Source organism: Rosa chinensis, chromosome 7 (assembly GCF_002994745.2).
Source record: "Rosa chinensis cultivar Old Blush chromosome 7, RchiOBHm-V2, whole genome shotgun sequence".
NCBI lineage: Eukaryota > Viridiplantae > Streptophyta > Magnoliopsida > Rosales > Rosaceae > Rosa > Rosa chinensis.
In genome coordinates this window covers 13,578,668-13,650,756 of record NC_037094.1, presented here as the reverse complement: position 1 = coordinate 13,650,756, position 72,089 = coordinate 13,578,668, and the positions used below count along the sequence as shown (strand labels likewise).

The window sequence follows — 72,089 nt, the reverse complement described above, 5'->3', positions numbered from 1 at the left end:
GGATTAATCTAGGTGCTTTCGCTTAGGTTAATTAGCATTGAAAAGTAAAATATGGGAAATCATTTGCTTTCGAATGTTTCACATGATCAACTCCTCTCTCATGACTTAGATGAACAATATTAGGGTTTGAATCAATTTTAATCATATGTTTCGGTTTTTGATCTTTGTTCTCTCACTCTATTTTATTTTTATGTTTTTGCATTTTAATTATTTTGTTAACTTAGTTTTATTTTCGAAAATCCAAAAACAAAATCCCCCCTTATTTTTGTTCACTTGTATATATTTATTCTTTATTTTATTTTTGTAAATAATACTTTATTATTTTAATTCTTTATTTGTTTATACAATTGTATATATTTATATTCTTTATTTTATTTCTATAAATAATACTTTTCTTTATTTGTTTCACAATTACAAGTGTACCCTCAATCCCCGGAATAGAACGATCCCTATTTGCTTATACTACTAACGATATTTTCAGGGTTAAATTGCGCGCTTCCCAAAAGCGCGTCAATTTTTGGCGCCGTTGCCGGGGATTGAAAAATCACTTGCTAAATTGTGTCATTTATTGTATATATTTGTTGTTTAAAAATTGTTTAAAACTTAGTTTAAATATTATTTATATTATTGAACACGAATTTTAATTGTAGGTTATAAATTGAGAGGAATAGGTGATGTCTCTTTTGTTAATATTGGCCTAAACCCCTTATTGGTACCTAGCTCAGGTCCCTTAAGGTTGAGGGCGGCCTTTATTAACACTTGTTGAACTGTCTTCACACTTATGAACTTTTTCATCTTAGTAAGTATAGCCTATGTGGAATGGTGTCTAGGAAGGGGACAACGTTCATGACGGGTTTTTGAATCCAGAAGTGCTTGCAAATGGGCCTAAACCACTATGTGGGAGTAGCTCATGCCAAAATGGATTTTTCCTCTCGTGTTCGTCCTCCCCCACCTGGCCATTTCACTAAGGTTGCCCAAACGATTTGAAAGGGAGTTTGTGTCTAGGCGACTATACTTGGGCCGCACGTCCACTTGATTTACCGCTTGGAATTTGATTCGATATCAATAATGTTTATAATAAAAGAAATACTTGTGAATACTCTATACATGTAAATTATTTTGTTGTTTCACACTTTAAACTTGTAAAAATACTTTTCACGTTTTATACTCACTTGAGTACTTAACTTGTGTCTTATGTACAATATACTTGTTAATACTTGTATTTTGTAATTAATAGTTATACTTGTTTTTATTTTGTATTTCTTTGTTAATTATAGTTACTAACTTTATTTAATGTAGGTACCGTCTGGCTGCAAGACGTAAAATACAAGCGCTACTTGGGAGGCAACCCATACAAATCAGATTTGCTTTCTTTATCCTTATCTTTTATTTTTCGTTTTTGCTTATTTGTTTTAGTAGTTATTTTTGTAAATTTCATCCCTATATGCTTAAGTGTTTCATTGCATTCTTATTTTTGATTACATTGAGGACAATGCAATATTTAAGTGTGGGGAAGGGATTTACACTTTTATCTTGAGTCATATATATTGAAAAATACAAAAAAAATCGAAAAATGTCAAAAATTTTAAAAAAAAAATTTGGTTACTTTTGTTTTTCTTTTTGAGTCTTAGAATGCCCTTTCAACTGTCTAGGATGATTCTATATCTCTGAAATCATGATTAAAAGAGGATCACAAAATTGAGATGATTTTTAAAATGGTATTCTTTGGTTAATTGAGATATATGAAAAATGCATGCATGTGTAGTGGATATGGATTTCGTAACCTTGGTACAGAATATGAGCATGTTAGGATGAGTTTTGATTCATAAAAGCCCATGTGAGATATTTGAGCCATGTCCCTTTTTCTTGGAGTGATAAATGAAAAACATATTCTTAATTTCTTGGCGATGTTTTGATGATCTCATTACTCTTTCATTTGATTGATTGCTTGCCATAGATTAAGTTTGATGGACTAGAGAATGCTAGAATTCGCTCTTGTGCTTGTTGAGACGTTTGTCAATACATGGCCCTGATTCTGGAAGGGATAGAGGCAACCTAGGAATTATCACCATTGCCAAATAAGCATGTGTCCCTATTTGTGCCCGTCATGGGACTCCCTTAGATAAACCCCTTTGAGCTTACATTAAACCTTTTCTTTCATCACCCTTAAATCCTTAACCCTGAACCTTAGTATAGCTACACTCCTACCCTTTGTTCTAAAAACTTAGTGGAGCTATATTTTGGAACTTTACTTGAGGATTTGGCATTGAGAAAGAAGATTGAGAAGAGGTGAAAGTTCAAGTGTGGGGGTAGACTTGTCCATGAAAAAAAAATTATGTGAAAGCCGTGAAAAAAAAATGAAAAAAAAAAAAAAAAAAATTGTGTACGGCTAGAAAAGAAAAGAAAGAAAAATGTTTATGGATTTTAGTTCCCCATACTTAGTGATTTTGGAGTTTACTTTGAACTGAAGGCCCACTACAGAAAAATTTGGCCTTTGTCCATTCCACTATAGTTCTAGGGAAGTTTACAATGAAGATTTGGCCCAACATGAAGACATTAGGCCCTCTTATGTTACCTCTAGGGAAAGTGACGTTTTTACAATGCCTTGGTGGATTTCTTGAGGTCACTACATCTACATGTGCTCTGCTAGGTTTTTAGGACACTTTGTGAAATTCCTTACCTTTCGTTTCTTAAAACCTTGAGCCTTGGCCCCATTACAACCCTAAATAAGACCTTCTTGATCCTTAAGATGGGACAGCCTTTGATTTGTGGAGATGAGTTACAAGAGTTGAACCTATGGCTTGGGTCCATCCGTGCAAGTAGTTGATATCGTTCATGAGATCTTTTCAAAAAAATTATATTCACAAAGTGCTTTTCATTTCTTATATATGTGAGCTATTTGATTGCCTCAAAATATTTTCTCTCACATATAATTGAGTGATTATAAGCTTTTAAGCATTGTCTTGAATTCTGAGAGAAGAAAGAGTGGATATACCTTGTGAGGATATGAATCATACTTGTTCGAAGCATGCTTAACAGAAACCATCACCATTGTCACAACCAAGTCCTACTTGTGTATGTGTGGATTATATGTTTTAATTAACTCTTGAATATCTACATATTGATTCTTGGTTGAGTGCTAATCTTGATGTTGTGAAAGTAGGAGATTTCTGAGACAAAAAGTTGAAGGGCAATAGAGTCATTGTTTTTGTAGAGTCTTTAATTTTCGTTGAGTGTTAGTGTGTGTCTTAGTGTGATTTTGCTAAGGGACTAGCAAAAGCTAAGTGTGGGGGAATTTGATAGGAGCATTTTAATGCGACGTTTTAACTGCATTTCCCTACATTTCTTACGTTATTTCCTTATTAAAATCCTGTTTAGGAAAGTTTCCATTCTTTGATTGGGAAAGTTCCTATTTGTAGAAAGTTTATATTTTTGTAGTTTCTATTTATCATTTTTAGTAAGTTGCCATTTTTCATTTTAGGAAAGTTTCTATTTTTCTTATTAGTTTCTATTTTTAGGACCTCCAAGCAAGTGGAAAATCTTGAGGAGGAAAATCAAAGTTGCAACCAAGTGGAAAATCTTGAGGAGGAAAATCAAAGTTGCAACCAAGTGGAAAATCTTGAGGAGGAAAATCAAAGTTGCAACTAAGTGGAAAATCTTGAGGAGGAAAATCAAAGTTGCAACCAAGTGGAAAATCTTGAGGAGGAAAATCAAAGTTGCAAGCAAGTGGAAAATCTTGAGGAGGAAAATCAAAGTTGCAACCAAGTGGAAAATCTTGAGGAGGAAAATCAATTCAAGTTGAACAAGTGATAAACAAGTGGGAAGATATTTTTTACAAATTTGTCTAACATATCTAGCCCTTCATTTATGTTCATCTCCACCCTCCATTCATCATTTTTTGGGCTATAAATACACTTCTCCTCTCACTCTCAAAATACCACATTCCTTCATCCATCTCATCTCCTTGTCTCACCATTTCCTCTCCATTTTCCTTAGTCACCATTTCCCACACATTCCTTCATCCATTTCATCTTCTTGTCTCACCATTTCCTCTCCATTTTCCTTAGTCACCAATTCCTTCATCCATTCCATCTCCTTGTCTCTCCATTTCATCTCCATATTTCTTTTCCATTCTCTAGTTTTCTTGTTCTTCATTTTCAAGCCAAGAGAAAGAGAAGCCATGCAATACATCAATTTCCTAACCGCCATCCACCCTTGTGTCGTCCCTAGAAGATTGCTTGCTTTCAAGGATCTTCAAGTTCTTCGTCTCAAGGCTTTATCATTCATCTTTCAAGGTGTATTATATCCTTTCTCTTGTTTTCTTTGTTTGATTTTGTAAAACTATGAATTCTAGTTAACAATAATGTTTAGGGCAAAGTTTAAGCTCAATTTCTATGTTTAAATAAAGTTTTCGAATTCTATAATTGTGATTCTAAGTTGCTTATGTGAGTTTGTTCGATTAAATTTGCTTTACAGAAAACTTTTATATGTTTATCTTATTTGGGTCGACACTTATAGGATTTGCATGTAATTGGTGCTAGGTTTAAGAACATGAAATCGACTTTTCGTTTTGTGTAACTTGAATCAAAAGTAGTAAAGGTTCTGGACAAGAATCGAATTTAATTGAAGAGGATTGCAATTAGGTGGACTTTTCCATAACTAAGTTGTACACTTGAGTTGATAGCCTTTCTCTATGTCTAATGCGTTGAACATGTCATGATTGACTAGCTTTCTAGGGCTTGATTGCATGTTTGATAGGATTAATCTAGGTGCTTTCGCTTAGGTTAATTAGCATTGAAAAGTAAAATATGGGAAATCATTTGCTTTCGAATGTTTCACATGATCAACTCCTCTCTCATGACTTAGATGAACAATATTAGGGTTTGAATCAATTTTAATCATATGTTTCGGTTTTTGATCTTTGTTCTCTCACTCTATTTTATTTTTATGTTTTTGCATTTTAATTATTTTGTTAACTTAGTTTTATTTTCGAAAATCCAAAAACAAAATCCCCCTTATTTTTGTTCACTTGTATATATTTATTCTTTATTTTATTTTTGTAAATAATACTTTATTATTTTAATTCTTTATTTGTTTATACAATTGTATATATTTATATTCTTTATTTTATTTCTATAAATAATACTTTTCTTTATTTGTTTCACAATTACAAGTGTACCCTCAATCCCCGGAATAGAACGATCCCTATTTGCTTATACTACTAACGATATTTTCAGGGTTAAATTGCGCGCTTCCCAAAAGCGCGTCAATTTTTGGCGCCGTTGCCGGGGATTGAAAAATCACTTGCTAAATTGTGTCATTTATTGTATATATTTGTTGTTTAAAAATTGTTTAAAACTTAGTTTAAATATTATTTATATTATTGAACACGAATTTTAATTGTAGGTTATAAATTGAGAGGAATAGGTGATGTCTCTTTTGTTAATATTGGCCTAAACCCCTTATTGGTACCTAGCTCAGGTCCCTTAAGGTTGAGGGCGGCCTTTATTAACACTTGTTGAACTGTCTTCACACTTATGAACTTTTTCATCTTAGTAAGTATAGCCTATGTGGAATGGTGTCTAGGAAGGGGACAACGTTCATGACGGGTTTTTGAATCCAGAAGTGCTTGCAAATGGGCCTAAACCACTATGTGGGAGTAGCTCATGCCAAAATGGATTTTTCCTCTCGTGTTCGTCCTCCCCCACCTGGCCATTTCACTAAGGTTGCCCAAACGATTTGAAAGGGAGTTTGTGTCTAGGCGACTATACTTGGGCCGCACGTCCACTTGATTTACCGCTTGGAATTTGATTCGATATCAATAATGTTTATAATAAAAGAAATACTTGTGAATACTCTATACATGTAAATTATTTTGTTGTTTCACACTTTAAACTTGTAAAAATACTTTTCACGTTTTATACTCACTTGAGTACTTAACTTGTGTCTTATGTACAATATACTTGTTAATACTTGTATTTTGTAATTAATAGTTATACTTGTTTTTATTTTGTATTTCTTTGTTAATTATAGTTACTAACTTTATTTAATGTAGGTACCGTCTGGCTGCAAGACGTAAAATACAAGCGCTACTTGGGAGGCAACCCATACAAATCAGATTTGCTTTCTTTATCCTTATCTTTTATTTTTCGTTTTTGCTTATTTGTTTTAGTAGTTATTTTTGTAAATTTCATCCCTATATGCTTAAGTGTTTCATTGCATTCTTATTTTTGATTACATTGAGGACAATGCAATATTTAAGTGTGGGGGAAGGGATTTACACTTTTATCTTGAGTCATATATATTGAAAAATACAAAAAAAATCGAAAAATGTCAAAAATTTTAAAAAAAAAATTTGGTTACTTTTGTTTTTCTTTTTGAGTCTTAGAATGCCCTTTCAACTGTCTAGGATGATTCTATATCTCTGAAATCATGATTAAAAGAGGATCACAAAATTGAGATGATTTTTAAAATGGTATTCTTTGGTTAATTGAGATATATGAAAAATGCATGCATGTGTAGTGGATATGGATTTCGTAACCTTGGTACAGAATATGAGCATGTTAGGATGAGTTTTGATTCATAAAAGCCCATGTGAGATATTTGAGCCATGTCCCTTTTTCTTGGAGTGATAAATGAAAAACATATTCTTAATTTCTTGGCGATGTTTTGATGATCTCATTACTCTTTCATTTGATTGATTGCTTGCCATAGATTAAGTTTGATGGACTAGAGAATGCTAGAATTCGCTCTTGTGCTTGTTGAGACGTTTGTCAATACATGGCCCTGATTCTGGAAGGGATAGAGGCAACCTAGGAATTATCACCATTGCCAAATAAGCATGTGTCCCTATTTGTGCCCGTCATGGGACTCCCTTAGATAAACCCCTTTGAGCTTACATTAAACCTTTTCTTTCATCACCCTTAAATCCTTAACCCTGAACCTTAGTATAGCTACACTCCTACCCTTTGTTCTAAAAACTTAGTGGAGCTATATTTTGGAACTTTACTTGAGGATTTGGCATTGAGAAAGAAGATTGAGAAGAGGTGAAAGTTCAAGTGTGGGGGTAGACTTGTCCATGAAAAAAAAAATTATGTGAAAGCCGTGAAAAAAAAAATGAAAAAAAAAAAAAAAAAATTGTGTACGGCTAGAAAAGAAAAGAAAGAAAAATGTTTATGGATTTTAGTTCCCCATACTTAGTGATTTTGGAGTTTACTTTGAACTGAAGGCCCACTACAGAAAAATTTGGCCTTTGTCCATTCCACTATAGTTCTAGGGAAGTTTACAATGAAGATTTGGCCCAACATGAAGACATTAGGCCCTCTTATGTTACCTCTAGGGAAAGTGACGTTTTTACAATGCCTTGGTGGATTTCTTGAGGTCACTACATCTACATGTGCTCTGCTAGGTTTTTAGGACACTTTGTGAAATTCCTTACCTTTCGTTTCTTAAAACCTTGAGCCTTGGCCCCATTACAACCCTAAATAAGACCTTCTTGATCCTTAAGATGGGACAGCCTTTGATTTGTGGAGATGAGTTACAAGAGTTGAACCTATGGCTTGGGTCCATCCGTGCAAGTAGTTGATATCGTTCATGAGATCTTTTCAAAAAATTATATTCACAAAGTGCTTTTCATTTCTTATATATGTGAGCTATTTGATTGCCTCAAAATATTTTCTCTCACATATAATTGAGTGATTATAAGCTTTTAAGCATTGTCTTGAATTCTGAGAGAAGAAAGAGTGGATATACCTTGTGAGGATATGAATCATACTTGTTCGAAGCATGCTTAACAGAAACCATCACCATTGTCACAACCAAGTCCTACTTGTGTATGTGTGGATTATATGTTTTAATTAACTCTTGAATATCTACATATTGATTCTTGGTTGAGTGCTAATCTTGATGTTGTGAAAGTAGGAGATTTCTGAGACAAAAAGTTGAAGGGCAATAGAGTCATTGTTTTTGTAGAGTCTTTAATTTTCGTTGAGTGTTAGTGTGTGTCTTAGTGTGATTTTGCTAAGGGACTAGCAAAAGCTAAGTGTGGGGGAATTTGATAGGAGCATTTTAATGCGACGTTTTAACTGCATTTCCCTACATTTCTTACGTTATTTCCTTATTAAAATCCTGTTTAGGAAAGTTTCCATTCTTTGATTGGGAAAGTTCCTATTTGTAGAAAGTTTATATTTTTGTAGTTTCTATTTATCATTTTTAGTAAGTTGCCATTTTTCATTTTAGGAAAGTTTCTATTTTTCTTATTAGTTTCTATTTTTAGGACCTCCAAGCAAGTGGAAAATCTTGAGGAGGAAAATCAAAGTTGCAACCAAGTGGAAAATCTTGAGGAGGAAAATCAAAGTTGCAACCAAGTGGAAAATCTTGAGGAGGAAAATCAAAGTTGCAACTAAGTGGAAAATCTTGAGGAGGAAAATCAAAGTTGCAACCAAGTGGAAAATCTTGAGGAGGAAAATCAAAGTTGCAAGCAAGTGGAAAATCTTGAGGAGGAAAATCAAAGTTGCAACCAAGTGGAAAATCTTGAGGAGGAAAATCAATTCAAGTTGAACAAGTGATAAACAAGTGGGAAGATATTTTTTACAAATTTGTCTAACATATCTAGCCCTTCATTTATGTTCATCTCCACCCTCCATTCATCATTTTTTGGGCTATAAATACACTTCTCCTCTCACTCTCAAAATACCACATTCCTTCATCCATCTCATCTCCTTGTCTCACCATTTCCTCTCCATTTTCCTTAGTCACCATTTCCCACACATTCCTTCATCCATTTCATCTTCTTGTCTCACCATTTCCTCTCCATTTTCCTTAGTCACCAATTCCTTCATCCATTCCATCTCCTTGTCTCTCCATTTCATCTCCATATTTCTTTTCCATTCTCTAGTTTTCTTGTTCTTCATTTTCAAGCCAAGAGAAAGAGAAGCCATGCAATACATCAATTTCCTAACCGCCATCCACCCTTGTGTCGTCCCTAGAAGATTGCTTGCTTTCAAGGATCTTCAAGTTCTTCGTCTCAAGGCTTTATCATTCATCTTTCAAGGTGTATTATATCCTTTCTCTTGTTTTCTTTGTTTGATTTTGTAAAACTATGAATTCTAGTTAACAATAATGTTTAGGGCAAAGTTTAAGCTCAATTTCTATGTTTAAATAAAGTTTTCGAATTCTATAATTGTGATTCTAAGTTGCTTATGTGAGTTTGTTCGATTAAATTTGCTTTACAGAAAACTTTTATATGTTTATCTTATTTGGGTCGACACTTATAGGATTTGCATGTAATTGGTGCTAGGTTTAAGAACATGAAATCGACTTTTCGTTTTGTGTAACTTGAATCAAAAGTAGTAAAGGTTCTGGACAAGAATCGAATTTAATTGAAGAGGATTGCAATTAGGTGGACTTTTCCATAACTAAGTTGTACACTTGAGTTGATAGCCTTTCTCTATGTCTAATGCGTTGAACATGTCATGATTGACTAGCTTTCTAGGGCTTGATTGCATGTTTGATAGGATTAATCTAGGTGCTTTCGCTTAGGTTAATTAGCATTGAAAAGTAAAATATGGGAAATCATTTGCTTTCGAATGTTTCACATGATCAACTCCTCTCTCATGACTTAGATGAACAATATTAGGGTTTGAATCAATTTTAATCATATGTTTCGGTTTTTGATCTTTGTTCTCTCACTCTATTTTATTTTTATGTTTTTGCATTTTAATTATTTTGTTAACTTAGTTTTATTTTCGAAAATCCAAAAACAAAATCCCCCCTTATTTTTGTTCACTTGTATATATTTATTCTTTATTTTATTTTTGTAAATAATACTTTATTATTTTAATTCTTTATTTGTTTATACAATTGTATATATTTATATTCTTTATTTTATTTCTATAAATAATACTTTTCTTTATTTGTTTCACAATTACAAGTGTACCCTCAATCCCCGGAATAGAACGATCCCTATTTGCTTATACTACTAACGATATTTTCAGGGTTAAATTATGCGCTTGCTTTTAGGTGCATCAGGGGGCAATAGACGTTTTGAATTAATGTAATCTCCTTATTTTTTTTCCTGTAATCAAAGTTTTATTTGTCTAAATTTATGGAGATTAGCTTCCATTCTAGCGATTGAAAGTTCTATTGGGGGGCAATAGGCATCTATTGGGGGGCAATACAAGGCTGATAGTCGTCTATTGGGGGGCAATACATGACTGATAATTGTCTATTGGGGAGCAATAGACTTCTATTAGGGGGCAATAGACTATCGGGGCAATAGACGTCTATTGGGGGCCAAAAAAACATTTCCGGTGGGTGGTAGCCGGTGATCGGAATCCGGAGGCCGATGACCGGATTCCGGCGAAAATTGGCCGGATTCCGGCGGGGTTGGCAGGAATCCGGCGGCCGGCGACCGGACTCCGGCGAAGTCCCCTATGGTTTCTATCTCTTCCATTCTCTCTCTCTCTCTCTCTCTCTCTCTAAGTAACAAAGGTGAGGGTAAAATAGTATTAAAAAATAATAAGAACAAAAAAAAAAATCTTAATTGGGTATTACGGAAGACCTCCTTAGAGTGTTTTGAGTAAGAGGGAATTAAAAAAACTTAGTGGGGTAAGTGGGAAAAAAATCTCTAAAAATGGTGTAAATGGACAAAAACCCTATATTATATGCCTGCAATTGGAAAAGTGTACAAATCTCCCAGAGAAGATTCAAGATGCCATATATGGATTGCTTTTTTCTAAAAAGTGCATGGACCACATGCAATTTAAAACTTTGGTGGCACTTAATAATTTCTAGAAACCGGAAACAAATCGAAGTGAGCTCAATATGGCAGAAAACATAAACATGTATTTTATGGCTTTTGAAAAAAAAAACTACCATTCAGTAGCTAGCTAATGCAGCAGACTACAGATGGACCAAATCTCCGATCGACGGGACAATAAATAGAATTGATAACTTTAATGTTGTAGCTACCACGATGCAAATGTGCTCTAGAGCTGTAACTATCATTGAACGTGAAGGCATCAATAGATGGAGGTATCTATGAGGCCAGTTGTGTGGTTCAGAACATAAAACTGTTCACTCCCGAAAGCCAGTATCTTCTCTACCCACCAACAAAAAGTCATATGGTACTATTGAACATACCAAACCTTCATATAGGGTAACATTACGTTTGATATAACTACATGTAAAGCATGATAAAATGCTTACCATATCTAATAACAAACAGTCCATCACTGTCGGTATCTTACTGTTATTACACTGCAGTCTGTAAATCCTCTTCTGGAGAATAGTCGGTATTTACTTACCATTGTCTGTTGATGCAGTGCCAATATTGGAAACTTGTCGGTATTTACTGGACTACTGTTAATTGATATAACAAAACGAATTAAGAAATGAGCTAAATGAGATGGAGCAATAGTTAAGAAAGTAGTTAAACTAGATGGACTGCATTAATATAAAGCGAATTCGACTAGTGCAATTTGGTTTTTCTACATGAAGGCATCATACAATTATCCAATTATTTACAACACGTTATCAACACGATACTCTAACTCAAGCCCTAGTCAGAAAAAAAAAACCCTAACACCCGAAATTTCTTTCACAAAAAAATGCCGCAAGCTCCTAGCCCTTGCTAGCCATACCGTGCGTTGCTCCTGCAGCCCTTGAGCACCCGTGTGCCTCCTACTGCCCCTGCAGCATCGTCGCACGCCTGCTGCCCCTGCGACACAACAACACACTAGTTCCTGTGCAGATCAGCCTGTTTGCACGCCCAGAAAAGTCTTGATCGAGACCTTAGATCAAAATCCTTCATTCATCAAAGTTGTTCATCTCTGCCTTTTCTATCTGATCTCCAAATGTCAGCCCTATTGGAGTCGTTTTGAGATATGTACACCATTCAAAGTGAGAGCTGTTCATAAGCGAATCTGCTCCGAATTTCAACAAGTAAGTTTTAAAGATTAAAGTTCCTGCTTTATTGTCTTTTAAATTCCTTTATTTTCTACAGGATTTTCAATATACGAACATGAGTTCGATTACTTAATAAAGCGAAATTATAGGGATTCACGCTTAACGAACTAAGAGTGTTCATAATGCTCGGAATAAGAGCGTCCGTAAGCATCAAATTGTAACCATATTAAAACATTATTGTTTGGTCTAATCCAAAAGAGATTCTTGGAAATTGTTTTCTTGGTAGCATAGCTCGGAAATCTTATTATTTTAGTTTTCGTGGAAGTTTAGCTCCTAAACTAATATATCTTCTCTTCTTATTTTTAAGATGTCGAATGAACCTAGACTCGACTTTCCCATGCTTGACTCAACAGGTTCGGATTACCACAGTTGGGTAACCGATGTTGAGAACTACCTCACTTCAAAGGGAATATTACCCATAATCCAGGCACCTAACCCGGATCATGTGTTCGTGCGAACACCTACAAAGCATGCTCAAGCAGTTATCTTGATGTGACGCCATATAGACAAGGCACTCAGATTAGAGTATATGTCGATCAAGGATGCAAGAGAGCTATTTGGCAATGTCCAAGATTCCCTCCTCCCTGACTTGAAGGTTCAATGGAACAATCTGCGCTTTACTGATTTCAAGTCTGTTGCTGAATATAATTCAGAAGCTCTTTGCCTACAGTCCATGTTGAGGTTTTGTGGACAACCTGTCACAACGCAAGAGATAATTGAGAAAAATCTCTCCACATTCCCCGTTTCAGCCATTGTGGTATCAAAGCAATACCACACTAAAGTCAATGCTGGACGGATCACGAGGTTTCATCAGCTTATCAATCTCATATCTGCAGCTGAGAAACATGATAACATACTTTTGAGGAATTATAATTCAAGACCCATTGGAACTAAAAGTCTTCATGAGGCGAATTATAATGCACCCAAAAGAGGACGCAAGGAGTGGAACCTTAAGAATAAAGGATATAAGGGACGTATGAGTCCATATAACCGCCCCAACAAGGAAGGAAATGACAGGTTTGGTGCAGATACACATGGTGGCAATGCTACACGTAGGAGAGGTGGTCGTGGTGGTGGCACCATAACTCGTGGTGGAGGCGCCATAGCTTATGGTGGTGGCACCAACCCTCCCAGGGAAAGCCCACAACGTGCACCTCAGTTAAAGAGAGCAACCACAATGACATGTGTCATCGATGTAGATCAAGTGAGCATTGGTTCAAGCAATACAAGGCAAGCGAGCAACTAGCTTCAAGATACAGGATATACAGGGACCTGAGGGAGCAAGAAGTGTACCTTGCAGAAGAAGAAGAAAATGGTGGAGACATCCATGTCACCATAGAGGACTTCAAAGCTGACGATGAAGTGCACAAGGATGCCGTAGACTTTGGTTAGATTAGTCCTTTTATTTTCCAAGAATTTTTGTAATGGCAACATGTCTCAGTCAATAAATGACAATTGTATTAAACTCTTTCTTATGTGGTGCACCCAATGAAATATGATGTCTAGGAAAGTTATTGAGATTAATGGTACTTAAGACAGCCTCGCTCCACCAACATCTCTCTCTACTTTCCTGGTCATATTTGATTGGAGTTACCAAACAGATAGAGTGACTACAATGTGTCTTAGTTTGATTTTACTTTGGATTAGACTTTTTGGGACCTTTGATGTAATCATTGGCTATCTTTATTAATAAAGTATCATATTATTATTAAATGTCATGGACATGTTTTAATTCCAAATTTTATTATTTTTCAGTATGTACCTTGGAGAGTTGGAATGCCTTGTTGATAGTGGCACCACACATACTATATTGCAACATAGGCAACTATTTCTATGGATGACGCCTAGTCGATCTTCTGTGACTATGATGGCTGGACCATCACAATTGATTCATGGCCGAGGACCAGCTCAATTTATGTTGCCAAATGACACAAGTATTAATGTCATCGAAGCTCTATATGCTCCTAGGGCTGAAAGGACCCTATTGGGTTTTAAAGATATAAGAGCTAATGGTTTTCATGTGGAAACACATTGTGAGAATGGATAAGAGTTCATTTGCATCACCTCTAATGACTACGGACATAAACGAGTATTAGAGAAACTTATGTGTCGATCTAGTGGGTTGTATGCAACCACTATTCGAATTATTAAATCCAACCAGGTCATGAGAGATGACTTATGGGATTCTGACATATATAGATAGGCCTTGACATGACCGTTTGGGACACCCAGGTCGTGATATGATGATCTGTATATTAAAGACTTCACACAGACATCCATTTTTCAAAACGAAAAGAAGTCATAACCAAAATTCAATCCAAGGTAGGGCTGGCGCCGCCTACCCCCTGCGGCCCAAAAGTGGTATTGACACCACCAATACCTCCTTGGTTCCTTTTTCTACTTCTAAAGTCAATTGTGATTTCGTGGCTCAACCATATACTTCCCTGGTTGCTTCTAAAGCCCATCTTTCATTTTACAAAGCCTGCTCTTTAGCAAAATTAGGATCGAGACGATCCTATGCAAAGACTAAAGAAAATGTCACGCCCTGAATTTAGAATAAAGAAATTCAAATCCGAAACACGAGAACAAACACAACAAAACACACATATAAATTTTTTCATTTAAATTAAGCAATAAAACAAACTGAGCTCACAATGTCAATACCGACTCATTCTTTAAAGTCACATATTACATTACAGATAGTTTACAAATCAAACTGAATGACAATTCAATAAGTAAACACATCCACCACAACTCACTACACAGCGGAAGACTTAAAACTAAGAGCACCCTTCCACGTCCACGCCATCGAACGTACACCTCAGCTTTGATAACGATCACTCAATATTCTAACCTGCACAATGACCCTACACCATAGAAATAGTGGACCTGGATTGCAAACTACATACCCGGTAAGCTTTCAAGCCCGTATGAGTAAACTCAATTAAAGTGACTCACGTCACACATGCTTATAATTCCTCAATTCGGGAGACAATTAAAGCATTAACATTTAATTCCACAACGACATGCTTTCACTAATTCAGTCTAAGAAAATCAATATGCAATTATCACAACAAAAACGTCGAGTTCATACAAATCAATATCAAGCTCAATAATTTCAAACCAACTAAAACCCACATGCTCTGTCTCTCAAATTCATTTTATCTCTTTTCCCATAAACTCCAATTACACAATTAACTCCAAATATGTTAAACACTTTACGTCCCCACAATCTATCAGATCACCAATCATTTGCCTCAACAGAACAACCATGAAATCACACTCACTCCACTCAACATAAAGCGTTTGCCAAAATCATGACATCTCCACTCATTTCACGATCGCTACGGATCATAACCCACAACCGTACACATAATAAGAATTAAACAAAATCAGTAATCCCTGAATAGAACTTAGTTCAGGAGATCACATTCAAACAATCAATAAAAATCATAGTAATCCCTGCATAGAAACTTAGTTCAGGAGATCACATTAAACTTAAACAAATGAAATGAAAAAGAAAGTAGATAAAGAAATCACACGATAGAAATGAAAAAGAAAATATATATATAAATAAATCAACCAAAGAAAAGAAAATGAAAAATAAATAAATAAGTCAAACACTCACGCTAAAACCAAGAATTCACCCTTCGATTCTGAATACACAATCCCACAAAATAACTCATTTCACTCGTAGCCCGTCACCGCCTAGGGTTATGGCATCCAATACTCTCCTTAATCGTAGCCCGTCACCCGCCTAGGGTTATGGCGTCGGACTTACTTACTCAATTGTAGCCCGTCACCGCCTAGGGTTATGGCATCCAATACTCTCCTCCATCGTAGCCCGTCACCCGCCTAGGGTTAGGCATCCAATACTCTTCTCAATCGTAGCCCGTCACCCGCCTAGGGTTATGGCGTCCGACTTACTTACTCAATTGTAGCCCGTCACCGCGTAGGTTATGGCATCCAATACTCTCCTCAATCGTAGCCCGTCACCCGCCTAGGGTTAGGCGTTCAATACTCTTCTCAATCGTAGCCCGTCACCCACCTAGGGTTATGGCGTCCGACTTACTTACTCAATTGTAGCCCATCACCGCGTAGGGTTACGGCATCAAATACTCTCCTCAATCGTAGCCTGTCACCCGCCTAGGGTTATGGCGTCCGACTTACTTACTCAATTGTAGCCCGTCACTACTTAGGGTTATGGCATCCAATACTCTCCTCAATCGTAGCCTGTCACCCGCCTAGGGTTATGGCGTCTGACTTACTTACTCAATTGTAGCCTGTCACCGCGTAGGGTTATGGCATCCAATACTCTCCTCAATCGTAACCCGTTACCCGCCTAGGGTTATGGCGTCCGACTTACTTACTCAATCGTAGCCCATCATCCACCCAGGATTATGGCGTCCAATCACATACCCTCACACTAGTCACCACACAGGCATTCACACATGTACTCACACAGATCGTCACATAATATTGTTTCCTCATCTCCCACAACCTCAACAAATAGAAAAACCAATTCCAAATAATATGTTCTCGTCTCCTTCCGTTCATCGAAATCGAATCCCACATGCTTAATAAATTCCCCAAATCATGAATCAATCAAGTCATACAAATCGACACCACAATCAATAATGATTCAAGTCTCTCATGGACAATAAATGAAAGGATCACACTTTACTCAATTACTCTTTATTAACATCAACTCAACAATAGATGATCATTTATATCTTCAAGAGAAATGCTCGGAATGATAAATCAATCAATCAAATCAATACTTCACCCAATGCCATATCAACCAATATATATATTCCACGTAAATATAAATATCTATATATATATATATATATATATATATATATACGCAGTCACCCACACAGGAATGACTACTAATATCAACTATAGTTCACACGTAGTAAAAACCGAGAAATTCATTTTTATATACTTAAAAACTCATTTTCTTAAAATCATTTTTCAAACATAACAATTAAATGTAATTAATGAAATTCCGTTCCTAAATGAACCATGTGAGATTTACTCACCTCAAATCCTGCTGCGTCTTCTTAACAGCTCAAAATATGATTCACAATCGTTCGCCAACTCAAACCGTCAATCACCTAACCAAATACGATAATTAACTTAGCGCACAACTCATAAAACACACTTATACGACGATCCAACGGTCGGATCTTCACCCGTGACCACAAAAAGTCATTGGGATAGTCCTACGATCAATATATCAAAACTACAAGTCTATCGGACAATCCAATCTTCACATATCACAAATCGAACCATCGAAATCGTAAAATTCAAAACTTAATCATACGATCTCCAAAATTTAGATGCTATATATCGATATGGTCTTATCGACATGTAGAACATAAAAATTGGCAGAAACAGCCCTTGGGACCCCCGGAAGTGGCTGGAAATGTCCGCAGAGCAGCCGCCGACCACCGCCAACGACGTCGGGGTCAGGCTACTCCTCTTCGTTTCATCATTTTGAGAAACTTTCATAACTAGCACGAAGTCAGAAAATAAGTGGAAGTGATCGAAAATTACCAATACGTTCAGGTTTGGCTGGAAAATCTGTAGAAAACGGCAAGGCCTCCGATGAGCATGAAATCGATCACTTCAGGTGCTTTCCTTCTTGGTTATTGATCAGGGGGTTGAGGTGAGTTCAACAAGCTAAGAACCTCAAGTTTTGGTGGCCTAGAACTCGAGATATTCACTTCGCACTCAAAATGGCCGGAAATGGAAACAAGCTTCCCGCCGCCTCTACAAGCCGTTCCACGGCCCAAGGCTGCCACAGGCAGCTGAACAAGGTCGAGTTGAAGGCGTGGGAAGAAGTTTTGTGAGGATTGGTGGCGGGAGGAGTGAGAATGACGCTAGAGAAGAAAAGCTCTGTTTTCTGCTCGGGGAGAGGAGAGAGACAGATTAGGGCCAACTGCCAAAAATGGAAACTGACACTTTTGGAAAATTTTGAAAAATAGTTAGGTATTTATACCCGAAATGGAAACTTTTCCAAAGGCGATAACTTCTTCATACGAACTCCGATTCTTGCGTTCCGCATATGCACGAACTCGTATCAACGGACTCTACGACTTTCATGAAGGGAGTTTTCCCAAATTCCGTACGTATAAAAAGTCGACTTCGTAAACCCCCCCTAAAATGTGCATTTCGAATAATTGTTCGCCCGAAAATAATTTCACTCCACCCTCGAATCATGAAATCGTACTAACGAACACTTAATTGATTCAAGGAAATTCCAAGACATAAATAACAAATTTCCGGGGTCTTATAGAAAATATTCCATTCTTACAAAGAATCCAATGTGATATTTGTGGACCTATTCAACCAACTTGCGAACCATTTAGATATTTTATGGTGTTGGTTGATGCATCGACACGATGGTCACATGTCATGCTATTGCCCACAAGAAATGCTACATTTGCTAAACTCCTAGCACAAATCATTAAATTAAGGGCTCACCACCCTGATCATCCCATTAAGTCAATTCGTATTGACAATGCTGGAGAGTTTATATCAAAAACATTTGATGACTATTGAATGTCCATTAGGTTTGAGGTTGAACACCCTGTTCCTCATGTTCACACCCAAAATGGTCTCGCAGAAGCTGCCATTAAAAGACTTCAAATGGTCGCTAGAGCATTGGTTATGCGCACCAATCTCCCTGTTTCTGCTTGGGGCTATGCAATATTGCATGCAGATGTGCTCATTCGTCTGAGGCCTACTGCCACTCAACCCTTTTCTGCATCCCAGATGGTTACTAGATATGAGCCTGATGTCTCACACTTACGCATATTTGGGTGTACAGTTTATGTGCCAATTGCGCCGCCACAGCGCACCAAAATGGGTCCTCAAAGACGATTAGGCATTTATGTTGGATATGACTCTCTAACCATTATCCGCTATTTAGAACCGTTGACAGACGATCTATTTACCACTAGATTTGCGAATGGTCACTTTGATGAGATAGTCTTCCCGTCGTTAAAGGGAGATAGGAACGATAGGAATTGTCGTGGTCTGTCCCCACTTTGTCTCATCTTGATCCCCGAACCGCACAGTTCTAAATTGAAGTGCATAGAATTCTCGATCTTCAGAACATAGCAGACTCTATGCCTGATGCGTTTTCTAATATCTCTAAAGTGACAAGATCACATATACCTGCTGCAAACGTGCCTGCAAGGATTGATGTCCCTAAAAATCATGGACATGGCGCCACCCCTAGGGGTATTGGGCATGGGGCCTCCACCACTAATAGTGACGGCAATGTGGCTCAGGCCGGGCTCCCACCAAGGAAACTTGAGAGGCCCAAAGGTTCGATGGATTCTCCCCCGAGAAAGAAAGCGAGTTAGGCATAGAAAGATCCATTAATCATCGACATAAATAACCCGTTTCATGAAGATATTCCGGATTATGGTTATGTGCAAGAGACATCATTGGGGGACGCTCCAATGTTAGAACCAATTCCAGGGAATAGGGAGATCTCCATGAATTACACTAGCGTACATGAGACGTTGAATCGAGATTCTACTATCCTTGATGATGTGTTTGCATATTCTATTGCTCAAGGAATTATAGAATGCGATGATATCGAACCTTGCTCCGTTGAGGAATGTCAACGAAGAGCAAACTGGCCTAAATGGAAAGATGCGATCCAGGTTGAATTAGATTCACTAACAAAGAGACAGGTATTTGTGCCTATAACACTGACACCCCCAAGTATAAAGCCTGTTGGCCATAAATAGGTCTTTGTTAGAAAGCGTAATGAGAAAAATGAGGTTGTTAGATACAAAGCCCGCCTTGTGGCGCAAGGTTTCTCACAACGCCCTGGAATCGACTACTAGGAGACATATTCTCCCATAATGGACGTTATAACGTTCCGCTACCTTGTCAGTTTGGTAGTTTCCGAAAAACTTGACATGCAGGTTATGGATGTGGTTACAGTATATCTCTATGAGGATCTAGATTCAGATATATATATATATATATATATATATATATATAAATAGATGAAGGTTCCATATGGACTTCAATTACCCAAGTCAAGTGACTCTAAACCACGGAGAGCGTTTTCAATAAGATTGAGACGCTCACTATATGGATTGAAACAATCTGGACGGATGTGGTATAACCGTCTAAGTGACTACTTGATTGGGAAGGGATATGTCAACAATGAAATATGCCCATGCGTGTTTATAAAGATGACAAGTTCCGGATTTGCAATTGTAGCAGTTTCTGTCGATGACATGAACATAATTGGAACTCTAGATGAGTTATAGGAAACTGCTAAGTACTTGAAATCCGAATTTGAGATGAAAGATCTTGGGAAAACACGGTTTTGCCTTGAACTAGAACTCGAGCACCGTAGTGATAGGATTTTGATCCATCAGTCAGCATATACTAAAAATTATTAAGGTGTTTTAATGAAGATAAAGCAAAGCCTGTGAGTACTACCATGATCGGTCGTAGTCTTGAGCCTGAAAAAGATCCGTTTCGTCCAATGGATGAGGACGAAGAATTATTAGAGGCTGAAGTGCCCTATCTAAGTGCAATAGGCACATTATTGTACTTAGCTCAATGCACAAGACCGGACATCTCATTCGCAGTGAACTTGTTAGCTCGACATAGTTATGCGCCAACACGCCGCCATTGGATTGGCATAAAGACAATCCTTCTATACTTGAGAGGTACGATTGATATGGGCTTGTTCTATCCCTACAGAGAGAAAAGAAATAACGGAAGTGTGGGATCAGACTCCACAAGGAAAAATGCCACCTTCCGTGCTCCTCCTCCCTTCCATCAATATGATATTATGGATGTTAAACAATCACAAAACTTTAACTTATTGTCGGAGAATGAGAATAACAGTACTGTGTATATATCAAATTTTTTTTTTGGGCTCAAAAAGAGGGATCAGAGAGGCAAAGAAACCTTCTTATCACCCCATGTTAATAAAGAAAAAAAAGGTACAAAAAGAGGGGGACGAAGCCAAGACCTCCATAGTAGAACACACCAAACATTAAAGAACAACTAGCTAACGAAAACGAAATTGTGGAAGACCTAAACAATCACTGTTGCAAGTCGAAACAATGAATGGAGGAGTCACGTCCCACCAAACTAAGCTTGTTAAAGTAGTACCATGATTTGCTAAGATGTCAGCACCTTTGTTACCTTCACGAAAGATATGTGAGGTCCGGAAATGCATCTGAGAAATGTGTATGTATCAATTGATAATTCGATACATAATAGAAAATTAGGAAATATCTTACAATGCAGAAAGAATTCTATGCCGGCCTCGACTTCTAGGGTTCAAAAAACTAAACTACTTGGGCAGATCGATGTGCATTCATAAGGGCCTCCATGGCTTCAGCGTTTAGGGAAGAATTTTATTTAGCTAGCTATATATCCAATCGGCTTCTCGGGTATATGTATTGATTTTGGGGGTTGTCTAAAGTACCTGGATGTTTATCATACACTCATTTACATCTAATTGAACTAAAATTACAATTTAGTTGAACCAAATTTACAACATTGACAACAAAGTTATCACATTTGTTTTACACATTTACATATAATTGAACCAAGTTACCACATCGACAACAATTTGTTTATAAACTTGTAAAAATATCATAGGTTGAGTAATTACCTCTGATAGAACTAAAATTACCCAAAAAAATAACTCTATTTACCACAATGATAACAAAAATATCGTCAAATATGTAAATGAGTGTACCATATACATGCAAGTACTGTAGAATTTCCCTTGATTTTGTTAGATGGAACTGTTTGTTTCTGCATGCAACAAGCAAGTAATCTACCATCAGTTATATTTCTCAGCCCAAACCATGAGGCCAGCTTCTCTTATACTTTCGCCTTCTTTCTGCTTACCTGATAGGAGCATTTTAATGCGACGTTTTAACTGCATTTCCCTACATTTCTTACGTTATTTCCTTATTAAAACCCTGTTTAGGAAAGTTTCCATTCTTTGATTGGGAAAGTTCCTATTTGTAGAAAATTTATATTTTTGTAGTTTCTATTTATCATTTTTAGTAAGTTTCCATTTTCAGTTTAGGAAAGTTGCCATTTTTCATTTTAGGAAAGTTTCTATTTTTCTTATTAGTTTCTATTTTTAGGACCTCCAAGCAAGTGGAAAATCTTGAGGAGGAAAATCAAAGTTGCAAGCAAGTGGAAAATCTTGAGGAGGAAAATCAAAGTTGCAAGCAAGTGGAAAATCTTGAGGAGGAAAATCAATTCAAGTTGAACAAGTGATAAACAAGTGGGAAGATATTTTTTACAAATTTGTCTAACATATCTAGCCTTTCATTTATGTTCATCTCCACCCTCCATTCATCATTTTTTGGGCTATAAATACACTTCTCCTCTCACTCTCAAAATAAAATTCCTTCATCCATTTCATCTTCTTGTCTCACCATTTCCTCTCCATTTTCCTTAGTCACCAATTCCTTCATCCATCTCATCTTCTTTGTCTCTCCATTTCCTTTCCATTTTTCTCTCCATTCTCTAGTTTTAAGTTTCTGCATTTTTAAGCAAAGAGAAGAAGAGAAGAAGAAGTCATGAAGCCTCCTAGCCGTCATCATCCACCTTGTGCCGTGATAGTGAAGTCTTGCTTTAAAGATTCAAGATCAACGTCTCAAGCTCTCATCATCCACTCCCTTCATGGTGTAATTCTATCTTTTTCCTTGTAATTTCTTTTGGTTTTCTTTGTTTAGATTTGTAGAACTATGAATTCTAGTTAACAAATAATGTTAAGGGCAAAGTTTAAAGCCCGTTTATATGTTTTGAGATAAAGTTGTGATTTCTATATGTTGATTTTATGTTGCTTATGTAGGTTTGTTTAATTAAATTTGCATGATAGAAAACTTTTGTATTTTAATCTTATGTGGTTGCAAACACTTAGGGTTTTGATATAATTGGTGCTAGGTTTAAGAACATGAAATCGACTTTTCGTTTTGTGTAAACTTGAATCAAAGTAGTAAAGGTTTTGTGCAAAGACCGAATTTAATTAAAGAGGATTGCAATTAGGTGGACTTTTCCATACTAAGTTGTACACTTGAGTTGATAGCCTTTCTCTATGTCTAATGCGTTGAACATGTCATGATTGACTAGCTTTCTAGGGCTTGATTGCATGTTTGATAGGATTAATCTAGGTGCTTTCGCTTAGGTTAATTAGCATTGAAAAGTAAAATATGGGAAATCATTTGCTTTCGAATGTTTCACATGATCAACTCCTCTCTCATGACATTTAAAATCAACTATAGGAATTGTAATTGGATTTCTTGCATATGGATGTGGTTTTGATCTTTGTTCCTTGCGATCCACCCTTATATATATGTTTTTACATTTTCTTTATTTTATTTATCTTAATTTTCAATTCTATAATTAAACCCCCCTCCCTTTTTATTTTGTTACTTGTATATATTTCTATTCTTTATTTTATTTTTGTAAATAATACTTTATTATTTTAATTCTTTATTTGTTTATACAATTGTATATATTTATATTCTTTATTTTATTTTTGTAAATAATACTTTTCTTTATTTGTTTCACAATGACAGGTGTACCCTCAATCCCCGGAATAGAACGATCCCTACTTACTTATACTACTAACGATATTTCAGGGTTAAATTATGCGCTTCCCAAAAGCGCATCATTACCCTAGGAGAATCTAATTCCATTAGTGACTTAAACAACCACGAGATTACTTTCTCAAAAAAAAAAAAAAAAAACACGAGAATATGCATCCTGCCGTACTTGGACCGGAAAGTGTTGTCGTATTATTCAAGTGGCTTGGAAATTAGTTGAAGTGGTTTGGGACAAAAATATTAATATATTATGCAATGGCTCGACAACAAAGCCAACGAACAATATGTGGGAGGCCAATTAGTCTCAAGTTTTATCCCAAAACTAGACGATTACTTTGGTGGTGGGCTAGCCCAACAGACTGCCACTTCCGCCGGGAGCCCCTTTGCGCTTTGTAAATTGTAAATGCCTTGGAGATTAGTCCCCTCACAGGCACTATGTATTTCACAGACAGTAGCACGGTTAACCAAGAAGGCAATGGGAATAGTCAGTCAACTTTGCAAACCAAACTGGAAGAACTGGGAGGCTAATGCGCTATGACCCACGTACAAATAATGTGATTGTGTTGCCCCATGGCTTGTCCTTTGCAAACGAGGTGGTTCTAAGCAAATTTGGTTAATTTATGCTAGTAACCCAAACAACCAAAAAGAATGTTCTAACACGGTGGCTTTAAGGGGGCAGAGCCGGAGATGTAGTGGTTTTTGCACCACTGCAAAGCGCCCCCGACAAAATCAAAAGAAACAAAAAGAGACTTATTGTTGAAAATAATGCTGGTAAAGGCATAGTAGCTAGTCAAGTTTAACTACCGTAGAAGGTTTATAGAGATGGTACATGGGCTCCTATCTGTCAGTCATGTTGAAGAACACAGCGGAAACCTTTGGAGTGGGTCTGTGCTCAATAATTTTGTGGGTGTAGCTATCAATCATTTCTGAATCGGCAATGCAAATTTCTTAGACACAATAGTCTCACATGTACACTTGTGAATCATATGTAATACAATTTAGTAGTCAATACATTTTTCTTTCAACAAAAATATTGCATACAGAGATCTAAACTGAAGAACTTTGCTAATAAATATTAGTCATAGATTATCTATCCGAAACTGGTAGTCCTTTTAAATTTTAATACAACAATTGAGATGTAAAGGAGGAACCATGTTAAGATATTGCTAAACGATAACCTTGTATAAATGAATCAAGTGCAGGGTATGACCAAACTGATCAACATCTAGGCAAATTTCAACATCCGGCAAATACGTTCTTGAAAACTCACATAATGTACTTGATTTATTACAATGCTAATGGTGTTGAAGGAAAATCAAGTTTAGTGTGCCTTATCAAACTAGGAGTAGGAATAGGAGAGAAGGTTCTAGATTTCCCAATCCTATACGGATTGGTATTCCTTGTAACATTAGAACTAGTACTTTGTATTCCCTATATATAAGGCTCCTATTCTCAATAATATGACACACAATTCTCTCTACAATTTCTCTCGAATCTCTTTTTCCTTAAACACGTTATCAGCACGACTCTAACCACAAAACAGAAAACCAAAACTCATTCACAAAGCAGCCCCTAGCCCGAGCTAGCCGAGCCTTCGCTGCAGCCCGCGCGCCCGTGCGTTTGCAACTTGCATAGCAGCCCCTGCTGCCCCCTCCCTGCAGCCCTGCGTTCCAGCCTGCTGCCACAGAAGCATCCCTGCTGCGCAAACAAGCCAACACACACCCACTGCATCTTTTTCCCGTTCCTGTGCACATCTGTCTTCTTGTAAGCCTCGAAACGTCTAGTTTGGAAGCTCACATCGAAAAACTTTATTCATCAAAGTTGTTCGTCTCTGTCTCTTTCATCTAACCTCCGAATTTCAGCCTTATTGGAGTTATATTGAGATATGTACACCAATCGAAGTGCAAGCTTCTCAGAAGAGAATCTGTTCCGAATTTCAACAAGTAAGTATTCAAAAGAGTAAGTTTTGAAGTTCCTATATTTCGAAATTAATATTACTTCTTTTTCTTCAGGGACTTGCAACCTCTCTTCTTCTACATCCCACCTTTCTTATAACGTGGGTTCGATTCTTGAAAAGCGGAATCGTGGGGATTCACGCAATTAACGAACTAAGAGCGTTCGTAAGACTTCGGACTAAGAGCGTCCGTAAGCATCGATTTAACGAACTAAGAGCATTCGTAAGCTACAGACTAAGAGCGTTCGTGAGCATCTATTTTGACCATTCAAACATCATTGTTTCGGTCTAATCCAAATTTCTTGGAAATCGATTTCTTGGTAGCATTACTGCTCAGAAATCTCATATTAGTTTTCGTGGAAGCATTGACTCCGAAACTAATACGTTCTTGCTTTCCTTTTTAGGATGTAAGACTTGAACGAGCTCGATTTTACTCTATTGGATTCTACGGGCACGGAATTTTCATGTGGACTCAAAATGTTGAGCTCCACCTAATTGCCCTTGATTTATTGCCTACAATCCAGGAGTCTTGTTCTAAAAGAACCACTCAAGGTGCTCAATCTGAGATAGATAATTCCAGGGCATTTACCCTGATGAAGCGCCACATGAAGATGACCCTCCAGTTTGAGTACATGAATGAGGATAACACTAACAACCTTTGGGTTGCGCCTCGTGAACGTTTTAGTAACATTCACAATTTTCCGGACTTAGAAGCATAATGGAATAATATCCGCTTCTCTAAACTTTGAAAGAGTTATGAAATATTGTTCGGAGGCTCTCTACATCATATTATTGATGCATGATTGTGAAAAACACAAACGAACAAATTGATTGAGAAGACCCTAACATGACCATAGGAGTCATGATGTTGAGGGTATAGGGTTGGACACCATGGCGCCACTTTTGGCCATGGTTGCACTATTCCAACGCCATTGGTCCTAGGGACCATATGTATTGTGTCAATACATCTCAATCAAGAGAGCATCATCTTCATGGTATTTTATGGAGTACCTGATAAATGGTAATCAAGATATCGAGCTATAAAAGACTTTAAATATGGCGATGAAAATAGAATGCCGCAGATTTTCATTTAGAATAGTCTTTTAATTTCCAAGAATTATGTAATGGCAATTATGCCTTAATCCATAAAATGACTTATTGGATTATCTCTTTTCCTCTAGGCGTACTCAATTAAGTATGATGTCTAGGAAAGTAATTGAGATTAGTGGTATTTAAGAGAGCTTCGCTCCACCGACATCTCTCTCTACTTCCCTGGTCATATTTAATTGGAATTACCGAACGAATTGAGTGACTACAATTTGTCTAATGTTTGATTTTACTTTGGATTAGATTATGGTCACGAAACTTTGATGTAATCATTGGCTATTATTAATAAAGTATCGATTACTTAAAAGATATAAGAGCCAATGGTTTTCATGTGGAAACGCATTGTGATAATGGACATGAGTTCCTTTGCATCACCTCTAATGACTACGGAAATAAAAGAGTCTTAGAGAAACTTATGTGTCGATCTAGTGGGTTGTATGCAACCACTATTCGAATAATTGAATCCAATCATGTTATGAGAGAGGATTTATGGGATTCTGACACATATAGGCTTTGGCACGACCGTTTGGGACATCCAGGTCGTGATATGATGATCCGTATATTAAAGACTTCACACGGACATCCATTTTTCAGAACGAAATGAAGTAAAAGTCTGTTTTTGGACACCGAAGGAGTCCCTGCGCCTCACGGCGCCGTTCACCCCCATATCTGGCCACCCTTGGCTGGCGCCGCCATCCCCCTGGGGCATCAGGGTGGCATTGACGCCACCAAGGCTCCTTCATCTCCAAATTTTACTTCTAAAGTCAATTGTGACTTCGTGGCTCAACCAAAATCCTCATTGGTTGTTTCTAAAGCCCATCATTCATTCTGCAAAGCCTGCTCTTTAGCAAAATTAGGATTGAGACCATCCTATGCAAAGGACACTAAAGAAAATATACCATTCTTGCAAAGAATCCAATGTGATATTTGTGGACCTATTCAACCACCATGCGGACCATTTCGATATTTTATGGTGTTGGTTGATGCATCGACACGCTGGTCACATGTCATGCTATTGTCCACTAGGAACGCTGCATTTGCTAAACTCCTAGCACAGATTATTAAGTTGAGGGCTCACCACCCTGATCATCCTATTAAGTCTATAAGATTAGACAATGCTGGGGAGTTTACATCAAAGACTTTTGATGATTATTGCATGTCCATTGGGATAGAAGTTGAACATCCAATTCCTCATGTTCACACCCAAAATGGTCTCGCAGAAGCCGCCATTAAACGACTACAAATGGTCGCTAGGGCATTGGTAATGCGCACCAATCTCCCTATTTCTGCTTGGGGCTATGCAATATTGCATGCAGCTGTGCTTATTCGTCTGGGGCCCACTGCCACTCAACCCTTTTCTGCGTCACAGATGGTGACTGGGTATAAGCCTGATGTCTCACACTTACGCATATTTGGGTGTGCAGTTTATGTGCCAATTGCGCCGCCACAGCGCACCAAAATGGGTCCTCAACGACGATTAGGCATTTATGTTGGATATGATTCTCCAATGATTATCCGCTACATAGAACCCTTGACAGGAGATCTCTTTACCACTAGATTTGCGGATTGTCACTTCGATGAGACAGTCTTCTAGTTGTTAGGGAGAGATAAGAACATCAATGTTCAACAGGAACGACAGGAATTGTCGTGGTCTGTCCCCACTCTGTCTAATCTTGATCCCTGAACCGCACAGTCCGAAATTGAAGTGCGGAGAATTCTTGATCTTCATAACATAGCAGAATCGATGCCTGATGCATTTTCTGATATCGCTAAAGTGACGAGATCACACATACCTGCTGCAAATGTGCCTGCAAGGATTGATGTCCCTAAAATTAGAGGACATGACGCCACCTCAAGGGCACTTGAGCATGGCGCCAACGTCCACAGTGGTAGTGACGTTGTGGCTAGGCCCATGGCTCCTGCCAGGAAGCGCGGGAGGCCAATAGGTTCGATGGATTCTCGCCCAAGAAAGAAAGCGAGTTTGGCACAAAATAATCCATTAATCATCGATGTAAATAATCCATCTCATGAGAATATTCCGGATTATGGTTATGTCCAAGAGAATTCATTGGGGGACGCTCCAATGTCAGAACCAACTCCAGAGAATAGAGAGATCTCCATGAATTACACTAGTGTACATGAGATGATGGATAGAAATTCTATGGCAATTGATGATGCATTTGCATATCATGTTGCAAAAGGAATCATAGAATATGATGATATCGAATCTCGCTCTGTCGAAGAATGTCAACGAAGAGCGGATTGGCCTAAATGGAAAGATGCGATCCAGGCTGAATTGGACTCACTAGCAAAGAGACAGGTATTTGGGCCTATAACGCAGACACCACCAGATGTAAAACCTGTTGGCCATAAATGAGTCTTTGTTAGAAAGCGTAATGAGAAAAATGAGGTGGTTAGATATAAAGCCCGCCTCGTGGCGCAAGGTTTCTCACAACGCCCTGGAATCGACTACGAGGAGACATATTCTCCCGTAATGGACGTTATAACGTTCCGCTACCTTGTCAGTTTGGTAGTTTCCTCCGAAAAACTTGACATGCAGCTTATGGATGTGGTTACAGCATATGTCTATGGGGATCTAGATTCAGAGATATATATGAAGGTTCCAGATGGACTTCAATTACCCAAATCAAGTGGCTCTAAACCACGGAGCACGTTTTCAATAAGATTAAAACGCTCACTATATGGATTAAAACAATCCGGACGGATGTGGTATAACCGTCTAAGTGACTACTTGATTGGGAATGGATATATTAATAATGAAATATGCCCATGCGTGTTCATTAAAAGAACAAGTTCCGGATTTGCAATCGTAGCAGTTTATGTTGATGACATGAACCTAATTGGAACTCTAGATGAGTTAAAGGAAACTGCTAAATACTTGAAATCCGAATTTGAGATGAAAGATCTTGGGAAAACACTGTTTTGTCTCGGTTTAGAACTCGAGCACCGTAGTGATGGGATTTTGATCCATCAGTCTGGATATACTCAGAAAATTCTAAGGCGCTTTAATGAAAATAAAGCAAAGCCTGTGAGTACTCCCATGATCGGTCATAGTCTTGAACCCGGAAAAGATCCATTTCGTCCAAATGATGAGGACGAAGAAGCATTAGAGGCCGAAGTGCCCTATTTAAGTGCAATAGGCGCATTATTGTACTTACCTCAATGCACAAGACCGAACATCTCCTTCGCAGTGAACTTGTTAGCTAGACATAGCTCTGCGCCAACACGCCGCCATTGGATTGGTGTAAAGACAATCTTTTGATACCTAAGAGGTACGATTGATATGGGCCTATTTTATCCCTACAGAGAGAAGAGGAATGACGGAAGAATGGGATCGGACCCCATTAGGCATGGTGCCACCGTCCACCATGACAAATTGGCCGGCCATGTTGCCGCCAATGCCGCCACCACCACCATGGGTGGCCGGCCTCACCCTATCCCCCTCCATCAAAATGAAAATGATGGTTTGATGGGTTTTGCTGATGCAGGGTACCTCTCTGACCCTCACAAAGGTCGCTCCCAAACGGGTTATGTCTTTACCATGGGAAGCACTACGATATCTTGGTGGTCTACAAAGCAGACCCTTGTTGCTACTTCCTCAAATCATGCAGAGATTATTGCTCTACATGAAACCGTGCGTGAATGCATATGGCTAAGGTCTGTAATTAGACATATTCAAGGAAGTTGTGGTTTGAAGTCTACCACAGATGAACCTACATGCATTTATGAGGATAATGCAGCTTGTATTGAGCAAATGAAGTTAGGTTTCATCAAGGGTGACAACACCAAGCATATATCGCCTAAATTCTTTTATAATCAGCAACAACAAGCACTTCTAAAGATTGAAGTGAATCAAATCCGATCAGAGGATAATGTAGCGGACTTATTCACTAAGTCGCTACCTAAATCCACCTTCGAGAAACATGTGAAGAGCATCGGATTGAGAAAGTTATCTGAACTCCCACGATTGTAGCAATCATGGGGAGATATCGACATCAGGGGGAGTTATGATGTCTACATGTTCGATCTCGAAGAGTGAAGGACGTGTTGTGCTCTTTTTGTCCTTCGACCAGGGTTATTTTTGTCCCACAGGGTTTTTGTTACCTGGCAAGGTTTTTAACGAGGCAACGGATGAAGCGTCACCACCAAGTTTGAGCGGCACAAGGGGGAGTGTTGAAGGAAAATCAAGTTTAGTGTGCCTTATCAAACTAGGAGTAGGAATAGGAGAGAAGGTTCTAGATTTCCCAATCCTATACGGATTTGTATTCCTTGTAACATTAGAACTAGTACTTTGTATTCCCTATATATAAGGCTCCTATTCTCAATAATATGACACACAATTCTCTGTACAATTTCTCTCGAATCTCTTTTTCCTTAAACAAATGGAAGGAAACGAAAAAGGAAAAAAGAATGTCCAACAGTAACAGGGTAAGAAAATACGCAAACGAGTTAGTATGCAGAGCTTTACTACGTGATCAAAAACACCCCAGTTCCTTTCCCTATCAATCTTCTGACTGCATGCTAGCATTGGCAGAACGAGACCAGTATTCCTTGACAAGCTGCCCGAATAGTGATCCCTCATTGTTCATCAGCTTCATTGGCTCATCATACTCTACTACTTTACCTGTCAATGTAAAATTAGAAGATCACATAATTAACAAACACAATTGTATTCTGTACCTAACATCAACTTACATAATTAACAAACACAATTGTATTCAGTTCATCGTTTGTCGTGGGAGCTTACCATCACTAAGAGCGAGCACCTTAGTGCAGTCCATCACTGTGGGTATCCTATGAGCCACTGTTATTACAGTGCAGTCTGCAAATTCTGTTCTTATAGTTTTCTGGAGAATAGAGTCTGTTGCATTGTCCATTGATGCTGTGGCTTCATCAAGCACTAGTATTCGGCTTTTCTTCAATAAAGCACGCCCCAAGCAGAATAGTTGTCGCTGTCCCATGCTCCAGTTTGTTCCATCTTGCACGACTGCAATACCATTTCTTAGATGTGGTTTTATTGACACCGAAAAGTGCTACTAGGCACAGAACTTCTTACCTAAAGAATCTAGGCCCCCTTCTTCCTCTCCAATGACCTCTCGTAGCTGACATTTCTCAAGAACCTTTTCACACATTGAGGGAAGATATTTAAGTTACAAAAAGAAACTACGAGAAAGATTTACTGGACTTGTATACTTAATGCTGACACATTTGCAAAAGCTGATATCATAGCTAAACATATAATTAACAACCAATCCTACAAGTGATCATAGATTCATACTCACTAACCATAAAAAATAAGAGAGACTATTTGTTGATGAACTGACATAAATAAGCTTTACCTCCCATATTTCATGATCAGTATGCTCTGCTAAGGGATCGAGGTTGAATCTCACAGACCCGCCAAACAATGTCGGATCTTGAGGGATAATCCCAAAACGTGATCTTAAATCATGAAGGCCAATAGTGCAAATGTCATAGCCATCTACAATGACCTTTCCTCCTGTAGGCTCTACCACACGAAACAAAATGCTGATAAGAGTTGTCTTTCCACTTCCAGTCCGGCCAACAATTCCAATTTTGTAGCCTCCTTCAATGATGCAATTTATCCCACGAAGAACCAAAGGAGAATTTGGCCTATATCTTACCTGCATAATGTTTGAATATCATGTACAAGTTTCAATTAATATTCTTAGAGTACTACTCTTTACTTGTTTAGCATATATTGTCATGCTAACCTCTAAGCCATGTATTTCCACTTTACCAACAATAGGCCAATTGTGTGCAGGTCGGTTGTCTTCTATTACTTCGGCGGCTTCGCTAGGAATGTGCATGTATTGTTCTACCCTTTCTACAGAAATGATTGAATTTGCTAGCATGCACTGAAATTGTACAAAAATTACTAGGAATACATTTAGTGAAAGGCCATATGATAGTGTCATCCCAATAAATCCTGTCAAAAGAGTAAGAAAAATGTTAGACGAGTATGAATAGATGGTTATGATGCACATGATTCGATCAGAGGAGAAGCTGGATGGGGGAAGCCAATATATACTAACCAGAGGAAGAAGCACCAGACTGAATCCAAGTAATGGCAAGTGCTGAGGCTGAGAGCACAATAGCGCATAGCAATTCTAGACGTTCAATCAACCACTCGTTTGTTGAAAAGCTATTGAAGTCAGCGCTAGAATTTGCATCAATGAATTCAAAGTTTTTGGAGAAGAATCTCGCCTCCTCTCCAAAAGCTCTGATTGTCACTGCTCCAGCAATAGATTCCGAAAGGTGGCTTGCAAGGGCAGATTTAGTCGTGCCATTCATTCGCATTAACTCTTTTGACGATGCAAAGTAGTAACTCTGTTTGGAGAAAAGAAAACCCATCAAGTAAAACTGCAAGGAAATGACTGAAATTTAAGTATTGTGGTCGTTTTAGGTTGGTTTTAGTGCGGTACCTGAAAGCAAAAAGTAACATAAACTGTGGGTACAATCAGGAACACGAGTGGCCAAGTAAGAATAATCATGACTAAAAATATGCTAAATGTGTTCAGAGTTGCCCCAACAGCTACTGCTAACTTTAATGCTACTTCAAGGTCGATGATATTCATATCAGTAGATACCTGAACAGATGGAAAATGCAAATGTAAGTAAATTCCATTATGTTGCTGTAACTACTTGAAAACCAGATCATTTAAGATGTATTTGGACACTCTCATATCTTACCCGACTAAGCATCCTCCCCAAAGGTGTTGAATCATAAAACAGCATTGGTGCTCGGAAAAGGGAATTGAGTAGTGTGGAGAAAATGGATTCTGATGCTCCACATCCTAAATCGACTATCCTAAAAGATCGAAGAAGCACAAAGAATGCCATAATACAGAAGATGACAGAGTAAACTGTGAAGAGTTTGACTCTCGAAACACTGTAATCCTGAAGATTCAAAGCCAACCAAAAGTTCTGAAGTAACTGCCCAGCTATGAATAGAAACAAGAAAACACCAGATAAGGAGAAGTGCAAAAATCCCTTGTCATGCTTCAAATACTGAATGCATGGCTTGAACCCAGAGTCTCCTGTTTCTCGCTCTTCTTTCTTAATCAATTGATCTCCCGAAAATTCTATTAGCTGTACATCAGTTCTAACATTCTCAATCTCCTCTGCAGACGATTTACGATTTCTAGTGGAGGCATATTCAACTTGCCTCTGGGAACCAACAGTTTTATTGTGTGCCTTGACAAGTTCTTGGAACTCTTGACGAGAAGCCAGCAACTCTTCGTAAGGAGCTGCTCTTGAAATCTTCCCTGAAGACATCAACTGTGACAAAAAGACAAGTACACTACATGAACTGTACTTAGTGTGCATATCATTGGATGTAATAAGCAAATTTGTTTGCTTGAACTAAAAGCCAATGAAAGCTAAACTATTCTAGCAAAAAGAAAAGAAATCAATGTATAGAAAAACTGAGAAATTAGAAGAGCTTATACCAATATTGAATTAAAAGTTGGAAGGAAGTCGACTTGGTGTGTCACAAGCAACACTGTCTTCTCTGCCAGAGCACCCATCACATAGTCCTGGAATACTTTCACATTAGATTCTGAAGCACACAAAAATGATTACTACTTACAACTTGAAAAGTATAGTTACATTGAATAGGCTTGTGGCGGTATGGGCATCAACTGCACTGAATGGATCGTCCAAGAGGTAGACATCCGCATTTTGATACAATGCACGTGCAAGTTGAATGCGCTGTTTCTGGCCACCACTTAGATTGACACCTCTTTCTCCTATCTGAGTGAGATCTCGGAATGGAAGAATCTCAAGGTCCTTTACAAGCGAACACTTCTCAAGAGTTTCTTGGTATCTAACATGATCCATGGGAATCCCAAACAGAATATTATCTTGTATAGTTCCGGTTTCGATCCAAGCGGACTGAGAAACATATGCTATCGTGCCATATACTTGAACCTATACATTTAGGCAGACACAAGCTGTAGTTAGTAAGGCTTTTAATTTATAATTTATAATTTTTTATTTTCCTCTATAACTGAAATGAATACTTACGATACCAGTGATGCGTGGAACTTCTCCAAGAATTGCAGCTAAAAGAGTTGATTTTCCTGAGCCAACCTCTCCACAAACAGCTACTTTTTCTCCTCTATTAACCACTACATTAATGTTCCTCAATGTGGCCTTTGCAGAATTAGTATCCCATGATATTTCTGAAGCTCTAATGAAAATGGAATGCCCAACCTCCTTGCCACAGCTCTCTTTCCTTGTATGTCTGTTCTCCAACTCTGGTGCATCAAGAAACTTCACAATCCGAGAGAAGGAAACCTTGGCTTCAATAAATGCTCCAAAAACATCTGGGATTAGCCTTATTGGCTCCTGAAGAATACGCAAAGTTGCTAGAAACGTGAAAACATTAGTTGGAGAGAGTGTAAATCCAAGGAAGTAGCACGTCCAAAAGGTGACAGCTGCTGCCAAAATAGGAGATATCCAAAATAAGGCATTACAATAACCCTTTTGTGACAATACTTCAGATATCCATTTGAGTTCTTCTGCTCTAAACCCTTCCACGACCTTCTTGAAATTTGTCTCCCAAGAATAAAGCTTCAAGATCTTCATATTTGATAGTGCTTCCGTCATGGCCTTCAACCTCTTATTTTGTGCAATCATGAACTTTGTTTGATACTCGTGCTGCAACTTTGCCAAAGGAGAGCTTACCACCACAGTCAATATGAGAACAGATATAGCTGCAACTGTTGCTACCCCAACAGCGAAGTAAATAATAATCAATGAGAGACACAACTGGAGGTTTGTGGACCATATCTGATGAAACCAGAATGGAAATTCACCAATCCTGTAAGCATCCACTGTTACATAATTCACTATCTCACCGGGAGAATGAGTCATCTTGGCAGCATTTGAGAGTCTTAGTTGCTTCTGATAAACTTCTGCAGATATCAATGATCGTACCTGGAGTCCAATAAGTCTAGTTCTAAAGAACCATTGCCTCTCTGACAGCGACTCCACGATTTTCACAACGAACAGACCAGCAGTCAGTGCATAAACCTCATATTTAAAAGCTGCACTGCCATCAACAACCTTGATGAAAGATTTGAGAAACAGTGGGGAGATAGTCATTGTTAGAACCTTGAGAAGTGCAAAGAACCCTGAAATCAAAATAGCTTTCCTCTGGCATAAAAAAATTATAGACAGAATAGATGGGTCACCAGACAAATATCTTTCTTCTCTTTTCTGCATTTGCTCCCTATATATTGAGTGCAACGTTTGTGCTCGATCGGCTTCTCGCAATTGTGGAATATCTTCGTTCTCAAGAATCTTTTCCTTGTTGTAGTATATATGAAACATGTTGTATTGTTCATAGTATAAAATGTCTATGTCATGTATAAGATAGGTATTTTAGGTATAATGATTTGTGAGTCAATCTTTATGCCAATGGGGAACAAGTGTGGCAATCATCATCATCACAACCACAATGTGAAGCTGCAAATGAAGAAGCCACAAGGAGAGGCTACAATTGAAGATGCCATCAAGTTGTATCATTATTTACTTCAAAATGTATCCCTATAAATAGCTCTTTTGAATGAAATGAAAGACACACTTAATCTCTATTATCTCTCTCTCTCTCTGTCAATTTACTTATCCTTAAACACGTTATCAGCACGAAATTGCTCTAGAATTAGGATCGAAGTTGAGAAGAGAAGAGGTAGTTCATAATCCAATCGAAGCCATTTTCTCAAACTTACAAAAAACCTCCAAACCCTAGCTCATATCAAAGCCCTTGATTCCAGAAGCCCAGAACCGGTTTCAGAACCCCCAGAACCGGCCGGAAACCGCTCGAACCGGCTTCCGGAAGATCTGAACCGCTGCCGAACCGCTGTCGAGTCCTGCCGAGCTGCTGCCGAGACCTGCCGAGCAGCTGCGCAGAAGGCCTGCCTAGCATCTGCCGAGGATCTGCCGAGCTGCTGCCGAAGACCTGCCGAGCAGCTGTCGATACCTGTCGAAGGGACCTGCCGAGCTGCTGCCGAAGGCCTGCCGAAGGCCTGCCGAGCCCCTGCCTAGCTCCTGCCGAGAAGCTGCCGAGCAGCTGCCGAGCCCCCCTGCACAGCACCTGCCGAGCTGCTGCCTAGCAGCTGCCGAGCTGCTACCTAGCAGCTGCCGAGTTGCTGCCGAGCATCTGTCGACACGACTTTCCGACAACTTTTCCGGCGACTTTTCGGACACTTTTCCGGCAACTTTTCCGGCGACTTCCGGACACTTTTCCGGCGACTTTCCGGACAATTTTCCGGCGACTTCGGACACTTTTCCGGCAACTTTTCCGGCGACTTCCGGACACTTTTCCGGCGACTTTCCGGACACTTTTCCGGCGGCTTTCAGACAATTTTCCGGCGACTTTCCGACACTTTTCCGGCCACTTCCGGTGACTTTTCCGGCTATTCTTGGGCAACTTTTTCGGTCATTTCCGACAACACTATTTCAAGGTATTCTTTACTAAAAGTTCCCGCTTTTGAGTTTTATTTATTTATTTTTCTCCTCCTTTTTCTTTTTGGGAACTTACAATTAAAAAGCGGAATTATAGAAATTCACGCTAAACGAACTAAGAGCGTTCGTAGTCAATGAACTAAGAGTGTTCATAATATTCGGACTAAGAGCGTCCGCAAGCATCGATTTATGACCCTATTAAACATCATTGTTTCGGTCTAATCCAAATATTGATTTCTTGGTAGCATAGCTCGGAAATCTTATTATTTCGTGGAAGTTTTAAACTCCGAAACTAATACATCTTTTTCTTCTTATATTTCAAGGATGTCGAATGAACCTAGACTCGATTTTCAAATCCTTGACTCAACTGGTTCGGATTACCATAGTTGGAGAACCGACGTTGAGAACCATCTCACATCAAAAGGGATATTGCCCATAATCCAGGCACCAAACGCGGGCCTTGTGTTCCAACGAACACCCATAAAGCATGCACAAGCAATTATCTTGATGCGACGCCATATGGACAAAGCACTCAGATTGGAGTATATGTCCATCAAAGATGCAAGGGAACTATGGGTAGCGCTAGAAGAGCGCTTTGATAATATCCAAGATTCCCTCCTCCCTGACTTGAAGATTCAATGGAACAATTTACGCTTCTCCGACTTCAAGTCTGTTGCTGAATACAATTCAGAAGCTCTTCGGCTAAGAGCCATGCTGAAGTTCTGTGAAAAACCTCTCACAGAAGAAGAACTGATTGAGAAGACTCTCTCCACCTTCCCCGTCGCAGCAATTATACTATCAAAGCAATATCGCACTGAATATAATGCTGGACGACTTACTAAGTTCAATGAACTTATCAATATTTTGTCGGTAGATGAGAAGCACGACAATATCCTTGTAAAGAATTATAATTCAAGGCCCGTAGGAACCAAAAGCGTTCGTGAGGCGAATTATAATGCACCCAAGAAAGGGCGCAAGGAGCGGTACCCTACTAATAAGGGGCATGTATACCCTAACAAGGGACATGACGGACGCATGGGTCCATACAACCGCCCCAATAAGGAAGGAAACCGCAACTTTGGAGCTGGCACACGTGGTGGCAAATCCACACGTGGGAGAGGAGAATATAACAACACCATGGGCCGTAACACTATGGGCCGTGGAGGTCGCATAATACGCCGTGGTAGTAGCAGCAACAACCCGCCTAGGGAATATCCACAACGTGCACCTCAAATAAAGAAAGTCAACCACAATGACGTGTGTCATAGGTGTGGATCAATCGAGCATTGGTTTAAGCAATGCCAAGCAAGTACACAACTAGCTGCAAGCTACAAGGAGTACAGGGAAATGAGGGAGCAAGAAGCTCACCTTGCTGAAAAAGATGATGGTGAAGATGTAATTCTCACCATAAAAGACTTCAAAGCTGGAAATGAAGAGCACGAGGATGCCGCAGACTTTGATTAAAATAGTCTTTTCTGTTTTCCAATAAAACGGCAAATGTGCCTTAGTCAAATAACAATTGTATTGACTCTTTCTTATGTGGCGTACTCAATGAAGTATGATGTCTAGGCAAGTAATTGAGATCATGGTACTTAAGCGAGCCTCGCTCCACCAACATCTCTATACTTACCTGGTCATATTTTATTGAAATTACCAAACGGATTGAGCAATTACAATTTGTATAAAGTTTGATTTTATATTGGAATAAACTTTGGAAACTTTGTTGTAATCATTGACTATTTTCCCTATTAATAAAGTATCGCATTATCAATGTCATTGACATGTGTTAATATTCCGAACTTTATTTTTCAGTATGTCTCCGGGAGAATTGGAATGCCTTCTAGATAGTGGCACCACACATACTATATTACGACATAGGCAATTATTCTTATGGATGACGCCTAGTCAATCTTCAGTGACCACGATGGCAGGACCATCTAAATTGATTCATGGTCGTGGACCAGCTCAATTTCTATTGCCGAATGGCACAAATATTAATGTCGCCGAAGCTTTATATGCTCCAAGGGCTGGAAGAACCCTATTAAGTTTTAAAGATATAAGAGCCAATGATCTTCATGTGAAAACACATTGTGAGAATGGACAAGAGTTCCTTTACATCACCTCTAATAACTACGGAAATACACGAGTATTAGAGAAACTCATGTGTCGCTCTAGTGGATTGTACGCAACCACTATTAGAGTCATTGAATCCAACCATGTCATGAATGAAAATTTATGGGATTCCGACACATACAGGCTTTGGCACGACCGTTTGGGACACCCAGGTCGTGATATGATGATCCGTATATTAAAAACTTCACACGGACATCCATTCTTTAAAACAAAGAGGAATACGAACCAAAAAGAGGTTCAAAGAATTACTTCTAAAGCATATCATTCGTTTTGCAAAGCTTGCTCTTTAGCAAAAGTAGGATCGAGACCATCCTATGCAAAAGACATTAAAGAAAATATACCATTCTTGCAAAGAATACAAGGTGATATCTGTGGACCTATCCATCCAACTTGCGGACCATTTAGATATTTTATGGTGTTGGTTGATGCATCGACACGTTGGTCACATGTCGTGCTCTTATCCACAAGAAATGCTGCATTTGCTAAACTCCTAGCACAAATCATTAAGTTAAGGGCTCACCACCCTGATCATCCTATTAAGTCAATTCGTCTTGACAATGCTGGGGAGTTTACATCAAAAACTTTTGATGATTATTGCATGTCCATTGGGATCGAGGTTGAACACCCTGTCCCTCATGTACATACCCAAAATGGTCTCGCAGAAGCTGCCATTAAAAGACTTCAAATGGTTGCTAGGGCATTGGTTATGCGCACCAATCTCCCTATTTCTGCTTGGGGCTATGCAATATTACATGCAGCTGTGCTTATTCGTCTAAGGCCCACTGCCACCCAACCTTTTTCTGCATCCCAGATGGTGACTGGGTATGAGCCTAATGTCTCACATTTACGCATATTTGGGTGTGCAGTCTATGTGCCAATTGCGCCACCACAGCGCACTAAAATGGGTCCTCAAAGACGATTAGGCCTTTATGTTGGTTATGACTCTCCAACCATAATCCGCTACATAGAACCCTTGACAGGTGATCTATTTACCGCTAGATTTGCTGATTGTCACTTTGATGAGACAGTCTTCCCGTCTTTAGGGGGAGACATGAACATAACTAATGTTCAACAAAAAGGACAAGAATTGTCGTGGTTTGTCCCCACTTTGTCTCATCTTGATCCCCGAACTGCATAATCTGAAAAAGAAGTGCAGAGAATTCTCGATCTTCAGAACGTAGCAGAATCGATGCCTGATGCGTTTTCTGATATCGCTAAAGTGACAAGATCACACATACCTGCTGCAAATACACCTGCAAGGATTGATGTCCCTAAAAGACATAATGCCGTCTCAAAAATACATGAGAATGGCGCCAACGTTCCCTCTATGGGTGACACATTGGCTAGGCCCATGGCTCCTGCCAGGAAGCGCGGGAGACCTATAGGTTCGATGGATTCTCGCCCAAGAAAGAAGGCGAATTTGGCACAAAATAATAATCCATTAATCATAGATATGAATAATCCATCCCACGAGAATATTCCGGATTATGGTTATGTCCAAGAGACACCATTGGGGGACGCTCCAATGTCAGAACCAACTCCAGAGAATAGAGAAATCTCCATAAATTACAATAATGTATATGAGATGATGGATAGAAATTCTATGGCAATTGATGATGCGTTTGCATATCATGTTGCAAAAGGAATCATAGAATATGATGATATCGAACCTCGCTCTGTTGAAGAATGTCAACGAAGAGCGGATTGGCCTAAATGGAAAAATGCGATCCAGACTGAATTGGATTCACTAACAAAGAGACAGGTATTTGGGCCTATAATGCTGACACCACCAAATATAAAGCCTGTTGGCCATAAATGGGTCTTTGTTAGAAAACGTAATGAGAAAAATGAGGTGATGAGATATAAAGCCCGCCTCGTGGCGCAAGGTTTCTCACAACGCCCTGGAATCGACTACGAGGAGACATACTCTCCCGTAATGGACATTATAACGTTCCGCTACCTTGTCAGTTTGGTAGTTTCCGAAAAACTTGACATGCAGCTGATGGATGTAATTACAGCATATCTCTATGGGGATCTAGATTCAGAGATATATATGAAGGTTCCGGATGGACTTCAATTACCAAAATCAAGTGGCTCTAAACCACGAAGCGCGTTTTCAATAAAATTAAGACGCTCACTATATGGATTGAAACAATCCGGACGGATGTGGTATAACCGTCTAAGTGACTACTTGATTGGAAAGGGATATATTAACAATGAAATATGCCCTTGCGTGTTCATTAAAAGAACAAGTTCCGGATTTGCAATTGTAGCAGTTTATGTCGATGACATGAACCTAATTGGAACTCTAAATGAGTTAAAGGAAACTGCTAAATATTTGGAATCCGAGTTTGAGATGAAAGATCTTGGGAAAACACGGTTTTGCCTCGGAATAGAACTCGAGCACCGAAGTGATGGGATTATGATCCATCAGTCAGCATATACTCAAAAATTACTAAGGCGCTTTAATGAAGATAAAGCAAAGCCTGTAAGTACTCCCATGATCGGCCGAAGTCTTGAGCCCACAAAAGATCCGTTTCGTTCAAGGGATGAGGACGAAGAATTATTAGAGGCTGAAGTACCCTATCTAAGTGCGATAGGCGCATTATTGTATTTAGCACAATGCACAAGACCAGATATCTCATTCGCAGTGAACTTGTTAGCTCGACATAGTTCTGCGCCAACACGCCGCCATTGGATTGACATAAAGACAATCTTTCAATACTTAAAAGGTACGATTGATATGGGCTTATTTTATCCCTACAGAGAGAAAATGAAAGACGGAAGATTGGGATCAGACCCTATGAGGCAAAAAGCCACCTTCCGTAATACAGACGCCGGCAACACCATCCATGGTGACCGACGTTCTCCTCCTCCCCTCCATCAAAATAAAAATAATGTTTTGATGGGCTTTGCTGATGCAGGGTATCTCTCTGACCCTCATAAAGGTCGCTCCCAAACAGGTTATGTCTTTACCATGGGAAGCACGGCGATATATTGGAGATCTACAAAACAGACACTTGTCGCTACTTCCTCAAATCATGCAGAGATTATTGCTCTACATGAAGCTGTGCGTGAATGCATATGGCTAAGGTCTATAAATAGACACATTCGAGGAACTTGTGGTTTGAAGTTTGCCACAGATAAACCTACATGCATTTACGAAGATAATGCAGCTTGTATTGAGCAAATGAAATTAGGTTTTATCAAGGGTGACAATACTAAACATATATCACCGAAATTCTTCTACAATCAGCAACAGCAAACACTTCTAAACATTGAAGTAAATCAAATCCGATCAGAGGATAATGTAGCGGACTTATTTACTAAGTCGTTACCAAAAACCCCTTTCGAGAAACATGTGAAGAGTATCGGATTAAGAAGATTATCCAAACTCTCATGATCTTCAGGGGGAGTCTAAATCAGGGGGAGTATCTGGAAACAGACTCCACACTCAAAGCGCGTTGCACTCTTTTTCTCCTTCGACCAAGGTTGTTTTTTCCCACATGGTTTTATTACTTGGCAAGGTTTTTAATGAGGCAATTTCGAAGCGCACGACTTAGACAAATACTATCAACATGAAATATCCAAGGGGGAGTGTTGTAGTATATATGAAACATGTTGTATTGTTCATAGTATAAAATGTCTATGTCATGTATAAGATAGGTATTTTAGGTATAGTGACTTATGAGTCAAGCTTTATGCCAATGGGGAACAAGTGTGGCAATCATCATCATCACAACCACAATGTGAAGCTGCAAATGAAGAAGCCACAAGATGAGGCTACAATTGAAGATGCCATCAAGTTGTATCATTAATTACTTCAAAATGTATCCCTATAAATACCTCCTTTGAATGAAATGAAAGACACACTTGAATCTCTGTTCTCTCTCTCTCTCTCTCTGTTAAATTTACATTGTCCTTAAACAAATTGTATAGGTAAGTTCCTTCCACTTTCAAAGAAAAATTCTCTGATAGTTGGGTACATGTGAAGCTATCACCAAGTTAGAAAACGTACTATTCAAAACCAAACATATATTTGTTTGAGCTACCCATCAAATGCATGTAATATAACTCAATCAAGATGAATTCAACATTGGTAAAAACCCAGAAATCTCACTCTAGGCCTAACATGCATGCATTGAAAACTAAGTGCTTACTTGTCTTTCTTTGGAGGTCTCTGGCTAGTTCATGCAAAAAACTGGCTTTCAAACGCACAGGCACTCTCTATTTTTGAAAAAGGAAAGTACTCTTAACCGGGAGAGCTTGTCTTGCTTCTTATACTGTTTTTAATGACTGACATGTGCATATCATCACTACCGATCATATTTTTTCTGTAAAACCTGCACTGGATGGAGCTGTAACAATTATTGAATGTAAAAGTGAGAAAATCAATATAGGTAGCTACTAGGCCAGTTGTGTAGTTCAGAAAGTTCACTCCCCAAAGCCAATGTTCTTTTCCCAACAAGAAGTCATATGGTTGTTACGTACGCTTCATCCTCATAAGTTAAAATATGCTACAATGCTACCATCTCTTATCAAATATCAACTACTGTCATTACTGTGCATTCTGCTGTCTGCACTTTCTCTTCTGGAGAATGATTTTTGATGCAGTGGTATTGACTATTGAGAATCGGTTACTATCATGAACTCCGTACTACAACCACAGCTAGTGAACACCATATAATTCAAGTGAAATAGAGCAATGATTAAGGAGCTAAACTAGATTACTGCATTAATGCAGTTTGATTTGGTTTGTAACTTTGTATACATAAATTCATCATACATTTTACAATGCAATTATATTAGTCCAGCTAATAACCGATGAAAGATTAGGCAGCTCCTCCTTCAACCAAATCCCCTGTTAACCTGCTTATGTCTGTTCTTATTTCAAATTTTCAATATAATATTTTGACTTTTCACCTTTCTCAGTGATCATTTACAAGAATAATTGTTAAGTTTAAAATAATGTTCTTTGTGAGAACAAGATCAAGTTCTCAAATAAACTTCACTGGCTGCTGGCTCTTAAAAATATTACGTAACTCTTTCAGGCATTTTGTTGAACATATTATCTGCAACTAACCATGCAGAAAACAAAAGGCACAAATTTAAATAAGAAAGCTAATTTCTTTACAGTCAATGGACACCGCTTGACTGGGTTTGGATGAATCAAATATATAACTTTAAAGTCAAATCCTCATCTTTTGTTCCACCTTGGCCGCTACGAATTGCATGGCTTACTTGCTTAGCACGTATTAGAGCAATGACATTTCATTGTTCCCATATTCTTCGGGAAGGAAATACGGTGGCTGATAGAATGACAAACATGGGCTTACTTTCTTCATCCCTGGTATGACATGTTTCTCCTCCGCCTAATATATCTCCTTATCTTCTTATGGATGATTTGGGATTCCCTTACCTTCGCCATGTATAACTCTCTTTCTTGCATGGGTTGATGTTGGGCTTGTTTTAATAGTTGGAAGTTGGGTAAATTTGAGGTTCTGCTTCAATCTTTTCACTTCCTTTTGACTTTCTTTCTAGCTTTTGGGGTAAGGTTTATGTCCCCCCCTTCTTTAGGTTGTATTTTCTTTTTTATGTTATTAATAAAATAATAATAGGGGGACGGGCGGTGGGTTCCCAGAGTGTGGCAAACCCCTCTCCTTGGGGATTGAGGGTGGGACTTGTTCCCTACATCGTTTGCCTCCGAGGAGCTAATATCGCCTAATCCCTTATTCCAAAATATATATATATATATGATAGTATGATATAGAAACACTAGATAAATTTAAAATATATCAATGACTCCACACCCACCAACGACCTACCCATGTTACTTGGTAGTATAGAGTGAGTGATGGTAAAAGTTAATAAACATATCTGGTAACGGAAAATAATGATATGGCAGAGATAGTTCTCGTGGGTTGCAGAGAGGACCCCATAGGTTGCAGCACGCATTCTCGAATTTTGTCTAGAAACCAAAATGGATTGAGAAATTACCCAAAATTTTTAGGAAAATGCTTCAGACTCCAAATATTTATACTAAAATTGAGTACCAAATTATGTGGCATACACCACTTCATCAATATCATTCCATAAATTTCAATGACATGGATTTATTTATTTTCAATTTAAAAATAGAATGTTTTTGAGAAAATATTTTGTATATTATCAAAACCCTAATGTTTTACAAAAATCAAAGCAATTACAAATATAATTACACTACTTCTCGTGAAGAGCAACCAATTTTATTCATTGGCTTCATCTTGCTCAAATGGGAGAAAATGATGAAGAATAAAACGGACAAGGAGACCATTGATTCTTATCCAATTCTTTATTTAAAGTCTATTATTGATAGGAGCATTTTAATGCGACGTTTTAACTGCATTTCCCTACATTTCTTACGTTATTTCCTTATTAAAACCTTGTTTAGGAAAGTTTCCATTCTTTGATTGGGAAAGTTCCTATTTGTAGAAAGTTTATATTTTTGTAGTTTCTATTTATCATTTTTAGTAAGTTTCCATTTTCAGTTTAGGAAAGTTGCCATTTTTCATTTTAGGAAAGTTTCTATTTTTCTTATTAGTTTCTATTTTTAGGACCTCCAACCAAGTGGAAAATCTTGAGGAGGAAAATCAAAGTTGCAAGCAAGTGGAAAATCTTGAGGAGGAAAATCAATTCAAGTTGAACAAGTGATAAACAAGTGGGAAGATATTTTTTACAAATTTGTCTAACATATCTAGCCTTTCATTTATGTTCATCTCCACCCTCCATTCATCATTTTTTGGGCTATAAATACACTTCTCCTCTCACTCTCAAGATATATTCCTTCCTCCATTTCATCTCCTTGTCTCACCATTTCCTCTCCATTTTCCTTAGTCACCAATTCCTTCATCCATTCCATCTTCTTTGTCTCTCCATTTCCTTTCCATTTTCCTTCTCCATTCTCTAGTTGCAAAGTTCTGCATTTTCAAGCAAGGAGATGAAGAAGAAGAAGGAGCCGTGAAGATCATATCCTCCATCATCCACCTTGAAGGCTTGCTTCCAAGATTCAAGATCCAACCATCTAGCTCTCCATCTCCATCTCCACTCACGGTGTAATTCGTTCCTTTTCCTTGTAACCTTTTTGTTTTCCTTGTTTGAATTCATATGAACTTGTTTCTAGTTAACAATAACGTTTAGGGCAAAGTTTAAGCCCAATTTCTATGTTTAAATAAAGTTTTCAAATTCTATAATTGTGATTCTAAGTTGCTTATGTGAGTTTGTTCGATTAAATTTGCTTTACATAAAACTTTTATATGTTTATCTTATTTGGGTCGACACTTATAAGATTTGCATGTAATTGGTGCTAGGTTTAAGAACATGAAATCGACTTTTCGTTTTGTGTAACTTGAATCAAAAGTAGTAAAGGTTCTGGACAAGAATCGAATTTAATTGAAGAGGATTGCAATTAGGTGGACTTTTCCATAACTAAGTTGTACACTTGAGTTGATAGCCTTTCTCTATGTCTAATGCGTTGAACATGTCATGATTGACTAGCTTTCTAGGGCTTGATTGCATGTTTGATAGGATTAATCTAGGTGCTTTCGCTTAGGTTAATTAGCATTGAAAAGTAAAATATGGAAAATCATTTGCTTTCGAATGTTTCACATGATCAACTCCTCTCTCATGACTTGGAAGAACAATTATAGGGTTTGAATCGAATTTGATTACATGGAATTAATTTTTATCTTTGTTCCTTGCGTTCCACCCTTGTATATATGTTTTTACGTTTTCTTTATTTTATTTATTTTAATTTTAATTTTAAGAATCCTAAAACCCCCTTATTTTTGTTCACTTGTATATATTTATTCTTTATTTTATTTTTGTAAATAATACTTTTCTTTATTTGTTTCACAATGACAGGTGTACCCTCAATCCCCGGAATAGAACGATCCCTATTTGCTTATACTACTAACGATATTTCAGGGTTAAATTGCACGCTTCCCAAGAGCGCGTCAATTTTTGGCACCGTTGCCGGGGATTGAAAAATCACTTGTTAAATTGTGTCATTTATTGTATATATTTGTTGTTTAAAAATTGTTTGAAACTTAGTTTAAATTAACTAGGATATTATTTATATTATTGAACACGAATTTTAATTGTTGGTTGTAAATTGAGAGGAATAGGTGAAGTCTCTTTTGTTAATATTGGCCTAAACCCCTTACTGGTACCTAGCTCAGGTCCCTTAAGGTTGAGGGCGGCCTTTATTAACACTTGTTGAACTGTCTTCACACTTATGAACTTTTTCATCTTAGTAAGTATAGCCTATGTGGAATGGTGTCTAGGAAGGGGACAACGTTCATGACGGGTTTTTGAATCCAGAAGTGCTTGCAAATGGGCATAAACCACAATGTGGGAGTAGCTCATGCCAAAATGGATTTTTCCTCTCGTGTTCGCCCTCCCCCACCTGGCCATTTCAGTAAGGTTGCCCAAACGATTTGAAAGGGAGTTTGTGTCTAGGCGACTATACTTGGGCCGCACGTCCACTTGATTTACCGCTTGGAATTTGATTCGATATCAATAATGTTTATAATAAAAGAAATACTTGTGAATACTCTATACATGTAAATTATTTTGTTTCACATATTATACTTGTAAAAATACTTTTCACGTTTTATACTCACTTGAGTACTTAACTTGTGTCTTGTGTATAATATACTTGTTAATACTTGTAGTGTGTAATTAATAGTTATACTTGTTTTTATTTTGTATTTCTTTGTTAATTATAGTTACTAACTTTATTTAATGTAGGTACCGTCTGGCTGCAAGACGTAAAATACAAGCGCTACTTGGGAGGCAACCCAATTCAGAATATAATCAGATTTGCTTTCTCTTTCCCTATTTATTTTCATTTTTCATTTTTTCTCTATTGTTTTTATTTTAGGATTTGTTTTCGTAAATGTCTTCTATCTATGCTTACTTATTTCATTGCATGCTTTTAATTAATTACATTGAGGATAATGCAATATTTAAGTGTGGGGGAAGGGATTTATATTTTTGTCTTTCATTTTGAGTCCTATATTATATATATATATATATATATATATATTTATTTATTTTTGTCTTTTATTTTTGAGTCCTATATTTAAAAAAAAAATTTTAATTTAAAAAAAAAAAAAAAAAAAAACTGCATTCATTCAGTCTTATTAAATTCAGCTATTTACAAAAAAAAAAAAACAAAAAAAACAAAAATAATAATAATAATAATAATACTCTAAACTAAGCCATGTCTGCATCTTTGTAGGAGTTGAGGCTGAGCTCAAAGGAAATGCGAGAGTCACCGCCATAGCCGCTACCTCCCTCGGAAGTAGTCTTCATGTTGCCAAAGATGTCCTCACCATGCATGGGGAATAGTGGAAGGGTTTCAATCTCCTGGTGATCTCCTCCTCGTTGTTCCATGAAAGATTGTCCTCCTGTTGTGCCAAAGGAGGTAGTACTGGTATTAGTGTTGAAGGGTGAGGAGGAATATGGGTCAACACCATAGCCGACACGTGACCCAAAGTTTAGATCAATGGATCTGCCATCATCAGTAGAACTAGTGGATCCAAAATTGAGATCGAGAGATCCACCAACCGGAACGTTCCGAAATTCCTTCAACTTCTGCCTCTCACGAGCCTTGAGGTTCTGGAACCAAAAGAAGACGTTTTTGTCCTCGATCTGCCCATACTGTTTCAGATGGAGGCAGATCTCTTGAATCTGCTCTGGAGTTGGGTACTTAAAACCCTTATCATAGTAAAGGCCCTTGAGGATTCTTAGTTGAGGCGGTGTGGGAGCCCACCGGTTATTAGTCCCGGCTGCTTGGTTGTTTCCTCCATCCTCGATTTGTTGCTGGGTATGTTGCTCCATTAGTTGCAGAGTTCGTGGTTCCATGTTGATGAAGAAAGGATTTGAGTTTCGAAAGAAAGGCTGAAGGGTTGAGAGAGAAAGGCTGGAACTCGGAAGAATTTTCTTTTGGAGTGAATAGTCGCTCCCTCAGAATGCACCTATTTATAGAACGAGTGAGCGGATCTCTACCGTTGGATGGACGATCTCTGATATTAAATCTACGCGTTAGATTAAAGTCACCCGAAAACACGGAAAAGCTGTTGGTGCGTGGAAGACACGTGGGGGAACCAAACGAATCTCGAGGAGCTGTGACAGACAAGCTACAGCAGAAAGCAGGTTTAATTGCCGTGAATCAAGGAAAAGAAAGGACGCGTGGGGGAATCAAACGAATCTCGAGGATCCGTGACAGACAGGCTATAGCCGAAAGCATGCCATAAATCCAGGAAAAGAAAGGAATATTTACACGTGGGGGAGTTTCTTGGGCCGTGAACTATCATAACTCTTCTCCATCCCAGAGAAGCTTTGTTAAAACCCTGTGCTTGTTGAGATTTCTACCCTATTTTGTGCTTCATATATACATCCTTTTTTGTCTCCTCCAGAATTTACTAAGGTTTGTCTAAACGTGCAGTTTTAAATTCCTTCTACTTCCTCATGGCTCGAACCAAGGTTACCCCTCGCAGGGGCGTCAATCAACGCCGTGTTCTCTCTTTGGAAGAAGAAGGTCGTCAAGCGGCCACTAGAGCTGGACTTACTCGTCCATGGGACCATCGTCCTATCCGTGAGCGTACCCGCAGTCCCCCTCCTCTGCCTCGTCGCTCTCCCAGACTGCATCCCGGAGAGTCTTCTTCCTCACCAGCTGCTCGTGCTCCTCGGCCTATGGCCACCCTGGAAAGCTTGTCAGATTCGATTGATGATTTGCGTTCCTCTCTCCGCGATGGTATTATGGTGACAGATTGGAGAGTCAATTGCATGATCGATTACATCTCTGAGATGAACTGCTCTTTGATCCGCTGTCACACTGCAATAAACAAGCTTGCTCAGGAAGTCAATAACTTGCAGAGTTATCCTCCTGGGTTTCCTTGCAAGGACGCTACTGCATCACAACATGAGGACCCGCCTCCGAAGGCTGAAACCAGCAAGAGGGCTGCCACTTGCCCGCATACCGCTCCTCCAATGGAGTAAATGGAGGTACAAGTCTAGGCTGAAAGACTTTAAACATTAAGCGCTGCATGGGAGGCAACCCATTTCAACTGTAGCTGTGGAGGAGCCATCGAACGCAGATTTGCTTTCTTGAACTCTTCCTTCTATTTTATTTTCTTAAATTTTAAGTTGTTTTAGGTTTCGTTGTGTTCATTTTCTCTTCTATGCTTGATTTATGCTTTGCATGATTTATATTTGTTTATACATTGAGGACAATGCATGAATTAAGTATGGGGGAAGGGTTATTGCTTTATTGTGTTTTTAGTAGTTAGTATATAAAGAAAAAAAAAATAGTTGATGTTGGATTGTGTTTTTAATTGATGTTGTGATACACTAAGGTATATTGGATTAAACATAGTCTTGAAAAAGGGTAGCTGTTTCAGTCCCATTGCACATCGAGACTCCCTGTTCCCGTACCTAAGTGTTGAAATTAAATTAAATTGTTGAAAAAGAAAAAAAAAATTTTACTTTTGTTTTTGTTTTTGAGTCTTAGGATGCCCTTTCAACTGTCTAGGATGATTCTATATCTCTGAAATCATGATTAAAAGAGGATCACAAAATTGAGATGATTTTTAAAATTGTATTCTTTGGTTAATTGAGATATATGAAAAATGCATGCATGTGTAGTGGATATGGATTTCGTAACCTTGGTACAGAATATGAGCATGTTAGGATGAGTTTTGATTCATAAAAGCCCATGTGAGATATTTGAGCCATGTCCCTTTTTCTTGGAGTGATAATTGAAAAATATATTCTTAATTTCTTGGCGATGTTTTGATGATCTCATTACTCTTTCATTTGATTGATTGCTTGCCATAGATTAAGTTTAATGGACTAGAGAATGCTAGAATTCACTCTTGTGCTTGTTGAAACGTTATATCAATACATGGCCCTGATTCTGGAAAGGATAGAGGCACCCTAGGAATTACCACCATTGCCATATAAACTTGTGTCCCTATTTGTGCCCGTCGTGGGACTCCCTTAGATAAACTCCTTTGAGCTTACATTAAGCCTTTTCTTTCATCACCCTTAAATCCTTAACCCTGAACCTTAGTATAGCTACACTCCTACCCTTTGTTCTAAAAACTTAGCGGAGCTATCTTTTGAGACATACTACGTGGGTTTGGTGCTAAAGATGAAAAATTGAGAAGAGGTGAAAGTTCAAGTGTGGGGGTAGACTTGTCCATAAAGAAAAAAAATATGTGAAAGCCGTGAAAAATGAAAAGAAAAAATTGTGTACGGCTAGAAAAGAAAAGAAAGAAAAATGTTTATGGATTTTAGTCCCCCATACTTAGTGATTTTGGAGTTTGTTTTGAATTGAAGACCCACTATTGGAAAATTTGGTCTTTGTCCAATTCACTAGTTCGAGGGAAGTTTAGAGTGAAGATTAGGCCTAACATGAAGACATTTGGCCCTTTCATAAAACCTCTATGGGATGTGACGTTTTGATATATCTTGGTGGATTTCTAGAAGTCTCTACATCTACATGAGCTCTGCTAGGTTTTTAGGACACTTTGTGAAATTCCTTACCTTTCGTTTCTTAAAACCTTGAGCCTTGGCCCCATTACAACCCTAAATAAGACCTTCTTGATCCTTAAGATGGGACAGCCTTTGATTTGTGGAGATGAGTTACAAGAGTTGAACCTATGGCTTGGGTCCATCCGTGCAAGTAATTGATATCCTTCATGAGATCTTTTCAAAAAAATTATATTCACAAAGTGCTTTTCGTTTCTTATATATGTGAGCTATTTGATTGCCTCAAAATATTTTCTCTCACATATAATTGAGTGATTATAAGCTTTTAAGCATTGTCTTGAATTCTGAGAGAAGAAAGAGTGGATATACCTTGTGAGGATATGAATCATACTTGTTCGAAGCATGCTTAACAGAAACCATCACCATTATTACAACCAAGTCCTACTTGTGTATGTGTGGATTATATGTTTTAATTAACTCTTGAATATCTACATATTGATTCTTGGTTGAGTGCTAATCTTGATGTTGTGAAAGTAGGAGATTTCTGAGACAAAAAGTTGAAGGGCAATAGAGTCATTGTTTTTGTAGAGTCTTTAATTTTCGTTGAGTCTTAGTGTGTGTCTTAGTGTGATTTTGCTAAGGGACTAGCAAAAGCTAAGTGTGGGGGAATTTGATAGGAGCATTTTAATGCGACGTTTTAACTGCATTTCCCTACATTTCTTACATTATTTCCTTATTAAAACCTTGTTTAGGAAAGTTTCCATTCTTTGATTGGGAAAGTTCCTATTTGTAGAAAGTTTATATTTTTGTAGTTTCTATTTATCATTTTTAGTAAGTTTCCATTTTCAGTTTAGGAAAGTTGCCATTTTTCATTTTAGGAAAGTTTCTATTTTTCTTATTAGTTTCTATTTTTAGGACCTCCAACCAAGTGGAAAATCTTGAGGAGGAAAATCAAAGTTGCAAGCAAGTGGAAAATCTTGAGGAGGAAAATCAATTCAAGTTAAACAAGTGATAAACAAGTGGGAAGATATTTTTTACAAATTTGTCTAACATATCTAGCCTTTCATTTATGTTCATCTCCACCCTCCATTCATCATTTTTTGGGCTATAAATACACTTCTCCTCTCACTCTCAAGATATATTCCTTCCTCCATTTCATCTCCTTGTCTCACCATTTCCTCTCCATTTTCCTTAGTCACCAATTCCTTCATCCATTCCATCTTCTTTGTCTCTCCATTTCCTTTCCATTTTCCCACACAATTCCTTCATCCATTCCATCTTCTTTGTCTCTCCATTTCCTTTCCATTTTCCTTCTCCATTCTCTAGTTGCAAAGTTCTGCATTTTCAAGCAAGGAGAGGAAGAAGAAGAAGGAGCCGTGAAGATCATATCCTCCATCATCCACCTTGAAGGCTTGCTTCCAAGATTCAAGATCCAACCATCTAGCTCTCCATCTCCATCTCCACTCACGGTGTAATTCGTTCCTTTTCCTTGTAACCTTTTTGTTTTCCTTGTTTGAATTCATATGAACTTGTTTCTAGTTAACAATAATGTTTAGGGCAAAGTTTAAGCCCAATTTCTATGTTTACATAAAGTTTTCGAATTCTATAATTGTGATTCTAAGTTGCTTATGTGAGTTTGTTCGATTAAATTTGCTTTACAGAAAACTTTTATATGTTTATCTTATTTGGGTCGACACTTATAAGATTTGCATGTAATTGGTGCTAGGTTTAAGAACATGAAATCGACTTTTCGTTTTGTGTAACTTGAATCAAAAGTAGTAAAGGTTCTGGACAAGAATCGAATTTAATTGAAGAGGATTGCAATTAGGTGGACTTTTCCATAACTAAGTTGTACACTTGAGTTGATAGCCTTTCTCTATGTCTAATGCGTTGAACATGTCATGATTGACTAGCTTTCTAGGGCTTGATTGCATGTTTGATAGGATTAATCTAGGTGCTTTCGCTTAGGTTAATTAGCATTGAAAAGTAAAATATGGGAAATCATTTGCTTTCGAATGTTTCACATGATCAACTCCTCTCTCATGACTTGGAAGAACAATTATAGGGTTTGAATCGAATTTGATTACATGGAATTAATTTTTATCTTTGTTCCTTGCGTTCCACCCTTGTATATATGTTTTTACGTTTTCTTTATTTTATTTATTTTAATTTTAATTTTAAGAATCCTAAAACCCCCCTTATTTTTGTTCACTTGTATATATTTATTCTTTATTTTATTTTTGTAAATAATACTTTTCTTTATTTGTTTCACAATGACAGGTGTACCCTCAATCCCAGGAATAGAACGATCCCTATTTGCTTATACTACTAACGATATTTCAGGGTTAAATTATGCGCTTGCTTTGGGCGCATCAATTATCCATCAGCATTTTCAATTTACGGACAAGCTAGTTGACCTCATCCCTACTCAGTTCTATTTATCCAATGACGACCGGAATAAGCCATGGTTTCAAGGCCTCAGCAACCTTGCAAAAGCTTTAGGTAAAAAAGACATTAAGAAAGCTCGCAGAGATCGATTCAAAATTCAAACATCAAAGACCCAGTAATAATCTTTGATGTGGGAATTGCTTTTTTTTCTAATATATATATTTTGATTTGGGTATCAAGGTTGCAGAGAGCCAGATTGCTAGAACAACTTCATCTATTCCCTTTCTAAATTAATTTGGTATTTTGTTTAATTGTGACTTTTATTTAATATAAGTTTTCTTAATTCTTAAAAAAACATGAAATTTATTTTATATCCAACAAGGAAATACATATCAAGCATAATGAGTGCGAGTGCGTCGTCCATCTAGAATTTTGTTGGAGCGAACGCTTTTGCCCTTTCGGGTGGGCCCCTGCTAGGCCCTCCGAGGAGTCCCCAACTCCTGGTTATAAACCTCTGTATGGTCGGAAAATTGTTTGATGAGGGGAGCTGCGTTTGAGCAGTGGGCGTTAGGTGGCGAACCTAATCTTTCATACCTAAGCGTCGAGGGTTAACTGCCGGACCAATGGCTGCCATGGGCTGTGTTAACCAGTCCCTTTACTCTTTCCCGGAGGAGAAAATCTTGACTGCAATGCCGCGTAGTGGTCATTGTCACTGTGAGGTGTTGCCTTACCGCTTGGCGGTTGGTTGTACACCACAGACTCATAGAGTTTAAGCCCGTTTTAGGTATTTCTCCCATAGGGAGATTTTGACAAAGTATAGTGCCCGGAGGCTAGACAATATGTTTACATATAGTGTACATGTAAATCTTGCTAGTTGTATGAAGGACAATAAATGAGCATAGCAAGTAATATATGTGGATCTTATGACGATGCAAGGTTTCAAATTTCTCCGAAACTACCGAAATTTCCATCGAAATTTCTGTAATTTGGAAGTACTGAAACGAAATTCATATGCTATATTATTTCCATCAAGAGTTTCCCGAAATTTTGCCAAATTTTCCGTACATTTCCATGAAATTCTTAATTTCTGAAATATCTACACACACAAAAATATATTTAAAAATTCTATACTGAAATTTTGTCCAAAATTTCTCCAAAATTTCTGTGAAATTTGTATGCCACCAACAATGAAGTTTTTTACTCATATTTTCATAGAGAAAATATGAAATTTTGATTTTTTTTTCCAATCAAGTTGAATACAACAATAAACTTATTTGCTTTTGTCATCTACCAAACTCATTTCCAAAATTTGTGTACTTGGGAGCAGTATTGTATGATACTAAATTGAAGCAATTCAACCATATGGATCGAACCACATCGTAGTAACACTTATTCTTAATACTTTATATTGCTTTTGTTGTACTTACTCATTTTTATTCACGTGGTTTTGGTATTACGTTCCCCCTCCCAGTTGTATTTTTCTAATTATTAGTGAAAAATGCATAATGGTCAAGCCTCCCACTGGGTTCCCGCCATAAAAAAAAAATATAAGTCACATTCACATTATCAATATATAGCACAATTATAATTACATATAGATAAAAACAGTACTAGTTTGGCAACCTACTACAGTACTAATTAATTACTCATACATATTAAATATCATAATTCTATTATAAATGTATAATTTTAGAGAGGCTACAGTGAATAGATTTATTATAGGTTAGTTTAGTCTATGTAAAAGTTTCATTCAAAAATATCATTTTATAAATGCAATTAATATGATTTCATTATTTTTAACTGAAATCGAAACATTCTCCGAAATTTCCTTAAATTTGAATTACCGAAATCGAAAGAGAAACTAAAATTTGAATCCTCGGGTAAGACTAGTATAACTTAAACGATGCTTTTATATGCATTGTCCGAATTCAACTTGTACGCCATTTAGTGTGGAACAATGACAATCCAACTTGTACGCCATTTAGTCAAGGTTAAGAGATCTATATATTGTGGAACAATGACAATTCAACTTGTACGTCATTTAGTCAATGTTGAGTGTTCTATATATTGTGGAACAATGACAATTCAACTCGTACGCCGTTGACAATTCAACTTGTACGCCATTTAGTCAGTTTTGAGTTAGTCAAGGTTAAATGATCTATATATTGTGGAACAATGACAATTCAACCGTGTTCTAGCCATAAAAATTAAAAATTAAAAAATAAAAAAAAAATAAACCGGCCACATTCACATTATCAATACATAGCACAATTATAATTACATATAGATAAAGGGGATAAATACTAGTTAGCACCCTGTGGTTTAGGTCCAAAATAAATTCAGTCCCTGGATTTCTAATTTCATCAAAAACACCCCTGCACTTTCAATTTTGATCTAATAGGTCCAATTCATTAATATTCTGTTATGAGTTCAAGTTATAGTTGGATTATTTGTTGAAAAACTATTTATTTTTAATAGTAGGACTCACTCCTAAATTATGCAACTATGCAGACCACCTCGACAACACATCATAAAAGATAGGTCATATATGAGCCACATTAATAAGTTAAATAACTCAATTGTCAAAAAACTAACAAATTGGACCTATTATGTCAAAATTGAAAGTGCAGGGGTGTTTTTGATGAAATTAGAAATTCATAGACTGAATTGATTTTGGACCTAAACCACAGGGTAGTAATTTGTATTTAGCCCTAGATAAAACTACTAGTTTAGCAACCTTCTACAGTACTAGTTAATTACTTGTACATATTAAATATCACAACTCTATTATCAATGTATAATTTTAGAGAAGTTACATTGTAAATAGATCTATTATAGGTAATTAGTTTAGTCTATGTAAAAGTTTCATTCAAAAATAACATTTTATAAATGAAATTAATATGATTTCTTTATTTTTAACCGAAATCGAAACTTTCTCATAAATTTCCTTAAATTTGAAGTACCGAAATTGAAACCCAAACTAAAATCTGAAACCTTGGGCAACACTAGTATTACTCAAACGGTGCTTTTATATGCATTGTCCGAATTCAACTTGTACGCCATTTAGTGTGGAACAATGACAATTCAACTTGTACGTCATTTAGTCAAGGTTAAGTGATCTATAAATTGTGGAACAATGACAATTAAACTTGTACCGCCATTTAGTCAGGTTTGAGTTAGTCAAGGTTGAGTGATCTATATATTGTGGAACAATGCCAATTCAACTGGCTTCCAACCATAAAAAAATAATAAAAATAAAAAAGTAAATCACATTCATATTATCAATATACAGCACAATTATAATTACATATAGATAAAAACATTAGTTTAGCAACCTACTACAGTACTAGTTAATTACTCGTACATGCCCTATTAAATATCACAGTTGTATTATAAATGTATAATTTTAGAGAGGCTACATTGTAAATGGGTTTATTATAAGTCAGTTTAGTCTATATAAAAGTTTCATTCAAAAATATCATTTTATAAATGTAATTAATATGATTTGTTTATTTTTAACCAAAATTGAAACTTTCTCCAAAATTTCCTTAAATTTGAAGTACCGAAATCGAAACCCAAACCGAAATTTGAAACCTTGGGTAAGACTAGTATTACTCAAACAATGTTTTTATATGCAATGTCCAAATTCAACTTGTACGCCATTTAGTGTGAAACAATGACAATTCAACTTGTACGCCATTTAGTCAAGGTTGAGTGATCTATATATTGTGGAACAATGACAATTCAACTTGAATGCCATTGACAATTCAACTTGTACGCCATTTAGTCAAGATTAAGTTAGTCAAGGATGAGATATCTCACTCAATTGTGGAACAATGACAATTCAACTTGTATGCCATTTAGTCAGGTTTGAGTTGGTCAAGGTTGAGTGATCTATATATTTTGGGACAATGACAATTCAGCTAAATTCTAGCCATTAAAAAAAAAAAAAAGTAAATCACATTTACATTATCAATATACAGCACAATTATAATTACATATAGATTTTTTTTTTTTTGACTTTTGACTTTGTCAAGGGAAACCCAAAGACTTCCTAAGCCCAAGATGCTCTTCGGCGCATGTGAAATGCTCCAACTGTGCATTGCAGCACAGTGCCTAACTACTTTGACAGCTTCGGGGTTCGAACCTAGGTTGGGGAGCACACCCAACTAGACAAGAACCACTAGGCCACTTGCAGTGGTTATAATTACATAAAAACACTAGTTTAGCTACTATAGTACTAGTTAATTACTCGTACATATTAAATATCACAATTCTATTATAAATGTATAATTTTAGAGAGGTTACAATGTAAATTTTTTTATTATAGGTTAGTTTAGTTTATGTAAAAGTTTCATTCAAAAATATCATTTTATAAATGCAATTAATATGATTTCTTTATTTTTAACCGAAATTTCCACCGAAATCGAAACTTTCTCCGAAATTTCCTTAAATTTGGAATACCGAAATCGAAACCAAAACCGAAATTTGAAACCTTATGACCATGTAACGTGCATAATTTAGATAGTTGCAAGTGTAATGGGTGTCCATATAAATTTTTTTTGGAGTAGCTCCCAGTGAATAGTATGAAGCATTGTGAACTTGGGGCTTAACTAAAGCATGTTAGATATGTTCGAGCAAGTTGGGTGTAATTGAGCGGGTAGGCGCTATGCGAGCATGCGGGGCTTGGCCCAAGCACGTCATGGCCATGCTCGATACCCAAGCGAGTCGTAACCCAAGCAAGTCATAATCCGAACAAGTTTAACTAAGTCATAAGTGTCACAACGTTTCAAGCATGACATAGTTTGTTTAAGTGAGTATCACATGTTTATTTAATTAGATTGCATTTAAACATAAACGTAGTATAGGTGGCATGTACTTGTAGTAAAGTTGCTAATAACATTTTTTGCATTGTTGTAAACATGCTAAGGATCGTTGAGATATAAAGCATGGCATTAGCACTAGTATGTAAGCATAGTAGGTGTGCTACTAAAATTGATACAAGTTGGAAGCATGCTTTAAAAATCATTAAAAGCATGTTAAGGCATGGCAATAGCTCTAATTGCAAGAGCATAAAAAATGAGATATTGTTACTTATCTTATGCCGATTTGGAGTAGATTGGAATTGAAATCAATATAAATACCAAATCATGTTGGAGTTGTCCAAATATGACGCTCCATTGCTCCGGCGAAACATCTTAGTATGGAGTTTGATGATTTAGTCACTTGAGGAGGTGATCGGTGATTATGCCCCCTTAACAAAAGATAAAGTAAATGATTAGTAATTAATATATATTGTAAGATGTCAAGTGACTGATCACACCATGTATAAAGTGAGTTCATTTACTTATAAACATGCCTCAATTAAATGAGTATAGTATGTATGAATTTGCGATAGGCTATGATGTATTTAATTAGCTAACGGAGCTAGACAGCCCCATATTATTATTTTTTTGGTAATAATGATAGGCATGGTAGTATGACAAATGCGAATCTAAAAGATCTTACAATACTAGTTATCACTTTATGAAGCACATAACCATATTCATAGAGTTTAGGTATGCTTTTGATACAAATGTTTTTATCAATGCATTTTGATATCAGAGTAATGGGCACAACCATTTCGAGACAGCATGCAAAATTGCAAAGTAGCTAAATGTCTATAGGCCTAACAGGCTTATGTGTCATTAAATTAGCCAAGAATTGTAGTAAGTTGGTCCGCCAACTGTAGCCAAGAGATTATAACAAATTATAAATGAATACCAGATGTGGTGTTTTGAAGTTCAAAGAATATCAGGTGCCTTACAAGTATGGCAAGTCGTTCATGTACCAAGTAGTATGCTGCATGCATGTGCATCTTGCCACTATAAACATGTGCTTATGTGAGTGCAGTAAGAACATAGATGGCAGGTAAGTTTGACAAGCATTGAGCATGACAAGAGTTGCCATGATAATTTAAACATGGCCAGCAGTTACTATCATGTATTGGCGACATGTATCCTTGAGTCAAAAACGAATCTAACATACATGGCATGTAGCAACTAAATATAAGTTTGTTTGCTAGTGAAGAGAAAATGAATTTGAGGGTTCATGTTTGATTTTGTTGATGACATGCTTGCTCTATGATATGTGTAGCAGCAATATAGTAAGTGAGAAAATAGATGAGAGTTTCTATTGGAACCTTAAAATTTGCTCTTTTTTTTTTTTTGAGGGAAATGGAAGACTAATTCATTGATGAAATGTCATTACAATCAGAGAAAATTAGAACCTCCACACTTGGAGGGATGTTGGTAAAGAAATCAATACCAAATTGACCAGCTTTGGTCTCCTGCATCAAAGTATGCGCTACTAGATTAACCTGCCTATTACCATAAACCACTTTAGCATCTAATGCAGCATGCAACAAGTTTCGCAAGTCATCAATTAAGAACCCCAACTCCGATTGATCAAGGGAAGAGCCAGAGATAGATTGAACCAAATCCATACAATCTGTTTCCACTATCACTGGTGTTAAATGCTGATCAATAGCCAACTGCACTCCTAGAGGCAAAGCCAACAACTCTGCATGGCGGGCAAAACTAGACACCATTACTGTGTGTCGAAAGCCCCCCAACACAACTCCTTCATGGTCCCTGAAAACACCTCCCAATCCTGTGATACCCGAATCCAAACAAAAGGCCGCATCAACGTTCAATTTAATAAAACCAATAGGAGGGTTTTTCCATTGGGTTGAAGACCCTGATCTATGAACAGAAGGTGAGGGAGTGCGAGCAGCCTTGTAATCCTCCCACTAACCCAATGTTATTGGCACAATATCAGTAGCCAACTTGCACGACTCATCCCAAATCCGGGAATTTCTGTTACGCCAAGTAGCCCAGATGGTCATCAATAAAGGAGCAAAAACTGCAGGGGCCTATGAATAAATGGATACCAACCAATCCGCAACACAAGAGGCACCTGGGAGATTAGGAATATGAGCTACCTGGAGCATACTCACTGCATGGGGACTGTTTGGACCCAAAATGAGCATTTTGACCTGACAAGGCGTGTCTTGGAGAAAATGAGCCAATGTCAGTGGCACAAGCTATATATTGTCGACAAGCTCGAAATATATATTTAGAGGCTAAATAAAGCCTACCGTGGAAACATGAAAAGTCAACTTTAACACATTTTCCTACTTCGGCTAGGAGAAACCGAGCTAAACAAGGAAAGAGGGGCGGAAGACTAACCAAATCAAATCTAAATGAGCTAAAACTTTCCATATTAATACTAGACATCTCAAGGATCATTTCTTATGAAGAGTTCCAGAGCTAGTTATGAGTGGAAGGTCTTCAAATAATCAGTCCAATTTTCTGCATAAGCAAAATTGGAAAACTGGACCTGTAAGAGGTCCAGCAGCATTTCCGGCCCAACCACATGGAAATAAATTCTGAAATTTTACCAGGATGATCTAGACTCATAGTGGAACATTTTTTATGAAGAAGTCGAAGGCTCATTTTGAAGTCTTGTTGGAGAAATAATTGAAGGAATAAAGGAGCCGAAAGTGATTCAAAATCACTCCAAAATTCATCATTTTTACCTCCATTATCTCCATTTAGTGCTCCACCTCCACCTCCACTATCTCCAATTAGTGCTCCACTATCATTTGTTTAATGCCAACTGCTTTGGCATGGTAGCCTATAAATAGAGGTTACAAATTCATCACAAAACACACATTCACAACATCAAAACATCTCTAAGATGATCTAAGTTCTCTCTAGAGCAACCTCTCTAAGAGCAACTCCTCTCCTTCTCTTTCTCTTACCGGTGATCACACTCCTAGTCCTAGTCTTCTCAGAAGCCGACTTTCAGTGCCACCAAACCCAAACCAGCCAAGCAAGGGTAACGCCCTAGCAACCCAGCCAAACTAAAGTCACGCTTTAGCAAGTTCTCCTCACTTCCTAGTGGTTCTCGCTCTGCTCGATCTACAACATCGAGTATCGATTGTGATTTTTGAAGAAGCTCAGCAAAAGTCCTCACCACGAGGCACAAAGAATCCCACGACGAGGTTGGTGCTCTCCTCGTCCACAATCGCTCGAAAGAAGTCAGGTCAAGGGACACCCCCGACGATCGCACCCGAACGGTGCTGGCACGCCCGCGCAGAAAAGAGACTGTTGACCAGCTGCAATAAATTTGGAGCCAAACATTTTGGCACGCCCAGTGGGACCTACTGTGAGCTGTAAATCACACCACTATTAAGAAATTAAGGTTAGTAAGGGGTTGTGAATCATAACGGAATAGGTGAAGTCTCTTTTGTTAATATTGACCTAAACTCCTTATTGGTGCCTAGTTCAGGTCCCTTAAGGTTAAGGGCGGTTTTTATTAACACTTGTTGAACTGTCTTCACACTTATGATCTTTCTCATCTTAGTAAGTATAGCCTATGTGAAATGGTGTCTAGAAAAGGGACAACGTTCATAACAGGTTATTGAATCCAGAAGTGCGTGCAAGTGGGCCTAAACCACTATGTGGGAGTAGTTCATGCCAAAATGGATTCTGCCTCTTTTGTTCGCCCTCCCCCATCTGGCCGTTTCAGTAAGGTTGCCCAAAGGATTTAAAAGAAAGTTTGTGTCGAGGCGACTATACTTGGGCCGCAAGTCTAAACCTTGATTCACAGTGTCTTATTGAATTCAGCTACTTTCAATTCAGACTTCCAGAAGCCATTGGGAAGTCAAGCGCAAACCCTTATCAAAAGGTTTACGTTAACTGCTCGAAGCATAAGACCTCCAGTTACAGACTGCACTCGCGTGCAGATTGTCGTGGTCTTTCCGAAGAACAAGTAACCCAAAGATTTTCTCCCCACCCTCCATCGATAGAGATGTCAACTGAACTAGGAGGAAATCAACATCCTATTGAAGGCGAGAAAGTTCCCGCCTCTAAGCCTCATCAGGCTGGCGATACATCTAGCATCACCCAGGTAGCCGCGAGTGCAGTTACAACTATTGACTTTGTGCCTACTCTCGTTCCAGAAAATGCGACCATAGAAGAGCGGCTTAATATCCTTCAACAGAATTCTGCTGCATACCATGAGAAGATGGAAAAAGCCCTTGCAGAGGACCGTCGACGGCTTGATTAGTTCACTATCTCGGTCAAGAGGCTTGAGCTAGGGGCACAACAAACACAAGGTCAATTGGATGGCATGAACCAAAAAATGCAGAAGAACCACGAAGAGCTGCTGATTGCAAGCAAACATATCGCAACAGACATCGCGGCTATGCGTAAAGATGGGTCCAATCTCGCGACCCAAGTGGCCATGCAGCAGGCCGAACTGGGACAGGCCAAGGAGGTTCTGAATAAAGCATTAGGAGATTCCAATGCCATCCTGGGTTCTCTTGGTCAATCTGCTGGAACAGGCAAGTATGTACCGCCGAATGCTCGAGACAAGGTCAGCAGTAGCACTACTACACCATATGCTACTGCTACAGCCACGTCTACCAAAGCCAAAGAAAAAGCATTGGTGATTGGTGACAAAGACAAGGCCACACCACCGGCTGGACAAAAGAGCAAAAGTTTGAAATTCGGCAACGACAGCCTGGCTGATCCCGTTGTGTTTGCTCAATATGATAGTGATGGGGCAGAAAATGTTTACCAAGAGCTCCCAGGGAATTACTACGGGATTGATCAGACGGGCACTCCAATCAAGATCACTGCTTTGGCCAAGGATGTGTCCGCACCAGGAATTACACTTCAACAGCCCAATATTCCCCGGGTCGTTCACATGGGAGGAACATCGACTACCAGCCATGCGATGCCTCCTTTGCAAACAGCCCATCAGACGGTGGCTGCACCTCCTCTTCCTGGCCCAGGTTATGTGCGACGTGAAGAGGTAGAGGAAATGATTAGGTTGGCTAACCCTAGGGCCCACCTCGATGGGGTTTATGAAGGGCCTTTCCCACCACACATCATGCTCGCACCTTTCCCCAGAGGCTATAAGAATATCATATTTTCTACTTTTTCAGGAGAAGATACCGAGAACGCGGCAACTCATCTGGCTAGGTTCAAGGTGCAATGCGGCCAGTACCAGAACGATGACAGCCTCAAGTGTAAAATCTTTGGCACTTCTCTGTCTGGAGCTGCTTTTACATGGTTCTCTAAACTCCGCCCAGGGTTGGTGACAAATTGGCCAGCAATGGAGAAACTCTTTAGAGAGACTTTTGGCGCTATAGAGCCTGAAGTTGATTTGGCTTCTCTTACCCAGATGTCCCAACAGCCTACTGAATCTGCGGTTGCTTATCTCCAAAGGTTCCAGATTCAGAAGGCTAAACTGAACATGGTTCTACCAGAAAGAGAATTGGTTAAGCTGGCAGTCAAGGGCTTGGAGCCGCGCCAGCGAAAGAAACAGTATAGTAGCATGATACAGTCAATGGGCGAGCTCATTACTGAGGTAGGTAGCTTCGAGCATCTCCTCAGAGAAACAGATGCTAGGAAGAATGCATCCAAAGGAACTTATGTGCCTGGAAAACACCGTATGGTGGCCGCCCTGAACTACCAGCCAACCACTTATGATCCCTACGATCAAGGCGAATAGGTTTCCCAGGATGATTATGAGGAAGAAGAGAATGATGTTTCCGCTTTAGAGCTGACAGGAAGAAAGAACCCTGCCTTGAAACAGTTGAAAATAACTAAGGAACCAGTCAAGCTCAAGTCCATAGCCTTCACCAAACCTGAGTTCGCGACATATACTTATGACGCCAATAAAGCTCATGAGATATTAGATGAAATGATAGCCGCGAAGATGGTCAAAACTGACTTTGGACCCTTTCCTCGCCCCGATCAGCTAAAAGGAAAAAAGTATTGCAAATTCCATAATCTGTGGAACCATAACACAACTGACTGTGTTAAACTAAGAGACCAGATTCAGGTATGGCTCAATAACGGTAGTCTGCAAGTGGAGACTCCGGCAACCGCAGCAGCTCTGGTTGATTTGAATCCCTTCCCTGACACCGGGGTCAATATGGTTGATGTAGCTTGGACCAAAAAGGGCCAAAGGAGGCCAACCTTGGACCTGACAACTAGAGGACAAGAAGAAAAGAATGAAGAGGAGCAGGTCCCAGCAAAGAAAAGGGGGCAGTCCTATCAGTAAAGCCTCATCAGTGGTCTTATGTTCGCGATGCAAGGAGGAATGTGGCACCCAAGGTTTTAAATATCGATATTTTCATATCTATCGGTACTTTGAAAAAGGGAGATATCAGATATATCGGGGATATATCGGGCATACAGTGTACGAAAATATCGTTTTTGAAAAAAAGTCAATTTATTAGAAATTTAGAACTACATATAAATACATATGAATGTAAACTTCATCTACATCCAAAAAGAGACTCTAGGCGGTTGAAAAGCCGCTCTCTGATCTACAAAAATGCAATAATCAGACCAAGACATATGACCCATATAGTGCGAATTGTAGTGATAAACATGATAGTTATAGATCTCTTTAGAGCTGTCGACTGTTTTCCCTATAAGGGGATAATAAGGATGAACCCAACTAGATGACTGATCATATACTTCTCCATATTGATTATATCCATAAGCATCATAACCAAATTGATCGTTGCCTTCATGAGATTCATTTGAGATCCCACTGCGCTCTGTGCCTAAACTGATAGAGTCAAAACTTAAGGCAATTGAAGAAACATCAGATGGGGTACTTTGATCATCAGTTGCACCTCTAGTCCTCCTCCCATATCGGGTCTTCTCTTGAGCACCATGATCAGCTGTTCTCACTTCGTGGTCTTCATCTTGGGTGGCATGATCAAAATTACCTTCACAGGTAAATTGGAATCCTCCATCCACAGAAGATTGTCAATATTCATATCTTTCACCTCCACTACCTGTTCCGCTTCCACCCTCCCCACCATCATCAGAACTATCTGGAGTTGCTGTGCCACCCCACGCATTATCACCATCTGAATTATCTTCTGGGTTTTTAACAACTTCTTCAGATAAGACTCTCTCTACGTTGATTCCAACATTAGTTGCAGTTTCTACAACTTGTGGAAGAGGTCTTCCAGCTTCATCATAGAGGTGTGCAGGCATAATCCAATCATGAAGTTGATCAATGCCATTATCAAGCGGCTCGCTTGCAACATAAAGTAGATCTATATAGTTGTTTTCATTGACCACATTATTCTTTGTCTGTTTTTCTCGCAGCCGCAGCTTCATGTTGTAGTAACAGTATACAAGCTTTTCCAACTTCTGATATGCCAAACGGTTCCTTTGCTTGGTATGAATAATAGCAAATGTACTCCAATTTCTCTCACACGCAGAAGAAGAAGCCGTTTGTGCCAAAATACGCATTGCAATTTTCTGCATGTTTGGTGCAGAATACCCAAATTGTGTCCACCAATCAGCTGTAAAGCTACTACAATGAGTTACTACTATAATAGATCAACATTTTCTATTAAAGAAATTATATGTGTGTGTTTTAATGTATACATATACAGATATACCACAAACCTGTATTTCTGGTTTCTCTTGTTTTTCTTGCTATGGTTGACCCAAATGATTCCTTTGCATCTCTAAAGCATACAATCTGCATTAACCATTTGAAAGACAGTCATTTCTAATCCCAAATATTTTTAAGGTTGTCATCAATAAGAAGTTACCTCATCCACAAATGTATATGCAATTTCTCCATTTATGTTAAATTGTTCGACAACTGTTGCCAGAGAGTTTGTGAAGCGTGGGCTATAACCAACATCATGTCGGTAATGAAAATTTGGGTTTAAGAAATGTGCTACAAACAAGAAACCAAAAACTTATATAATATAGATCTAACTAAGTAATTATCAAGATACAACCGTATTTCGAGATAGAGAAATAATACATGCTGCATGTAATGGTTGACTTAATGTGTTATCCCATCGATCATTGATGATTTTAAGCACCCATTTCTTTCCTCTCATCTGTGATATTTGTTGTTTCACTCTTTCAAACATTTCATATAATATGGGCATGGTTGGCTGAATTTTTGTGTCAACAATTCGAAGAATCTCATACAATGGCTTATAAATTTTATGGACTGCTTCCATGCCATCCCAAAATGTCCCATCAAGGACTCTTTTTTCTATCATTTTGCCATCTATGGTCCTGCTCGCTGCATTTTCATTCCATGCGCTACTTGTAAACAATTTTCTCAAATCAGATTTCTTCTTCAAAATGCTGTCGATGGCAATGTGATTTGTTGCAAATCGAGTTTTACCCGATCAAATCAAATCTCCCTTCGTGATGCTCCTCATTTCAGCCAGTACCCAACCATGATTGTAGATGTAGTTAGTTACACTTTGAGCCCATTTGACGACAGTGGAAACAATCTCTTGCTTCCCGATATCTTCAAATATCAAATCAATGCAGTGGGCAGCACACGGGATCCAGAACAGCGGATATTTTTTTTGTAGTTCCCTTTCGGCCTTTTTAAATGCTGATGCATTGTCAGTGACAATCTGGACAACATTTTCTGGTCCAACATCTTGGATAATCTCATCTAACAATAGTTCTATGTACTGAGCATTTTTTTTCATATGTGAAGCATCTACAGACTTCAAAAACACAGTTGAACCTTTTGAATACACCATGAAATTTAGAATAGACATTTTGGTTGGGCCAGTCCATCCATCACACATGATAGTGCATCCATATATTTTCCAGGTTTCTCTGTGAGTATCCACATACCTTTTCATTTATGTGTACTCATTCTCTAAGTAACGAGTCTGAATTTCATAGGAGGTAGGAAGCTTTACACCAGGACCTAAACAAGAAAATGATTTATTTTATAGGAATGTTCATTATATAAATTCTACTTAACATAATTGTACATGAAGAAATATGTAAACACAATATAATTTACCTATATTTCCAGCTGTAGTCAACATGTTTTGGAAATATGGAAAATCAGCTTTGTTAAAAGGGACAGCATCATATATGTGGTATTTGGACACCATTGTTGCCAATAGTTCTCTACCACCTTTTAGTAATGATGTAATTGTGCCTTGTTTTGATCGACTATCTTTTGATGGCATTGCTACTGGAGGCTCAGGAAATGAGTACCGATAGGTTTTTGATCGATCAACTTGTATATATTATACTTATATATATATTATATATGTTTGATTTTTTTTAGAAGTACTATAACGTAGTCTATATATATCATCATTATTTTTTTTATAACGTAGAGAATCACTGAGTTTTTTTTTTTTTTTTACCTCAAATTTTACAGATATTTCTTCACTTTATCGGGATATATCGCAAATATCTAATATATCGGGGATATTTGAAGATGTGGGAGAAATTTCGCAGAAACGGTGACAGATAAGATATTTACCCCCATAAATATATCGGTCCGTCGAAAAAAGGAGATATCGGGGGATATATCGGAGATATCACAGAGATTTTGAACCTTGGTGGCACCCAGGTGTCACATGAAGAGGACGAGCAGACATTACGTTTTGGCTCTCTTCCACCAATTAAGTGGGCTTCGCCGACCCGAAACTATCAGCCTTCCAGCCCAAGAGCGAGAGACAAGATAGTGCCGCCATCATCTCCAAAGGATTCCAACTTGTTTAATAAGTTAAGGGCAGCTGCGGTTGAACAAAAACAAGTGGGGAAGCCTAAAAGCGATGTTTGGACCAAACCATACATACCGCCATCTTCAACGTCTTCTCTCAAGGAAGGCAAGTGGTATACCCGAGAAAAGGGGAAGGCAGTAGAAATCAGCCCTTCTAAGAAAAGGAAGTTGCAACGCAGGTTTGGAGAAGCCAAGCGAACATTAGAGGCTCTAGATCAAGGTTTAATCAAGCCTTCGCAATTGATTAAGTCCCCTGCACAATATCAGAAGGAGATGAAGGCGCTAGCTGCTAAGCCTTTAGTGGCTCCCCGTAACTTTCAAAAGCAAGTAAGCTCAGCATCAGGGGTGTCTAAGCCCAGCGTTATCTGTAGGATCACTAAAGAAAGGACACACCCGCCTGTTAGGGAGGAAAGTTCTCCAAATAGGCGTCCAAGCATCCGACGCAGGTTGTTTCGAGACAAGCCTGAAACCAAGTCCTCAGTTTTCGAAAGGCTGGGGGGCAAGGACAACGCCTCAGACACCTTGCAGTGGAGACCTAAAAAAGTTCAAAGCTTGGTGTTTGTTCTCCCAGAGGAAGTGCCAGCGGCGAAACAAATTTCAGAATCACTGAACCAGATTCCCATGGTACAGGAGCACGAACAGACCAAGACGGTGATCCCCGCAGAGGAATCATTGGTTGCTTTCATGGCTAAACAGTTCAACGCCGAAATCCCAATAGATGAACCCAAGCTCAATCTTGATGATGACATAGACGAAACAGAAATGGTGGATACCTCTTGCAATATGGTTTATGTGCTTCCTGCTAAGTATACCTTACCAGTCGCTGCGCAGGAATGCGTAGAGGCTGACACGATTGGAGAACAGCAGTTGCAGATCACTTCAGCCGCAACAACGCCGATAAAAGAAGCAGTGTTCCTTGAGACTGAAGATGCTAACAGCAAGGGTTTCTTTATGAGCTTCACAAGACCCACTCCTGCCATGGTGCAACACATGCGGCCTTTGTATATCACAGCGGAAATTAATGGGACTAAGGTCAGCAAGATAATGGTTGATACCGGCGCGACTGTGAATGTCATTACTACAAGGACCATGCAGCTTTTGGGAATCAAGAAGGAGAAGATCCAGTCTACCTCTCTCACATTGAAGAGCTTTGCGGGCACAACAACCAAGACGTTAGGTTTACTGTTCCTAAAAATCAAAGTGGGTCCCGTAAAAGACGTTTATGCGTTCTTCGTTACGGATTGTTACGCGGCCTACAGTGCCATCCTGGGGAGAGATTGGATTCATCGAAGCTATTATGTTCCGTCAACACTCCACCAAGAGCTGATTATATGGAACAGGGTGACAGATAAGGCTGAGATAATTAAAGCAGACCCTCGCCCTTTCTATGTTTCAGCGAATTATGTAGATGCCAGGTACTATTTGGAGCCAATTACTCCATTGCAAGTCAGTAACATCGACAACAAAGGCTGCCCCACAGGGGTGACGGCTTCTGAGTTAGCACAGTGAAGGCTCACGCTTGCAAGAGAAGACCTAGCAAGGCCCGGCCATGCTGTGCCCCACGCAATGGGTAATTAATGGATTACGACCTTCCAGAGGAAGGGATAGAGGCCTTCTATTCCTTGTACGAGAGGCTATCATCATACTTGGTGGAAAAAGAGGCCTATGATCGAGTCGCGACCTTAGAAATTGTTAATGAAGAGTTCTCTGACCAAGAAGAGGAGGAAGAAGAGATTCAGATTGCTCCAGCGGCATTGGATGACACACCTCCGATGGTGAGGGACCCTACTGAGAAAGTCAATCTAGGAACAACTGATGAGCCTATAGAAGTGGCTATCAGCGCTTACTTAGAGCCTAGCGAGAAACAGAGGCTCGTCGACTTATTGTTGGAATTCAAGGACTGCTTCGCGGAAAAATACGAAGACATGCCAGGCCTATCACCAGACTTAGTATGCCACCAACTACCAACGTTGCCTGATAAGAGGCCTGTGAAGCAAGAGCGGCGAAGAATGAACTCGGAAACCCAAGTTCTGGTCAAAGAGGAAGTCGAAAAAATGCACAAGTCGGGCATTATCAGGGTAGCCAAGTACAATCAGTGGCTGTCCAATATAGTGCCTGTTCGCAAGAAGAGTGGCAAAATAAGGGTCTGTGTGGATTATAGAGACCTTAATTTGGCCACACCTAAAGACGTCTACCCCATGCCGGTTGCGGACATGTTGGTAGACGCAGTTGCAGGGCACGAACTGTTGTCTTTCATGGACGGCACAGCGGGATATCACCAAATTCCGGTTGCTGAGGAAGATAGACACAAGACTGCATTCCGCTGCCCTGGGTTCGCAGGAGTTTTTGAGTATGTGGTCATGCCTTTTGGACTAAAGAATGCCGGAGCAACATATCAGAGAGCCATGAACCTGATCTTCCATGACATACTTGGGAAGATCTTAGAGGTTTACATTGATGACGTCGTCGTGAAGTCTAAGAAGAGTGGAGATCACTTCACGGATCTCAGAAAAGTTTTCGAGCGCATGCAGCTACACAAGCTCAAGATGAATCCTGCCAAGTGTGTTTTTGGAGTTCAGGCAAGAGATTTCCTGGGATTCATTGTCCATCAAAGAGGCATTGAGGTCCCTGAGGATAAAGCAAACGCGGTCATCAATGCATCTCCCCACGAACGAAGAAAGAGTTACAGCGACTACTGGGTAGGATCAACTTTTTGCGACGATTCATTTCTAACTCTTCAGGCAAAATCCATCCGTTTTCCCCACTGTTGAAGTTGCAAGGACAGAATGAGTTTGTGTGGGAACCTAAACATCAAGAGGCTTTCGACAAAATCAAGGCCTATCTGGCGAGCCCGCCAGTGCTTGTTCCTCCTAGAGCGGGATTTCCATTAAAGTTGCATGTTTCAGCAGCTGAGGCTTCCATTGGCAGCCTTCTCGCTCAGGATGATGCAAATGGTGTTGAACATGCCATCTTTTACCTCAGTAGGACACTCACAGATTGCGAAACAAGGTACACTCCAATGGAAAAGCTGTGTCTTACATTATACTTCTCAGCGTGCAAGTTGCGGCATTACATGTTGTCCTTTACTACTTGCATCATTGCTCAAACCGATCTAGTCAAATATATGCTGTCGCGACCTATCTTGAGAGGCCGTATTGGCAAGTGGGTGCTCGCATTATCAGAATTCTCGCTACAGTATGTGCCACAGAAAGCAGTAGAGGGGCAAGCCATAGCAGACTTTCTGGCACATCACCCTA

At 38.5% G+C, this 72,089-nt stretch overlaps 3 protein-coding genes across 3 annotated transcripts in view; 2 read left to right on the top strand and 1 right to left on the bottom strand.

The window, feature by feature from the left end:
* Positions 1-24,682: 24,682 nt before the first annotated feature.
* Positions 24,683-36,039, bottom strand: LOC112177436 (ABC transporter C family member 10). Its single transcript, XM_024315725.2, has 12 exons — positions 34,729-36,039; positions 34,312-34,632; positions 34,152-34,238; positions 33,394-33,981; positions 33,126-33,290; positions 32,736-33,030; positions 32,415-32,629; positions 32,019-32,324; positions 31,736-31,799; positions 31,427-31,666; positions 31,065-31,303; positions 24,683-24,898 (listed from the first exon to the last, which is right to left on the bottom strand). Exons 1-11 carry the CDS (start codon positions 36,037-36,039, stop codon positions 31,182-31,184), a joined length of 3,714 nt encoding a protein of 1,237 aa, XP_024171493.1. The 3' UTR covers positions 24,683-24,898; positions 31,065-31,181.
* A 1,107-nt stretch (positions 36,040-37,146) lies between these two features.
* On the top strand, positions 37,147-38,637 carry LOC121050605. Its single transcript, XM_040511337.1, has 2 exons — positions 37,147-37,172; positions 37,497-38,637. The coding sequence occupies exon 2, from the start codon at positions 37,498-37,500 to the stop codon at positions 38,635-38,637; it is 1,140 nt and encodes a 379-aa protein (XP_040367271.1). The 5' UTR covers positions 37,147-37,172; position 37,497.
* Positions 38,638-70,409: 31,772 nt separating this feature from the next.
* LOC112177435 overlaps positions 70,410-72,089 on the top strand; it is a 3,535-nt gene continuing 1,855 nt past the window's right edge. Inside the window, exons 1-4 of the mRNA XM_024315724.1 lie at positions 70,410-70,764; positions 70,945-71,189; positions 71,280-71,531; positions 72,029-72,089. The exon at positions 72,029-72,089 is cut by the window's right edge and continues 909 nt beyond it. Of these exons, the coding sequence (XP_024171492.1) occupies positions 70,410-70,764; positions 70,945-71,189; positions 71,280-71,531; positions 72,029-72,089 (913 nt within the window). The remainder of the gene's footprint in view (positions 70,765-70,944; positions 71,190-71,279; positions 71,532-72,028) is intronic.

What these genes read in the sequence shown, in the direction of transcription:
- LOC112177436 (XM_024315725.2), bottom strand. Translation starts at nt 36,039, where the DNA reads ATGTTTCATATATACTACAACAAGGAAAAGATTCTTGAGAACGAAGAT. An exon ending in CCGCCACAAGCCTATTCAAT is followed by an intron (nt 34,239 to 34,311) that starts GTAACTATACTT and finishes AAAGTATTCCAG; the next exon opens with GACTATGTGATGGGTGCTCT. An exon ending in AGGGGGCCTAGATTCTTTAG is followed by an intron (nt 31,667 to 31,735) that starts GTAAGAAGTTCT and finishes ATGGTATTGCAG; the next exon opens with TCGTGCAAGATGGAACAAAC.
- LOC121050605 (XM_040511337.1), top strand. Translation starts at nt 37,498, where the DNA reads ATGTCGAATGAACCTAGACTCGATTTTCAAATCCTTGACTCAACTGGT.